The sequence below is a fragment of the Gouania willdenowi genome, chromosome 20 (genome assembly GCF_900634775.1).
Source record: "Gouania willdenowi chromosome 20, fGouWil2.1, whole genome shotgun sequence".
NCBI classification, from domain to species: domain Eukaryota; kingdom Metazoa; phylum Chordata; class Actinopteri; order Blenniiformes; family Gobiesocidae; genus Gouania; species Gouania willdenowi.
In genome coordinates, this window is record NC_041063.1 from 4285949 (window position 1) to 4358037 (window position 72089).

Here is a 72089-nt window from a genome sequence, read left to right on the forward strand (position 1 = left end):
TTAGTTGGGCATAATATGACACGTTCACACAACCACGTTGGACAGGAAATGTTGGCTAGCATGTCTTCATACACCCAATTTACAATGTCATTTAGTTTGTCACCAGAAATTGTCAGTGTGTCGTTGAGTTTAATTGCAAATTCAGCTTCCTCTGGAACTATTGGAAATTTTACCTCGCCAAGGTCTAAGAGGAATTTGGCAAAGTTTTATTCAGCTTGTTGATGTTCTGTTGCTTGAGAGATTCTCATGTTTATTGTTAGACTGAGAGTTTCAACATTTTTCCATTGGTATGAGCTTTTGCAACACTGTCCTATGATCTGGGTTCGGCTACCGTGTGGCACAACGGTCAGTATTTGCCTCCAGTTGCCACCAAAGACCATTATGATGCCACCAAATGGTTTGTCTGATCTACGAAGCCACTGAAATGTACGGTCTGCTGCTTCTAATGCTCAGGGATCCATCATCGTCACTTCATCCACAACCATGATATGTGCCATCCTAATGAGTGTGGCAGTGTTGTCATGTTCGCTGACAGCGCAAGTGGATTCATCAGTGAGAATGAGAGGACATTTTGTTCTCCTGTGAAAGGTGGTGCCTTTTGGCAGTAGGGTTGCTGCGATGCCACTCGCGGCTGTTGCAAGAGCCACTTTGCCTTTTGCATAGACTTTGTACAGGATGTGGCACAATACAAAGGTTTTCCTGTCCCACCACTTGCATCAAGCGCGATCGTCTGTCCAAGTCCCTGTTCCACGCTTTTTATCACGGTTTTGACAACACTTTGCTGCTCGGGATTAAGTGTGTTTTCTGTTTGAGTAATTTGAGCGTGAAGTTCCTCCATGTTGTGCTCTGTCTCGTGCTGGATGATGTGGGGAGTCTGATTTTGATCATGAAATGGATTAGGCTCAGGGAGTCCAAAGTTTCCATTCAGTGTGAAGCCATGTCTTTCAATGTGGTCCTTGAGGTCGACTAGCACTTGATTCAGAATGTTCTCATTTGGCTCATTCATTGCAGTCCAGTGCATGAAGTCTTCACAAAGACTTCATGCCTTTCCCAAAACTGCAAGTGCTCTCCTCTAAGCACAAACATGAGCATTGTGGCAAATATTTCATGTAGTGCTGGCCCAAAGGTCACATTTGCTGCTTCCCCCATAACAGAATTCACTTCCTGGTCATTGTCAACACTGCCATGTGCAATGCAGGCAGCCAGATAGGTGTCCATGACCACATCTCCAACTTTACAGAGGCACAACCCACTCATTATTGACGGACACATTTATGCCCTCTCTGATCGTCTTTAAGATGGGAGAGCCAGGTGCATCTTCAGCTCGTCTTCTGTACAGTGGGTAAGAGTTGTCTGAGAAGTGTGTGGTATGTCTCAACACTTTGGGGTTGTCCTTTGAACACTTTCTGTCAACCATGCAAGGACTGTTACGATTCCATTGTCCACATGGGCCGTGAATCATATGTGATGTAACAATGTGATGTAGATGTGGATTTGTGTCTTTGTTTGGAATCTCTGCAGATCAATATCACTGGGTTTGTCACGTTGCACCATGGTGATGAGCATATGTATATGAGGAAGATGTCTTTTTTGACTTTCTTTCACCATCACAAATGCATCCACATGTCCCAGTATGTCATGTTTCAGAAGGTTCTGTGAGTAGAGCTTCCACCTTCATGTGGAATACTCTGGCAATGATGTCTGATCTTTGATGGGTCTGCTGATCTTCAAAAATTGATCTTTTAATCTCAGCCCAGTTGGGGTTGCAAGTGAAGGTGAGGAAGAAGTCTGGTTTGCCTTTGACTCTGACCAAGGCCATGGCGTCTTGGAATTCTTTGGCGTACCATCTTGGTGATCCATAAATCGTGGGGGGGCAGTATGGTTAGGTGTCCCGGGATGGTCTCAGTGTCACTACTCAGGGCATCAACAATGACATTGTATTTTTCTGCCTTGATGGATTTCTTGTTGTGGCGCATCCAGTAGAGATGGTGTGATTAAATTTTAGCCATCATGTCACATATATACTGTTGTGTGAGTTTTCCACCATGATGCAGCAAATTAAAGTGATGATCAGTGTTGCACACTTGAAGGTGGAATTGGTAAAAGTTTGTTGGGGTGACACCTATCAGTTCAGTGTGGTATCCTTGAGAGCCCTGTGGCAGAAGAAGCACATATGATAGCGGATCATATGCTGGATGAATGGCATACATTTTCTGAAGTTGTCCTCCTCTGAGGTCAAGAGTGACAGCCAGCTTTCCAATTTGCTCAGTAGGAGTAGTTCCTGGAGCAATGACTGCAACATCGCTGTCCAGTGACGGAAGATTCACAGTGCCACGATGAAGGTCACGACGGCGAGAGTGAGCTGTTAGGACAATTCTCAGATCATCAGCAGTGTCATTTTGGTTCATGTAATCAATTGCTGACTTGAACTGTTGCACATACGGGTTGCACCTGTAAATGGCCTCTTGTGCTCTAAGCAAGAATTCTTCATTCAGATCACTGTTTGAGGCATGAGTACTGCGTAATTCCACTTCATGGGAAGGATCATGAAAGTAGATCTGAGCAAAGTTGGGTATTTGACCCTGTTCAGGAAGGGGGCCGGCAATGAAATTAAAAACTTTTCCTTGTATTCGTATGCCTGGGTTGAAACCAGGAATAGTGATCTCTTTTATGCCAATGCTTGCCATTGCCAATGCATTGTTGTATTGTTTAGCTTGTTTAACAAAGTTTTGATTCATGAAAAGGTCCTTGATAGCATTTGGAGGCTGTGGTGGGATTGAGCCTGGTTTAGGATTAGTGGGATTGTATGTGAGGTCTATTTTTCCAGACACACAACAGAATCCTTTCCTCTCCTCTTTCCATACATAGGCATTGCAGTGTACGTATGTAGGACACTCAAACAGTGAGGTGATACTGAGTGTGTGTGTGAAATCACCATAAAGCTCCTCTTTAAAAAAGTCTATGTCATCACACCGAGCAAGGTTGCAATTGTTTTTGCGTGCCTGTTCTACGCGTGCACAACGCATTTCTTGATGGCACAGGGCATCTCTTGCTTATTGGTCCTCCTGCTGCTGAGGTGTTTCTGCTGCACGGCGTGTTACTTCGCGCGCAGCCTTGCTGGCCAAGCGATTATTCCGTTCTTCACTCGTCTCTGCTGCACGGCTTGTTACCTCGTGCACAGCCTTGCTGGCCCAGCGATTATTCCGTTCTTCACTCGTCTCTGCTGCACGGCGTGTTACCTCGTGCACAGCGTTGCTCGCCAAGCGATTATTCCGTTCTTCACTCGTCTCTGCTCCACGGCGTGTTGCATCGCGCGCAGCGTTGCTGGCCAGGCGATTATTCCATTCTTCACCTGTTTGAGCTGCACGACGTGTTGCCTCGCGCGCAGCATTGCTTTCCAGGCAATTTTTCCAGGCAATTTTTCCATTCTTCACCTGTGTCTGCGGCACGGTGTGTTCCCTCGCATGCAGCGTTGCTAGCCAGGCAGGCATTTCGGACTTCAGGTGACTCAGCATCACGTGCCTGGTGCATAGCCTCTTTTTCTGCACGTCGATTTTTTGGCATGATACAACCAAAAGTGATTTGTAGAATAGTAATAGTAGTAATAGTACACAGCAAATTCAAAAGTGTTAAATTTTTGATGTTGGTAGACTTTGTACAAAAGCAGAGTTAATTTTATTCTAATAGAGTCACATTATTTTTATGTAACTCTGGGGTGTATAATATTAGTAGTTTAAACTGAGTGTTAAAACAGAGTGTTTCTATATCAAATCTGGAGGTGTTACAATGGAAACAATAACTCTTGATTTTTTAACTCTAAACTCCCACAGTGGTTCTAACACTAAAAGAGTAAATTCACCGACTCAGCCCCCAACAACACAGGCTCTCACCCAAGCGACCATTCAGAACAATTTGCTTTCCACATGATGGTATCACGCTTGGTAAGTCATTTTAATTTGAGATGTTTTTATTTGTCATTATTATTTTGCGCTGAGACCAACCTGTGTGATATTTTTATACATGTTTTAAGGCTGTAAAACCACCTTTATCTCTTGTTTAAACATTCTCAAAGTTCAAACCTTCGTAGATTTTAAAACATAAACCTGTTTTCAAACATACAGCACTTCAGAATCATGCTGCTAGTGATCAGACATTGATGCCGAATTCCTAAACTATACTATAGTATACGCATACTGTGGAGGGACGCGTCTACAGCGCAGCCATCTTGCAACGGTGCTGGTGGAGGCATGCAGCTGTGCATGGACATGTAAGGGATAAGAAGGTTGTTATAGCTATAATGAAAAAAATGGTGACAGGCCGGACAGAACCGATGTTATGAGACCTAATAATAGGCCTGTTGTTAACTTGTTATGCTTTGCTGTTAAGAAAAAGTCTTTATGTCTTTTAAACTTATATATGTATTATCAGGGTCCGATGTCCCAGAATGGGACAGAGGAAGCTATTGTTTTCGCTTTTATTTATTATTATTATGTACCTCCCCCACTTTGAACGCTAATTCGACCCCCTAAAAATGCCCGAAAACTCACAGAAAATTGCATGCACCTCGCGCCTGGCGAAAAATTCGATAATTTGGTGGCGTGAAAAAAAACGAACGTGTTTTGAAGTTAACACGACATGTCGTCTTGCCGCTAGAGCTGCTGGCGTAAGACGGCCCAAGAAGCGGCGCCCTCTGAGAGCGCAAGGCATTGTGGGTGTTTTTGGTTATCGCTTGTTGTTTGGGGCTGTACGGTCATCATGTATATCAAATATGAAGCACTTTGAAATTTGCATTCTGGAGTTGTAAGCGTTTTCGTATAACGGCGTAGTTATGGCGAAGGATTTTCCTGTGTCATGATAGGCCCCTCCCACTTTTCACAGCCTGCTCTATTTGCCATAGCAATGTGCTTCCATCTAATAAGATTCATCCTACAGTGTTTTGAAGTTAACACGACATGTCGTCTTGCCGCTAGAGCTGCTGGCGTAGGACGGCCCAAGAAGCGGCGCCCTCTGAGAGCGCAAGGCATTGTGGGTGTTTTTGGTTATCGTTTGTTGTTTGGGGCTGTACGGTCATCATGTGTATCAAATATGAAGCACTTTGAACTTTGCATTCTGGAGTTGTAAGCGTTTTCGTATAACGGCGTAGTTATGGCGAAGGATTTTCCTGTGTGATTATAGGCCCCTCCCACTGGCCATGATGGGTAATTTGGTCATCGAGCGTTGTTTATGGATGGACAATCATCGTGTGTATCAAATATGAAGCAGTTTGAACTTTGCATTGAAGCGTTATAAGCATTTTCCTATTATAGCGTGCTGATGGCGAAGGATTCTGTCATTATAGGCCCCTCCCACTGATCACAGCCTGTTGTTTCTTCCATAGCAATTTGCTACCCTCTGTGTAGGTTCATCCTACAGTGTTTTGAAGTCAACACGACATATCGTCTGTCCGCTACAGCGGCTCGTGTTGGACGACCACAGAAGCGGCGCCCTCTGAGAACGCAAGGCATTATGGGTAAATTGGTTCTCGAGTTTTGTTTATGGCTGTACGGTCATCATGTGTATCAAATATGAAGCAGTTTGAACGTTGCAATCTAGAGTTATAAGCTTTTTCCTAGAACGGCGTCCTGTTGATGCTAACCGTGTACATGACCATAAATGCCAGCAGTCGAAAAAACAATGCATGATGGGAAATGTTTCAAAGCAGTCATGACCAAGCTTGGGCACATGTCCTTTGTGTGAAATTTGAAGCTGATCGTAGTTTGCGTGCGTTTTTTGTTCGTTTTTTTTCACGCCACCAAATTATCAAATTTTTCACCAGGCGCGAGGTGCATGCAATTTTCGGTGAGTTTTCGGGCGTTTTTTAGGGGGTCGAATTATCAGCGCTTTGGTTGTTTAATTAATCAAAAAAACAAAATTCACTCAGCCAATTTTGCGTCCCCTATGATGGTCGGCTTCCCTAGCATTTGCCTATACTGCCTATGTCACGCACCGGCCCTGAGTATTGGTAAAACGTTATAATAACCGTTATCTCTAAAGGGTAAATAATGGTATATAAATAGTTAATTAACCTTTAGTTAATAGTTTTTTTTTACTGTAAACAAACAATGAAATGATAGTTAATGCTTTTTTATGATTTGTAATGCTATAATTGATGTTATATGAACAGTTTATTGATGCACCCAAAACATATACACTTTATAAAGAGTTTGTTAATGATTAACAAAGGATTAGTAAACCTTGATTATGGTTTATAAAACATCTATAAACATTACAGACACATGGACCAGATATTTGTTAATGGTTTATAAATGCTTTATAAAGTTGTAAAGTTGGAACAAATGTTAATAATACTTTGTTAATGGTGTGTTGCACGTCCATAAACATTAGTTGAATTGAAGTTCATAAAACTTTATTATGATGATTTTTATAGATACCTACAATAAAGGCACTTTTTAGACACTGAAATCAGAAAAGAGCTCTCAGTAGGAAATTATTTAGTGTAAATTATAATAGAAGCATACAACGTTACTCCCTACAAGATGGTCTCAAAGCTGTATAAAAGCATAAAACAAATTGCAATCAACACCCTCTATATAAAACAAAAGAGAAAGGGAGTTAAATATGATTATATCTGAGGATGAGTGGTTTGGCATGTGCGGCACGCAGCACACCTCCACCAGCTTAAGGAGAGGGTGGGAATTTGGCTGGAAGAACCTGATTTGTTTCTTCATAACACCACACATTTTAAAGAGAACACTGAAAAGTGAACAGCTGTGCTGGAGGGGCGTGGGCAGGCGGATGCTGACCACTCACACATCTTCTGGTTATGTCCAAAAATCTAATCATTTTGGAAGGAGGTCATACAAGTAAAGGGAGATGTTGTAGAATACCTGTGGACCCTGTTGTTTACCTTAGTCTTGTAAAAGTGGATGTCATCTCCAAAAGTGATATTTAAAAAAGAGCATCACAAAAAACTTGAAAGTTGATCCACCAACAGTGACTAAATGGCCAAATGGAGGTAATACACTCATTAAAAAATGTACCCATTACCTGAGAACCCAGTGAGATATATATATATATATACATATATATATTGAAGCAATGCTTCAAAATGAAATAGCAAAACAGAAACAAGCTGTTTCAAAGGGCAAAACTTTATTCAAAGCATCATATCCCAAGTACAAAATTTTAGGTTACGCTGCAGCACTGATGCATCTTGTCTTCAATGAGGTTTTTCCTGATCCTTAAAGTTTGTTTCACAGTTGAAGACAGTCCCTTTGCCAAAATACTTTTGTGCAGAGTCTTAGAGGGTTTCAAAAGAGGACGTCATCACTGCAGATCACAACAGGCGCATCAGCATTTCAAGACCCCACATAGCGCCCATCAGGATCTGAAAACTCCTGGCGGATCCAGAGGACCGCACACGCTAGAATGACCACCCTGATCCTTGCTCCAAGTGGCCCCAAGACCCAGCTTGTGATGCTTCTATACGCTATGAAATGTAGTCACCTACAAATGAGGACAGAGATGTGTGTTGTTATGCCATGTAGAAAGTGTAGAAGTAGTTTATAATAGTAAATATACAAGTATAATAAATAAATTATTTTTCAAATATTTATTTTTGTACTTACTCTTCTTCTGTTCTTCTATGAACTGGCCCAAAGTCAGCAAGATAAATATTGTTTATATTTTGGAGGGTGTATAGATTTAAGCAGTTGACCTCGAAGCCAGGATGGGCTGGAATGCATGGATGAGTTCATTTATCCTCATGACCTAAAAAATAAAGAGAAATAATAATTGTTGTAATATTAAGCTTCAGATCTCATTTACTGCAAGATAATGGACACTGTATCACAATACCAACATTAATGATAATTGTATTTATTCATGGCATCATAATTTGCAGACAATGCTACATCACTTTATGAGTAATCCATAAAAAAACCAAAAATTCATAGCACTAGTATACATAGGAAAACTTGGAAAACAATATAGTACAAACAGTATGGAGACCAAAGGGTTGAATTTTGTAATTTGTGCTACAGCTATATTTGCCATGACAATTACTATAACTTACACAAGGTTTTTTGTGTGGAAATTCTTTTTTTTAGTAGTGAACTGTTTGTTATGCCAAATACACGAAAGCTACTTGGCAGCATATATTCTCTTCCTGAGTGGGCATTGTTCGGCAATTTCTACATGTGCACCTACAAATGTAAGCAACAGAATAATATCAGCTTTACAAAATGCAACACCATAAAACACATAGCCTATTAGTTTTTAATTTAGTAATTAGAAATGTCCTGCAAAGGTCCGCGAGGTCTCTATGGTACTTCAGGCACTTCAAATTCACGATTGGACTGGTTGGGAGCTCAACATATTGAAAATCCTGCACATATCTCAGTCTGGATCCAGTAAAAAGTGACTATGAAAAGCTGAAAATGGACTGATATGCAGACCTGGGACAATGAGGAGGAGACTTAATGTAGAGATGGAAACTCATCCAGTGAAACTGATCAGATAATTTTGTTTATACACCAGGTTTTTCTATCAGATATATATAAATGCCTGGCCATTGAACATCGGGCCAGGAGCGCACATCTGATAATCACTTGTTTTTGGGAGTGCTGCATGGGTCCCGCAATTGTTCACCTGTACTTAAAGTGAGTTTCCTTAAATAAGTGGCCGCGTCCTCAGGTGACAAGCTTTTTACAGACTACAAACTATTCACGAGCCTTAACAGTGGTTCATTCATTGCTGTTTTTCAATTTTTCAAGCATCATAAATGTAAACAACATGGTTTCTGCACGAAGTATGTGCGCGCATGTCAGTCACGTGTCCCCTTCATTCTCCAAGTTGAAACCCATTAAAAACCAGTTGACGAGCACAGTGGGACAAGAGAGACTGAGTGGAGTTGCTATGTTGTCCATAGAGAATGAGAGAGCAAAGGTAATGGCCATACAGAGCATCGTGGACGAGTTTGCGGAGCGCAAGGCTCGTCATATAGTGGTGAGTAGGTCTATAGTACTTCATATTGAAATAGTGTTTGTAAACATGTGGGCCGTTGTCACAGTTTTATTAAACTTTATATCTACTGATACAGGCTCTGAGCTGAAATGGTTAAAGTAGGTGTCAAAATAAAGCAGTTGCTATTCATGGTGCTGAACGGCTTTGAAGTTGTGTTAATGACAATCCTAATGTTTTTGTTATTCTCCTGTTTTGTTATACTTCATGTCCGTTTGATGGGCTTCATAATGACCAGTGTTACTTGTAACGCGTTACCACCTCAATGTTACTTTTTACAGTAACTAGTACTGTAACGCAATATTTTTCAAAAGAAATAACACATTTACCGTTACAATATGGTGCGTTTGTCCATTACTTTGCTAGCAGCAGTGTAATTCCTGTTCACAGTGGCGCTACATATTTTTGCGGGATGCCGTGCCAAACACGGTAAAACAGTACTTCTACTGTTCTCTACTAAAGAAGAATTGTCAGCGTGTCTCTGTTTAAATCACGTGCACCAATCATGGCGAGTCAATGCGAGAACAGGACGAGGTTCTCAGAGTAGAAATACGCGCATTATTTTTGTCTCCAAAAGATGCATCCGTGAAGCTAAGCTAATGCTGCGGCTGGATTTTAACGGACTATGACTGTATCCAGGGACAGATCTGCCAAACTGTTGCACGGTATGTTGTTGTGAAAAAGCAGCCTGTCGCTGCTGCTGAGTCACTGCCAACAGCAGCTCATTAGCCTGATATGTTAAGCATTGTGTAGCTGAAATAATGCTGTGAATTGGTGTTTCCACATTTATTTTTATAAGCATTTTCAACAGCAAAATGTGCACCTGGAATATGCACAGCTTTCTTTACATTACTGTGCTAAGACTGAAAAATTACTGTTTTAATTTTGGGGCAGCTGTTTTGTGCTTTATATGCACATCATTTATGGATGTTTTATAGCAGTTGATCAACAGTGGATTATTATATTATTACAGTACTAATATGAAGCTGTATGGACACAAATGACCCAAAATAAATAATACATTATTTAATTCTATGTAACTCAAAAGTTACTTTTTCTAGTAACTCATTACTTTTTGATGTAAGTAATCAAAATAGGAACTGAGTTACTTTGTGAATGAAGTAACTATTAACGGTAACTAGTTACTTTTTTTCAGTAACTAACACAACACTGATAATGACAATCACTCTCAGTGGTCTTGAAGCTTGTAAGCCCATGTGGGCATGTGTATGTTGTAAAATTATGTTATCATGAGCTTTATTTTTTTGGGTTTAAAGGGCCCGGTCATTTGCCCCGCCCCCGGCCCGGCTCTGATTTGTTCCGCTACTGGCGCTAGTACTCAATATTTGGGGTGAAGACTGTTTGGCTCTGAAGTTCATGGGCAGCATACATGTGATTGTGAAGGTCTGCAGGGATTGGATTCTGTTAAGCCCAGTAATGGCTACCAATGAAGATTATTTTAGAATATTTAGCTCTTAACTTGTTGGTGCCAGTCAAAATCTGGGGGGTGCTGGATCTCGGTCAGGTAAGATCCGGCCCATTTTCGCTGGTTGATGTCCGTGTTTGCTGAGTCAAATCAGATGGATGTTGGGGTGGTGATACAAACATCTCAGCACAAACAACTTTGGTCCGACTTCGTTTCTTTCTGTGTCTCTAAAACCAAACACATGAAACTTTTAGTCAGCTGATAAAACACTTTCACCATCACACCTTTAAGGTTGCTGTGTCAACATGTCTGCAGAGGAGACTTACATAGTTGATTTTGTTAGTCCAGCCGGGGTTCTGATCGGAGTGGAGTTGAGCATCCTCTTTGGCCTTATTAATATATATTTCTCTTTCCTCTGGTGACAATGATTTCCACTGTGGATAAACAACAAGAAAAGCATCAGTCACACACACTGAAGACGAGAGTTTAAAGATCAGAGATGATTCCTGGAGGAACAAACTAACTTACCCTTTCACCGAGGTATTTGTTCACCACAGCGCTCGTCCTTACGCCCAGCTCCGCTTCTGCAGACTTCCTGTTGCATTTAATGTAGATCATAAAGGCGTTGAGGGGCTTTTTAATGTACGGCCCCTCTTCCACCTTCTCCTCCTTAATCTTCTTTGCCTTTCTGAAGGAACCAATCACAAATACAGAGTGTAAGAGCACGATCAAGAGTCAGTCACAAGAAATACCGTCTGCGTTTGATCTGGTCCGTTTGTTGGCTTTACTTACTGTCTATTAAAAGTGATATCTGTATTTGTCTCTTGACTGTACATTGGAATTCCATACTGGAGACATAAAAACACATGAATGTTAGACATCCCGTCATGGTATCAATAAAAAGATCTACAAAAATACAAGAAGGAGTGTGTTAAACAAAGATCTTACTGTCATAGCAGGCGCAGCATTAGTCAGGGGGGTAAAGGTTGGGCGTTTAGCATTCTGTGCATCCTGCATGTTTACGACATTAGGAACAGGGGTGACGTTTAAGGGCCCTGGATTTTGTGGGCACCAGTACTCGGCTTCAGTCGAGGGGGTGATTGTTTTGAGGTCTTCAACGTTTGGGGTGAAGGCTGTTTTGTCCAGAGGTTCTTGGGCAGCGTATGTGTGATCATGAAGGGCTGCGGGGAGAGGATTCTGTTGGACCCAGCACTGGCCACTGTTGAAAGCGGTTTGGCACCCAGCTTGTAAGATCGCATGCAGGCCACTAAGTTGGCCCTCGTGCTGGTCATCAATGATGTCTGTTTGGCTCTGAAAATGTTGGGCACAGTCACATTATTAAGTATAGAATTCTACAGAAGAACAGGAAGGGGGGGGTGTCCAGGTTCTTACCTCCTCAATAAACTCCTGCAGTTCTCGGCCCAACGCCTGCTCATCAATCAAACCAAGAATATCATGTAGGATCTGAGGGAGGAAAGAGGCTCAGTGAGCAGATCAGTGACATCATGTATTAGTAACAGGCTAAAGTAATGTAAGCATTAAAATAAGTGATATTCATAAGCAGTTGACTTGAGTCATGCAGAGAACCACAATAATAATATAAAGAATGACCTCATCAAGGATGGCATCAATCATCCAAAGTTAGAGAAAGAACAACTGAACCAAAACCTCATCTTTTAAGAGTACCTAACACCAAAAGCACTTTTTTTTGCTGAATACATATGTATTTGGGTATTAAGTAGTGCTGTTTATTCATCCTAAACCTAGTCCCACTCTTCACATTTTAGTAGAAGTATTTTGATTTTGCGTATTTAGTTGTAAAATGTCAGTTACTGGCCTCAAAGGTTTGAACACTGGCTATTACAATCGAATTTTGCTATTGGCTGAAACAGATTGTTTGGATTGTCCTGTATCATCACTATTGGCCCCGCCCCTCTTATAAAAGCTGAGAGGAGGGAGGAGTGTTTCCTCCAATCACAGCCCTCAGTGACCATTGATTGACAGCCTACATTATGCAGCTATTATTGTAACTAAACTATTTGTGTGTGTAATACAATCTGTTTGTCTGTACATTGATCTGTGTGTGTGTGTGTGTTTCAATCAGTGTGTTGAATTGAAATGCGCATAACCATTTCTGTGTGTAATACAATCTGTGCGTCTGTAGCTTGATCTGTGTGTGTGTTTCAATAAGTGTGTAGAATTAGGATTTGTAAACAAAGTTGTCTGTGTGTAATCCATTTTGTCCGTCTTTATTAACATCCATATACATGTGTCATCAAACCGAGACATTCTGTTGGCTGTCTCTGTGCATGTGAGTTTTGGAACACATGCGGCAAATACAATCTGTAACTTTTTAACACTTGTATCTCATGCAATACCACTACAAAACAGCAGTGGTCGCTGGTACTAAGTGACAGACCCAGTCTATTCAGAGTGACTGCCCTCTATGGGTTAAAACCTAACTCACGAAATAGATTTTTACTATTGGCTGAGAACAAGATCAAGTGATGTTTTGGGACCATCTTGCATCACAAACAAGCACTAGTAGCCCCACCCCTTTTATAAAACGTAGTACCTGAGGGCTCTACAATCTGTGGTGAGTAGGTTGGATTGAGAGAAGAGTGAATAAAGAAGTATATTGAATAATGAGTAGCTAGTTATTATAGCATAGATTGTTCATTGGAGATTTTATAGTATAGCCTGGGCGTGTCTTACTGCTCCAGGAGCCCCGCCCATAATCAAGGCTTTTTTTTAAATTTCCCTCCTCGTAGCAGGTCAGGAGAAAGCAGGTGTTCAGTTACTCTTAAAGGAGAATGTTTCTAAAAACAATGGAACCAAATTTCTTATCACAAATTTTTGCCATTTAAAATTGGTAAAATAAGATTCAAAGGCTCACAAAATAATATCCAGTAAACAAAGTTTCAAAAACGCAAAAAAATGTTCCCTCTTGCTTGCCATAGTAGCTCAAACACTGCAGTGTTTACAAGATGGATTTTTCATCGGTTGTGTCGTAATGCGACTTACCAAACTGTCCTTGGAGTATTTCTTATTGTGAGCCCTATATCATATTTCATATCATATCGTGAGTTGACCATTTCATTATACCTTTCATTTCTACCAATAAAAATTCACTGTTAAACTGATGATACAGGAATACAGCGCATCATTTGTGGTTCGGTGATGTCTTACGTCAAACTCATCGGAACTCTCAGGATTTTCACGCTTCCAGTCCTCTTCATTCCACCTCATGATGATTTTTGGGCTGATGTGAAACAAAGCAAAGGAAATACATCAGCTGCTGAGGCTCAAGCATGGAAACAACACCTTGCAGAGACCTTTAACTAAACGATTCAATTTATCTGTTCCATCAGGTCTAACAGTGACATACTGCCTCTAGCTGTGTGTTCTTATTTGGCTCTTCACAGTAAACATGATACAAACAGGAACATTAACACACTAACTGTGTCTATTGCAGTGAAATAATTCACACACTAACCAAGGTTCAATAATAACGTGGATCACTGCTAAACAGCAGCTAACATTTTACCACACTACATGCTAAACACAGCAGGGATAAACTACATCTCATTTATATCACTGTTACATTGCAGTTCTCTGTATTGATCATTTGTAAGATGTTTATGTAGAAACCATAAGAATCAGTACACTGTCGCATTTAGTTTGGAAACATAATCTCACTTTAAAAGTACTTACTTTGAGCTATCTGAAACAGTTGTTGAGTTTACTGATGATACTTTAAAAAAACTAAGTCTGGTAAGTATTAAAGAGCAACAGATATATTTGAGGGGTATTTCCTTATTTTTGAAGCTTAAATACTGTCAAAAGAAGTATTTCTATGCTGGAGAAGAAAGTTAGCAGGTCTTCAAAGCGAAGTTGGTTTGGAGTTTGGTGCAGGGTTCTATGGAACACAGAAATATGGAACACTTGGTTTCTATTGTAGCCGCCTTTGCCGCGCTGACATCACCAAATGCACAGTCTTTGCCATGCTGTCTTCGCTGCACCGCCTTTGCTGCACCGCCTTCGCTGCACTGCCTCAAGTTCATACAAAGACATAATACACCAGTGAATTTTATACTATCAATGCATTATTATTGATTTGTTTAGACAGAAATGTACTATTCAAATTCAAATTCAAAGTATTTATTGTCAGTGTATTGGCAGTTAGAAACACGTTTCCCTGTACAATGAAATCCTTGCTTTGCCGACCGCCAGTGAATGCCTACGTAATAAGAGAATAAAATCAAGAGGTATAAGAACTATAATAACTAAACAGTAATATAGTAAATAAACAGTGGCATGCAACACTGTTACTCAACAAAACCTGTACATTACATACAATACACCTGTACAATTAATGTACAAAATACAAATATATTAACTGTACAGAAAGTAGAGGTGATATACACAACGGTATGTGCAAAAAGCTGTTTCATAATAGAAAGACATGGTGTTAGCTGTGCATGGGCACATCTAAAGTGCGAATGCAGGTGGTTTGCAAGTTCAGTGGGGAAGGGATGGGGGAGGTGGGGAGAGGGGGGTGGTTGAATAGTTTGTTAGACTCCGATCACTCATTAAGGAGTCTAATGGCAGAGGGGAAGAAAGAGTTTTTGAGTCTGCTGGTCCTGCATTTCACACTTCTGTACCTCCGGCCTGAGGGTAGAAGTGTGAACAGTCCGTGTTGGGGGTGAGTGGAGTCCTTGATGATGGCGGCAGCTCTCCTGTGGACTCTGCGCTTGTAAATGCTCTGCAGAGAGGGCAGCGGAGTCCTGGCGATCTTCATAGCAGTCTTCACCGCTCTTTGCAGGCGTTTGCGGTCCATGACAGTGGTGCTGCAGTACCACACGGCATGCAGCTGGTCAGGACGGGCTCAACAGTGCAGCTGTAGAAGTTGCTGAGGATCTTTGAAGACGTTCCAAATTTCCTCAGCCTCCTCAGTAAGTACAGCCGCTGTTGAGCCCTCTTCACCAGCTGTGTGGTGTTGAGGGTCCAGGTGAGGTCATCTCTGATGTGGACCCCAAGATATTGGAAGCTGCTCACCCTTTCCACTTCCAGCTCCTGGATAGACAGTGGCTGATGAGGACCCCTCTCCTTCCTCATGTCCACTATCAGCTCCTTTGTCTTTTCCGTGTTGTTGTCCTCGCTCCACGTCACCAGACTGGACACCTCCCTCCTGTAGGCCGCTTCGTCTCCGCCAGTGATACGTCCTATTACTGCGGTGCCGTCCGCAAACTTGAGGATGGTATTGTCCTTGTGGGAGGCGACACAGTCGTAGGTGAAGAGGATGTAGAGGATGGGGCTGAGGACACAACCCTGAGGAGTGCCAATGATCGTTATAAGGCTGAAGTCCTGGACCCAATCCTGACAGACTGGGGTCTGCCAGTCAGAAAGTCCTGGAGCCAGTCACAGAGGGAGTGTTGGAGTCCAAGGGAAAACAGTTTGTGGGTGAATTTGTGGGGGATGACCGTGTTGAAGGCAGAGCTGTAGTCTATAAAGAGCATCCTGATGTAGGAGTCTTTGTTTTCCAGGTGGGAGAGGGAGAAGTGAAGGGCAGCAGCAATGGCGTCCGAGGTGGACCTCTTGGGACGGTAGGCATACTGCAGGGGGTCCAGTGTGTCCGGTATGCTGCTCCGAATGTGGGTCAGCACCACCCTCTCAAAGCACTTCATAATGATTGGAGTGAGTGCTACTGGCCTGTAGTCATTCAGGCACTATTGAGATATTAACATATTTGAGATTTTTGTTGTACTAACACATCTAAGAACAATGCTGGAGTTGGAGGAGTAGTAGTAGTAGTAGTAGTAGTAGTAGTAGTAGTAGTAGGGCGACCGTGGCTCAGGTGGTAGTGGGTCGTCTTCTGATCGAGAGGTTGGGGGTTTGATGCTTGGGCAAGACACTAAACCCTATGTTGCTCCCAGTGGTCGACTAGCGCCTTGCATGGCAGTCCTGTCCCACTGGTGTGTAAAATGTGAGCGTGATTGGGTGAATGAGCTGATATGTAAAGCGCTTTGACACTGCTTCAGTGTGGTGATAAAGCGCTATATAAAATCAAGTCCAAGTTCAATAAAATCAAGTCCAAGTTCATTTAGTAGTAGTAGTAGTAGTAATAGTAGTAATAGTAGTAGTAGTAGTAATAGTAGTAGTAATAGTAGCTCCAGGGGGAGTGTGTTTCCTATTAACAAAAAATGAAGATTATCTCGATACAAAATAACACGATAAAAAATAAAACATGCATCTCATTGACTTTTTTGATCTAGAGGCCAAAACAGAAGTTGGTGAATAATTTCAAACATTTTTTATTATTTTTTTTTCCCCATATTAAATCGTCTTTGCTCTGTAGAGGGCGCCAACACGCCAATTTTTGTATTTCCACATTGAGCAGAGACTTTATCAACTGATTCACGTTTGACGCAAGTTTGTATTTGCAATTTCCAAAAGGTTTTGACCAAAATGCTTGTTATCAAAGTTAACCAAAGTCTAGAGATAACTTTTGACGACCCACTTCTCTAGATGATCTCCAGCGATTTTGTGTGTGTGGAGCAAATATCTCCCCGACGCGTTGCAAGTTTGACATGAAATTTGGTCGACGGGTTCCAAATACCCTCGAGTGTGTGTATCTGTTATTTAGGAGTAAGTTGGTCATTTCAAAATGTTTATTTTAATTTTATTTCACTTCTGGATGGCAGCTTTTGACCTTAGAATGCGAGGGGGCGCTAGCGCACCATCTATATCTATTTCACTGCACACCTCCTCACCCAAGCAAGAGTCACCAAATATCTCCCCGACGCGGTGCGAGTTCGACCTGAAACTTGGTCGACGGGTTCCAAATACCCTGAGTGTGTGTATCTGTTATTTTGGAGTAATTTGGTCATTTCAAAATGTTTATTTTAATTTTATTTCACTTCTGGACGGCAGCTTTTGACCTCAGAATGTGAGGGGGCGCTAGCGCACTATATATATCTATTTCACTGCACACCTCCTCACCCAAGCAAGAGTCACGTGTGCAGCCAGAGCCAATCGCCGCGCACACAGCCAAGCAGACACAGACTGCAAACACACGAGTGAGAGAGAGGAGGATAGTTAGACCGGAGTAATTTGGTGTAGTAAAATGGTCAAAACGTTAATTTTATAATTACAGCTCTCGGTAAGAGCACGGTATTGAGCGCGCTACTTCCGGTTGCGGGTTTGTCACCGTGTCACAGTTGGTTTCGATTAAAAAAAAAATGTCAATATTAAAAAAGTTTTTATACCGCTAAAAGTAATTTTAGTTAATATTTTATGGTTATTTATTATTATTCCCGTGATTCCAAACTTTCTTTAAATCTCCGGTCAGACTTCACTTCCTCCTTTGTCTCATGACTGTGGACGGTGGCTGTGCTGATGGTCGTTAGCCGACCTTATCACAAACTATCTCGTTATTCAGACAGAGGAATGTAACATTTTTGTGAGCGGATTGGTCCACTATGATTATTGTTTGTTCTGCGCAACGGTGAGTGTTTCTTCTTATATTCTTCTATGTGCTAAGAAAGATGCTAGCAGCTACAAGGTAAACAAACACACACACACACACACACACACACGGCTGATGCGCGTGCGTGCATGCACTACATCAGGATGTACATGGTGAACGCACACAGAGCCGTTGAGAGAGAGTTGCTACTTTGGCGCTGCAAAACATTTATTTTTCGTGGTACTTTCAGGTCTCTCTCTCTCTCATCTATACTATAATTCAAGGGATGTCTGTGTGGATGTGTGCGTGGATGTGTGAGTGTGGAGCAAATATCTCCCCGACACGGTGCGAGTTCGACCTGAAACTCGGTCGACGGGTTCCAAATACCCCAAGTGTGTGTATCTGTTATTTTGGAGTCATTTGGTCATTTAAAAATATTTATTTTCATTTTATTTCACTTCTGGACGGCCCCAAAATGAAACTTATTCAGCTTTTGACCTCAGGGTGTGAGGGGGCGCTCGCTCACCATCTGTTGAGAGACGACTTCCGGCATCCATTTTGATCGCAGATGAAACGACTTCCGGTATCCATTTTGAAGGCGAAACAGATGAACTGTGAATCAACTGCTGTTCATCTATCGGCTGCTATTCATCTATCGGCGTTAATCAGTTTTGTGGGACGTACTATTCTGGTAAGTAAACATGCATGTTCATTTGTAGCAGAGCGCCCTTTATAGCGCACTGGGCAAATCCCCGGAAAAACCCACAAAGTCCGTTTAAACATGCACGTAGTTCTAATGTCGGCATCGGCAGTTATGAAAGCTAAGCTAAAGCTTATTACATAGTGCTCGAATGCATCGACTGCTGCAGCCAAAGACGGAGCGATGAATGATGTGACTACATTTTTAGTCTTTCTTATTATTGTTTTATCTTATAGTTACTGGTATTCATTACATTATTTTGTTATTGCTGTTATTACTATTACTATTATTATTATAGCCATTACTATTATTACTACTTTCACTATTATTTTTATTATTGCTATTACCTTATTATGTAATGTTATTGTATTATAGTTACTGAATGGATTTGTATTATAATATTTTGTTATTGTATAATTTTACTACTATTTTATTAAAGTTATTGCTATTCTTATAATTACCATTATATTCTTTTTCATTCATATTTTTATTATTGTTACTGGTGTTCTCATTGTTTTATTAGCATTGCTATATTATCATTATATTACCTTATAATTATTTAATTTTGTTTATTATTAATAGTTTTTAGCATATTATATTATTTTATTACTATTAATATCATTATAAGATTACTTTTATTACTATTACTACTTTCATTATTAATACTTGTTACGACCCGAAAGGAATGAACATATTTATAAAGGACACGGGAAAACCAGGATATCCAATTTTAACGTTTTTATTTAGGCATTGCTAGGATTGCTGGGTTTCCACTGTTTCCTGAGGAAAAAAGAATGAGCAATCAACAAAGCACTAAATCCCATGTCCCAAAACAAACAACAAAACAAAGAAAAACAAAGTGACGATTTACTAAGTAAGAACTGAAAGTTGGACCTGACGAGTCAGCTAAACAGAATAAAGAGGTGCAGTTCCAAGTTAACCCTGTACTGGGCCCGCGGAGCTGAGGCCACACCCAAACTAAGAAACAAAAACCAACCCCGTCTAAACCCCCCCCCCCCAAAGAAAACATGAAAACAGTACTACCGATCCCGTCAGGTCTAAACCCAAAACATAACCTTATAATCAAAAGGATCCAGCAATATCCAGCCAGTCCAGGCACGGCTGTGCCTGCCGCTGTCAAACGCTGACCAGACGAGTACGCGCCCGCAGACGAGGCGCACCACCGGCAGCAGAGCAGAGTCAGTGGCTGTCTGCAGATGGGGAGGGGTGAGTTACCCGACTGGCAAAATAGGTGCGCTGTGCGTAACACCCCCACCCAGAGTTACTGAATAGGGGGAACAGTGGCTCAAAAAAAAAAAAAAACCCACAAAAAGCCACATCCCTCCTCTTCAGTCCCCTGGTTCATATCACAGACGTGACAGCGCATCAGCAATCACATTGTCCTTTCCCCGGATATGTTTAATAACAATATTATCTCAGGGACCATTTCATAAGCCTCCGATTTTGATTGTACATGTGGTTAAAAAAAAACAGTGGATTATGATCAGTGTAAACAATCACCGGCACACTGGAACCACCCACGTAAAACTCAAAGTGCTCCAAGGCCTTAACCAAAGCCAGGGCCTCCTTCTCAATGACAGAATACCATCCCTGGTGCCTGTCCAATTTCTTTGAATAAAATGACACAGAATGTTCAATCCCCTCAGGATCATCCTGCAGGAGGACGGCACCCACTCCATAGTCGCAGGTGTCAATGGCCACTTTAAGAGGACGCTCAAAACAGGGGGCTGCAAGCACGGGAGCTTTAACAAGAAGCACCTTTGTGTTCTCAAAGGCCAATTGGCATGCGTCAGACCAATAGAAATCCACTTTTGGACCCAGCAGTCCAGTATGAGGGGCAACCACGGCTGAGAAATTCTTACAGAATCCCCTATAGCAGGCGACCATGCCCAAATACCGGCGAAGCTCAGTACGGTTGGTGGGGGGCAAAACAGCTAAGATTGACTCCACCTTAGCCTGAACTGGACGCACTTGGCCTCCTCCCACCTGTTTCCCCAAGTAGGTCACAGTCGCTTTGCCAAACTCACACTTTGACAGGTTTACTGTCAAACTGGATTCCTGCAGACGTGCAAAAACCGTGGCTACATGATTCACATGCTCTACCCATGATGACGAACAAATCACCAAATCATCAAGGAAGGCTTCACAAAAAGGTAACCCAGACAGAACTATATTCATTAGCCGTTGAAAGGTAGTTGGTGCGATACACATGCCAAAAGCCATTACCTTGTATTGCAGGAAGTCATCAGGGGTGACAAAGGCGGAGATTTCTTTTGCGCGCTCCGTCAATGGGACCTGCCAGTATCCTTTAAGCAGGTCCAGTTTTGTAACGTACTTGGCTGCACCCACGTGATCCACACAATCTTCCAGCCTAGGCAGTGGACTGAATCCCAGCGACTCTTGCACTACTTCACGTACGGCAAACATCTGGAAAAAGACCCCGTCATCCCAGTCCCTCTCAAACTCCAGACAGTACGTCCGTAACATTGTTTTCAAAGTTTGATGAAAATGTTCAAGGGCACCCTGACTCTGAGGATGATATGCACTGGAATGAATATGCTCAATTTTCAGTTGTTTCAAAACCTGGGCAAACACTTTCGACATAAAATTCAAACCCTGGTTAGTTTGCACCACCCCAGGAAGCCCAAACAGTGAGAAAAACTTAGTCAATGCTCGCACGACGACTGGAGTAGTGATTTTACGCACTGTGAAAGCTTCAGGAAATCGGGTGGCTGCACACATCACAGTTATTAGAAATTTATTTCCCGATTTTGTACGCGGCAGTGGGCCCACGCAGTCAACCAGAACACGTTCAAAAGGCTCACCCACCGCAGGTATCGGATGCAGGGGAGCTGGTGGGTTTACCAGAAATCTGGCACCAATGACATGTATTACAATAATGCACATCGCTTTTTAACCCGGGCCAAAAAAAATGACGCAGAACCCGATGATACATTTTTTTAATTCCAAGATGACCGGCAAACGGATTATCATGAGCGAGTTTCAGTATTTCGTTCCGATATCGAGTGGGAATAACAATTTGCGTAACGATACTCCAATCCTCCACCGGAGAAACATTTAGTGGCGTCCACTTACGCATTAACAACCCATCACTAATATAGTAACCAGTAGACATGGATTTTCCTTTGTCCCCAGTCACGGCATCATCAATCAAATATGTCAAACTCTCATCAGCCTTTTGATCAGCGATCAATTGCTGTCTAGACAGTGACATGCCACTCACCTCAGGCATGCTTGCTCTGACTTTCCCAGCTTTTGCGGAGCCACTATCAGACTTAGCGTCGAGGTTGCCCATAAAACTTTCACTCAAATCTATATCAGGTTCTTTCTGCTCGAGTTTACCCTTGGGAAAATGTGTGCAAGGTTATCAGGATGAGAGCACACCACAGGGACAGGTGTCACCTCCAGCGTCACTAACACTTTACCCCCTGCTAGATCATTCCCCATTATCATAGAACTCCCTCTTATAGGGAAATCAGGACGCACTCCGACCACCGCGGATCCTGACCACAAATCAGACTGAATCAAAATGTTATGTAAGGGGACTCCAACATCCTGCATATTAAAACAGCATACGGGAACATCCGACCCCACAGCCGTGTTGATATTTAATGGCAAAACCCACTCAAGGATAAAAGACCGAGAGGCTGCAGTATCACGTAGGATTTTCACGGGGACTCTTTTACCGGCACTGGACAAAGACACAAACCTGTCTATAACAAACGGTTTAAAATCAGCATAATCCTGTGGGCTCTGAGCCGGAGGTGAACGACTAATTTTAGGTACCGTTTCCACCAAAGCTACAGTTTTTGTGTTCTTATTCTTTAACAAGAAGCAATTATATGCCCTTTCATTTTGCAATAGAAGCACTTCACTTCATCTTTGGTTTTAACCTCCAGCGCCACAAGTTCAATTCCCCCCTCGAACCCAGAACCAACCAGCGCAGCAGCCACCGTGGGAGTTATTCGCGCTAGCGCTCTCAGCCCTAGGGAAGGAAAAGGGGCGTTCCACAAATACAGCTTTGTGCATCAATACATATTCATCAACAAGCACCGCCGCTTTAGACACCTCATTAACTTTAGATTCATTTAAATATGTGGTTACTTTTTCTGGAAGATTGTTCTTAAAGTCCTCCATCATTATCAACTGTTTGAGTTGAACAAACTCCGTAACGTTCTGAGAAGAGCACCACCTGTCAAAAAGAACTTCTTTCTCCCTCACATATTCCACATGTGATTGGTTAAAAGACTTTTTTCAGTTTACGAAACCTCTGCCTATAAGCTTCCGGGACCAGCTCATGAGCTCGAAAAACAGCTGCTTTAACTTTATCAAAGTCTTGGCAATTCTCAGTGGACAAAGATGCACAAGCTTCCTGTGCTTTCCCTACCAGTGAGCACTGCAACAACATGGGCCACGCGTCCTTTGGCCACGTAAGAGACACGGCTACTCGTTCAAAAAGAATAAAATATTTATCATCCCTTTCATTGAATTGTGGGACAAGACGAATATTCTTCCCGATATCAAACCGTGTCTCCAACTGCAGTTGACTTTGCATGGCCAGTTCCAACTCCCGGAGACAAATCTGAGTTGCCTGCTCAACTTTTTTCTGTTCCAGAGACAGTCGTTGGAGCTCCACTTCCAACTCTTTTAAACGAACAGCCTCGTCGGTACCAGATGATAACCGTGGGCTTTTTGGAACAACAGAAGGAGGAAAAACCTCGCACTCCACTAAAGCACGGAGCAACTCAGATTTCATGCAGGCTTTTTTCACCTGACGTGAAACTGAAACGTCATAATGTTCAGCCAATGTAAGTAAATTCTCTTTAGTGCACTTGTGCAGAACTGCTGAAGTGGGTGATGCCACAAAATCCTCCAGGGAAAAACTTACCGACATAATTGCTCAGATTTGCACACAACCACAAAAGATGCAAATAATCACCCACTCCGCGCAACAACACAAGGTACTGGAAACTAAAGGGCAAAGTACCTAGAAAACAACTTAACGATAGGAATCAAATTTTGTTGAGACAAGCCCCCATAAATATGTTACGACCAGAAAGGAATGAACATATTTATGAAAGACACGGGAAAATCAGGACATCCAATTTTAACGTTTTTATTTTGGCATTGCTAGGATTGCAGGGTTTCCACTGTTTCCTGAGGAAAAAAGAAAGAGCAATCAACAAAGCACTAAATCCCATGTCCCAAAACTAACAACAAAACAAAGAAAGACAAAGTAACGATTTACAAAGTAAGAACTGAAAGTTGGACCTGATGAGTCAGCTAACGGGCGACCGTGGCTCAGGTGGTCGTGGGTCGTCTTCTGATCGAGAGGTTGGGGGTTCGATCCCAGTACCTGACTATGTGTCGAAGTGTCCTTGGGCAAGACACTGAACCCTAAGTTGCTCTCAGTGGTCGACTAGCGGGGCCCGCGGAGCTGAGGCCACACCCAAACTAAGAAACGAAAACCAACCCCGTCTAACCCCCCCCCAAAAAAAACATGAAAACAGTACTACCGATCCCGTCAGGTCTAAACACAAAACATAACCTTAGAATCAAAAGGATCCAGCAGTATCCAGCCAGTCCAGGCTCGACTGTGCCTGCGGCTGTCAAACGCTGACCAGACGAGTCAGTGGCTGTCTGCAGATGGGGAGGGGCGAGTTACCCTACTGCCAGCCTATTTATAGGCAGGATAGGTGCGCTGTGCGTAACAATACTATATCAATATCATTATTTTTGTATTATTAGCATTGCTATATTATCATCATATTTATTGTCATTGTATTATTAGCATTGCTATATTATCACATGACCTTATCATTATTTCATATTGTTTTTATTGTATTATTGTTACTCGATTCTTATTATATTACTTTGTTATTGCAAATTTTTACTAATATTATTAATATGACCATTACTATTATTAATATTACTATTTTCACTAATAATATTATATCCGTATCATTATCTTTATTATTATCCAGGCTCTACACAACCTTATCCAGTGGTGGCACTGGTGTGACCAACTTTCTCTGTTAGTCGAGGGGTTGTACAGCATAGACATACAGTACATGCTGATGAATAGTTGACTTAACAGGCATACCGTAGTTACCGTGTCTCTCTTATCCTGTGACGGAATATGTGCAAGAAGCACGTTCGCATGTGTGATAGATAACGCACGGAGGACATGGCTGGCACACACACACAAACAGTATTTATAATAAAAATATACTAAATGAGTAAAATAAAACTAAAAACTAAACAATATTTATACTAAAAGTACACAAAATGACAACAGAAATGCATACAAAATACATACATTACAGAAAAATACACCACACAACAACAAAAATGTGAAAGATTTTTATACAAAAAGTACACAAAATGACAACAGAAATGCATAAAAATGTACAAAAAAACTCCAAAAACACACAAAATTATTCCAAAATACATACATTACAGAAAAATGCACCAAAATACATACATAACAGAAAAATACACCAAACAACAAAAAACATAAGAAAATGACTCAAAATACACAAAACTACATATTTCTACAAAAATACACAAAATAACAACAGAAATGCACAAAAATATACTAAAAAAGATACAAAAATATTCCTGAATCACACTGCAATGGCAACAAAAAACAATAATTATACAGAAAATGCACAAAAAGACAACAGAAAGATACAAAAATACACATGACTCCAAAAACATACATTACACAAAAATACATCAAACAAAAAAAAATATAAAAATGAGTAACAAAAACAAATTAGACAGAAGATGCACAAACACACAACAGAAAGATACAAAAAACGCAATTGTAGCCCTTTTGCTCCCGCATGAATGCATACTTCCGACTAGTTTTTTAAATTTCTGAACACACACACACACACACACACACACACACACACACACACACACACACACACACACACACACACACACACACACACACACACACACACACACACACACACACACACAGTATTATCTCTATCTAATCGTACTACTACCGTATTATTGTTATTGCCAATCTTATGTTATTCTTTTTTTGTATTATTCTTGTATCTAACCCTCTAACAATGATTACTTTTGATGTAAGTAATCATTGTATTATTATTATTGCCATTACCTTATTATTTTATGCTGTTATTGATTTTATTCTATTATAGTTACTGGATTTTCATTATAATATTTTGTTATTGTACAATTTTACTGCTATTGCATTAGAGTTATTGGTTTTCTTATAATTACCATTATATTCCTTTTCATTATTAATCATTTTATTATAGTTACTGTTGTTCTCATTGTATTATTAGCATTGCTATATTATCATTATACCCCCTAATAATTATTTAATATTGTTTATTAATATTGTTTTTAGTGCATTATTATATTATTGTTGTTGCAATTATTAACATTAAAATCATTACAGGATTACGTTTATTATTATTACTACTTTCACTATTAATATTATATCCCTATCAACAGATTTATTATTATCAGGGCTCTACACAAACTTATCCAGTGGTGGCACTGGTGTGATAAACTTTCTCTGTTAAACGAGGGGTTGTACAGCATAGACATACATGCTGATAAATAGTTGACTTAACTGACGTACCGTAGTTACCGTGTCTCTCGAGATGGCTGGCGCGCGCGCAAGCACGCACGCACACACACAGTATTTAAAATAAAACTATACTAAATGAGTAAAATAAAACTAAAAATCATTTATACAAAAAGTACACAAAATGACAACAGAAATGCATAAAAATATACAAAATTACTCCAAAAAACATACAATACAGAAAAATACACCAAACAACAAAAATATTAAAATGACTCAAAATACACAAAACCAAATACTTAGGGTTACTCCTAACCCTAACCCAAAAAATACACAAAATGACAACAATGCACAAAACTATACAAAAAAGATACAAAAATACACAGAATGATTCCAGAATCACTACAATGGTAAATGGTAAATGGACTTGATTTTATATAGCGCTTTATCACCACACTGAAGCAGTCTCAAAGCGCTTTACATATCAGCGCATTCACCCATTCACTCTCACATTCACACACCAGTGGGACAGGACTGCCATGCAGGGCGCTAGTCGACTACTGGGAGCAACTTAGGGTTCAGTGTCTTGCCCAAGGACACTTCGACACATAGTCAGGTACTGGGATCGAACCCCCAACCTCTCGATCAGAAGACGACCCACTACCACCTGAGCCACGGTCGCCCAATGGCAACAAAAAACAATAATTATACAAAAAATGCACAAAAAGACAATAGAAAGAAACAAAAATACACATGACTCCAAAAACATACATTACAGAAAAATACAACCAAAAAATATAAAAATTAGTATAAAAAAAAAACAAACACGTTTTTCATGCACATGTCCCATACAATTACAGTTGTTTTGGATTGCTTAAGCACGATTTTCAAAACAGGGCCGGTGTTTTCAAAACACTACACACAATTAGCACAACCACACACCCAATTAGCAAAACACTACAGATCCTTTGCATAATTAAACACTCTTGTAAAAACTATACACTTCTTTTTAAAAAACACACTTTGTTACCATATGAAACACACACGTTTCACATTACTGTACTCTTTTTGCACGAGTTACACTCTGCTGTGATAAACCTAAAACACTTTTAGCACTTCTACTTCTCTATGATTAGAGTAGGCTACTATCAACAAAGTACAAATATAATGTAAATTCACCAAACACTACACAAGACCAATGTTGCAGACTGAAGAAACTCATTTATTTCTCAACAAGCCCAAAATGTTGACATGGAGATTCATAATACTGAAACAAAATGTGACAAAAAAAAAAAAAAAAAATTAGACATCGTCTCTTCGTCTAGCTGGATCTGGCCAGAGATCTGGTCACAGGACTCCTCCATGGATTGGATAAGGGGTACCTCAGCCTGGAAACGGAGGTCATATACCTTCCACCGCGACCGTGGCTCAGGTGGTAGTGGGTCGTCTTCTGATCGAGAGGTTGGGGGTTCGATCCCAGTACCTGACTATGTGTCGAATGTGTCTATGTTGACCGAGTCAAATTCCTCGTGTGTACAACATACACTTGGCGAATAAAGATGATTCTGATTCTGATTCTGAAGTGTCCTTGGGCAAGACACTGAACCCTAAGTTGCTCCCAGTGGTCGACAAGCACCTTGCATGACAGTCCTGTCCCACTGGTGTGTGAATGTGAGAGTGATTGGGTGAATGAGCTGATATGTAAAGTGCTTTGAGACTGCTTCAGTGTGGTGATAAAGCGCTATATAAAATCAAGTCCATTTACCATTTACCACCGCCATGCCGAGAAAAACTCTTCTCTGATTTTTTCCGCTACTGGCGCTAGTACTCAATATTTGGGGTGAAGACTGTTTGGCTCTGAAGTTCATGGGCAGCATACATGTGATTGTGAAGGGCTCCAGGGATAGGATTCTGTTAAGCCCAGTAATGGCTACCATTGAAGAATATTTAGCTCTTAACTTGTTGGTACGAGTCAGAATCTGGGAGGTGCTGGATCTTGCTCAAGTGGGATCCGGCCCAATTTAATCTCTGGTGCTTCTGCTGCTGATGAGTGTAGTGTCGCTGGTTGATGTCCGTGTTTGCTGAGTCAAATCAGATGGATGTTGGGGTGGTGATACAAACATCTCAGCACAAACAACTTTGTTCCGACTTCGTTTCTTTCTGTGTCTCTAAAACCAAACACATGAAACTTTTAGTCAGCTGATAAAACACTTTCACCATCACCTTTAAGGTTGCTGTGTCAACATGTCTGCAGAGGAGACTTACATAGTTGATTTTGTTAGTCCAGCCGGGGTTCTGATCGGAGTGGAGTTGAGCATCCTCTTTGGCCTTATTAATATATATTTCTCTTTCCTCTGGTGACAATGATTTCCACTGTGAATAAACAACAAGAAAAGCATCAGTCACAAACACTGAAGACGAGAGTTTAAAGATCAGAGATGATTCCTGGAGGAACAAACTACCTTACCCTTTCACCGAGGTATTTGTTCACCACAGCGCTCGTCCTTGCGCCCAGCTCCGCTTCTGCAGACTTCCTGTTGCATTTAATGTAGATCATAAAGGCGTTGAGGGGCTTTTTAATGTACGGCCCCTCTTCCACCTTCTCCTCCTTAATCTTCTTTGCCTTTCTGAAGGAACCAATCACAAATACAGAGTGTAAGAGCACGATCAAGAGTCAGTCACAAGAAATACCGTCTGCGTTTGATCTGGTCCGTTTGTTGGCTTTACTTACTGTCTATTAAAAGTGATATCTGTATTTGTCTCTTGACTGTACATTAGAATTCCATACTGGAGACATAAAAACACATGAATGTTAGACATCCCGTCATGGTATCAATAAAAAGATCTACAAAAATACAAGAAGGAGTGTGTTAAACAAAGATCTTACTGTCATAGCAGGCGCAGCATTAGTCAGGGGGTTAAAGGTTGGGTGTTTAACATTCTGTGCATCCTGCATGTTTACGACATTAGGAACAGGGGTGACGTTTAAGGGCCCTGGATTTTGTGGGCACCAGTACTCGGCTTCAGTCGAGGGGGTGATTGTTTTGAGGTCTTCAACGTTTGGGGTGAAGGCTGATTTGTCCGGAGGTTCTTGGGCAGCGTATGTGTGATCATGAAGGGCTGCGGGGAGAGGATTCTGTTGGACCCAGCACTGGCCACTGTTGAAAGCGGTTTGGCACCCAGCTTGTAAGATCGCATGCAGGCCACTAAGTTGGCCCTCGTGCTGGTCATCATTGATGTCTGTTTGGCTCTGAAAATGTTGGGCACAGTCACATTATTAAGTATAGAATTCTACAGAAGAACAGGAAGGGGGTGTGTCCAGGTTCTTACCTCCTCAATAAACTCCTGCAGTTCTCGGCCCAACGTCTGCTCATCAATCAAACCAAGAATATCATGTAGGATCTGAGGGAGGAAAGAGGCTCAGTGAGCAGGTCAGTGACATCATGTATTAGTAACAGGCTGAAGTAATGTAAGCATTAAAATCAGTGATATTCATAATCAGTTGGCTTGAGTCATGCAGAGAACCACAATAATAATATAAAGAATGACCTCATCAAGGATGGCATCAATCATCCAAAGTTAGAGAAAGAACAACTGAACCAAAACCTCATCTTTTAAGAGTACCTAACACCAAAAGCACTTTTTTTTGCTGAATACATATGTATTTGGGTATTAAGTAGTGCTGTTTATTCATCCTAGACCTAGTCCCACTCTTCACATTTTAGTAGAAGTATTTTGATTTTGCGTATTTAGTTGTAAAATGTCAGTTACTGGCCTCAAAGGTTTGAACACTGGCTATTACAATCGAATTTTGCTATTGGCTGAAACAGATTGTTTGGATTGCCCTGTATCATCACTGTTGGCCCCGCCCCTCTTATAAAAGCTGAGAGGAGGGAGGAGTGTTTCCTCCAATCACAGCCCTCAGCGAGCTTTGATTGACAGCCCAAATTATGCAGCTATTATTGTAACTAAACTATTTGTGTGTGTAATACAATCTGTTTGTCTGTACATTGATCTGTGTGTTTTGAATTATGATTTGTAAATGAAGTTGTCTGTGCGTAATCCGATCTGTGTGTCTGTACCCTGAAATGTGTGTGTGTGTGTGTGTGTTTCAATCAGTGTGTAGAATTGAATTGGGCATAACCATTTCTTTGTGTAATACAATCTGTGTGTCTGTAGCTTGATCTGTGTGTGTGTTTCAATAAGTGTGTAGAATTAGGATTTGTAAACAAAGTTGTCTGTGTGTAATCCATTTTGTCCGTCTATATTAACATCCATATACATGTGTCATCAAACTGAGACATTCTGTTGGCTGTCTCTGTGCATGTGAGTTTTGGAACACATTTGGCAAATACAATCTGTAACTTTTTAACACTTGTATCTCATGCAATACCACTACAAAATGGTAAATGGACTTCATTTATATAGCGCTTTATCCCTACACTGAAGCAGTCTCAAAGCGCTTTACACATCAGCTCATTCACCCAATCACTCTCACATTCACACACCAATGGGACAGGACTGCCATGCAAGGCGCTAGTTGACCACTGGGAGCAACTTAGGGTTCAGTGTCTTGCCCAAGGACACTTCGACACATAGTCAGGTACTGGGATCGAACCCCCAACCTCTCGATCAGAGGACGACCCTCTACCACCTGAGCCACGGTCGCCCTCAGCAGTGGTCGCTGGTACTAAGTGACAGACCCAGTCTATTCAGAGTGACTGCCCTCTATGGGTTAAAACCTAACTCACGAAATAGATTTTTACTATTGGCCGAGAACAAGATCATGTGATGTTTTGGGACCATCTTGCGTCACAAACAAGCACTTTTAGCCCCACCCCTTTTATAAAAAGTAGCACCTGTGGTCTCTACAATCTGTGGTGAGTAGGTTGGATTGAGAGAAGAGTGAATCAAGAAGTATATTGAATAATGAGTAGCTAGTTAGCATCAATCAATCTCAATCAATCAATCTTTATTTGTATAGCGCCAAATCATAACCAATGGTATCTCAAGACACTTTACAGTAGAGCAGTCTTAAGGACGGACTCTTCATTTTATTGATACACACATATGCATATATACGTATATACACATACATATGTATCCCACACCCAACATGAATTCATCATGGCGGCAAGGAAAACCTTCTGTTAAGCAGCAGGAACCTTGTGTGGATCCCATTCCTATGATGAACAGCCATCCACGTTATGCTGTGTTGGGTGTGTGCAGAGGAGAGGGTGGAGACAGAGTTGTTGAGACTCCGTAACTCCACACTGAGGGTCCCACGGACCTGGGGATTGCATGGCACTACAAGCTCCTTGAGATAGACTGGTGTCTGTCCGTTTAGGGCTTCATAAGTGAGAAGAAGAATCTTGAATTCTATTCTATATTTTATGGGAAGCCAATGCAGAGAGGCTAATACAGGAGTAATGTGATCTCTTCTCCTAGTTTTAGTCAGTACACGTGCTGCAGCATTTTGAACCAGCTGAAGTGTCTTAGGCTTGGGCAGCCTGCTAAAAGAGAATTACAATAATCCAGTCTAGAGGTAACAAAAGCATGGACTAGCTTTTCGGCTTCGCCCTGAGACAGTATAGGTCTGATTTTAGCAATGTTATGGAGATGAAAGAAGGCAGTTCTTGAAGTTTGTCTTATATGAGAGTTGAAGGATAAATCCTGATCAAATAGAACCCCAAGGTTTCTAACAGTTGTGCTTCATGCCAGAGTAATGCCATCTAGGGCAGTTAGGCTAGCATAGGTTTCTCTAAGGTGTCGTGGGCCCAGTACAATGACCTCAGTCTTGCCTGAGTTAAGAAGAAGAAAATTTTGGTCCATCCAGGCCCTAATGTCCTTTAGACAGGCCTCAAGTTTAGATAGCTGATTTGTCTCACCTGGCTTCATTGATACATACAGTTGGGTATCATCAGCATAGCAGTGAAAGTTAACAGAGTATTTTCTCATAACATTACCAAGGGGGATCATATAGATACAGAAGAGGATTGGACCTAGCACAGAGCCCTGAGGAACCCCGTAGCTTACTTTAGTGTACACAGAAGACTTATTATTCACGTGTACAAACTGGTACCTATCAGATAGGTAGGACTTAAACCAGTTTAGGGCAGTCCCTGTGATTCCAAGTAATTCCTCTAATCTCTCTAGTAGAATATAGTGATCTATAGTGTCAAAAGCTGCACTAAGATCTAATAAAACCAGCACTGAGAGTCGTCCTTCATCTGAAGCCCAGAGTAGATCATTAGTTACTTTAATGTGCTCTGTGCTGTGTTGAGCTCTAAAGCCTGACTGGAAGTCCTCGAACAGGCTGTTGTTTTGAAGAAAGTCACAGAGCTGAGCCGCCACAACTTTCTCAAGAATCTTTGAAATAAAAGGAAGATTAGATATAGGCCTGTAGTTTGCTAAAGTGCTGGAATCAAGAGTAGGTTTTTTGAGAAGGGGTTTGATTACAGCTACTTTATAGGACTGTGGCACGTAGCCTATTGATAGGGATATATTTATTGTCTCCAACAAAGATGGGCAGACTAGGGGAATAACTTCTTTAAACAGCTTAGTTGGGATCGGATCTGAAAGGCAGGTCGATGGTTTGGAGGATGAAATAATAGAGTTAAGTTCCTGAAGTCCTATATGCGTGAAACCATTTAGGTTAGGCCTATTTACATTTATTTGTACAGCAGGCCCAGGTGAAGGCAGGGAGTGGCGAATTTTATCTCTTATCTTATGAATTTTATGGTTAAAAAATGTCATAAAGTCCTCACAGCTGAGGGCTAGAAGAATTGTTGTATGATGTGTATTAATCTTTCATTTATATTAATCTTTCATCTATAATTAATCCTTCATCTATATTAATCTTTCATTTATATTTTGCAGTAATGCTTATTGAAATATAACGGCTTATTGTCTGCACTGACATGTCACACCTATTGAAAGCTTTGTCAAAAGGAAAACAGAAAGAGGAAACAGATGCGGCTACAGTTGCAGGGGAAACATTGATATTTTGTAACACTTATTGCAAAAAACCTTGTTCGTTTGCCTGTTTGAAATGCAACACCCTGTTTGGAAAAAAGGAAGTAATGTGCTAAACAGGAAACAGCTGTAAACCGTACTTGAACTTTTGGTTGAACCTTATTTGAACTTTTGTGAAAATATTAATCACATGTTTTACTGTGCTTAGGTGGTCAGGGCATGTATCATGACGTATTAATCCTGCCAAGCTTCAGGCTATATATATCACTGATTATTGTGTTCCGTGTGGCTCTCTTACTTGGACATTGTAGTTGTTCATGAACCACCTCCCTTTTCTCTATCGGCTGATAGATTAAGGATTTTTGATTCTTTGATAATTTTTGTTCATCTTGATACACTTTGTAAAACCTTTAATAAATTTCTTCTTAACACTAAGAAGCTTTTTTGTTTTTTTGATAAAATCTCCTATCTGCATCCAAACACCTGAGACATCTGGTTTTGAAGACACACGTGTAGGCCTCTGGTAAGTGAGTCTGCCCTTGGCACTCCAATCATGGGGGTGCCCTGGGCGGCTAACTCATTCTGTTGAAAATTGAATTGTTTCCAGTCTTGACCTATATAGGATAGGTCTTAAAATCAATCCCACAAAATTTAAGGTGAGACTGCTTAGAAACAAAATAGTATTGACTTCTAATAGGAGGGAGTACTCTTAAGTCCTTTTCTTTATTAGATAACAATAATAGAGGATAGGCAGCCAGCCTTGGTGACCAGATAGAGGGGGAATCCTTGTATGATTTCGACAGTTTGAGATCCCCTACCGCTATGTAGTCCCGCGGGCTAAAGACAAGAATCATGGGCTAAATAGAGCTCTGACTTTGTGTTAGCCTGGCTACAGTGCTGAAAAGGTACCTCGGATTATTTTTATTTTCTTCAATTAGTGAGGAATAGTATGTAGATCGAGTATGTCGTAAGGCTGTCATGTATTTACTATGGCTTTCTTGCCAGAGTATTCCTGACTCCTCTGTTTTATTGGAGCACCACATTCTGTCTAATTTACGGGTTGTTTGTTTGAGTGTGCGAGTTTCAGAGCTAAACCACGGAGCTTTCCTCTGACGTTTAATAGTTTTTTCCCTCAATGGGGCAATTGAGTCCAAGGTGGATTTTAGTAGACTAGCAGAGCTATCGACAAGCAGATCCAGTTGAGAGGGGTTATAATTAATATCATAGTTATTTATTGGATGGTGCACTGAGTTTAAGGCATCAGGAATGAACTCTTTAAATTTAGCCACAGCACTATTGGACAGATTTCTACTCTATTATTACTATTTTATTGCACAGTGCGAGATCCTCTAGGATGATGTTAAAAGATATTAAAAAGTGATCTGATAGCAGAGGATTTTCAGGGTAGACTTTTAGTTCATTAATTTCAAGGCCATATGTTAGAACAAGATCAAGAGTATGATTTAAACAAGGGGTGTCAAACTCAAATACAGAGTGGGCCAAAATTTAAAACTGAACAAAGCCGCGGGCCAAGGTTGAACAAATTAACCTTTTAATAGGGACCCAAACAAGTTTTGCATTGAATATTGAACAAGCAAGGCTTATATAACTTTATAGTGACATGCAAAATCGAGTTTCAAATAATAATAATAATAATTAAAAAATATCAATGGCACATCAAAAAAAATTTAAATAAAAATTGAATGCCTCTTTTCTATTTGCAGCCTTCTGAGGTAAATATCAAAATAAACTTTTTCCAGAGGCTAATAATAAATTTGAAAATAAAATAACAATAATGAATGAATCAAACATTCAAGCCTTGAAGTAGCAAGAGAAAGTGCATGAATAAAACGTTAATTATTGCTCAGTTTGCTACACTGATTTGCTTTAACACTGAATATGGAACAAGCAACGCTTATATAACTTAATAGTGCAAAATCAACTTTCAAAAAACAAAGAAAAAAACATCAATGGCATATTAAATAAAATTTAAATAAAAAATTGAATGCCTCTATTCTATTTCTGAGGTAAATATCAACATTAACTTTTTCCACAGGCTAATAAATTTGAAAATAAAATAACAATGAATAAATCAACCATTCAGGCCTTTTTACACTGATCTAATCTGATGTGCCCAAGCCAGATATCTGGCATCTTTTCTTGGATGCTAGTTCATTAATGTCGGGGTTCAGGCTTTGAGCTGAGGCAACCTTCATTATCGAACGAAGGTGTTCATCAGTCAGACGTATCCTGTGAGACGTTTTCGTCATCTTCATTGAGGAGAAAAGTTGCTCACATAGATAAGTGCTGCCGAACATGGAGAGCAATTGAGCAGCTTGGGTGCGGAGCTGAGGCATTGTGTCAGGGATGAATTGTGGAAACTGTGCGGCGCCAACAGCATCATACTTTGACTTCAGCGTGTCATCACACTGGAGTTCAATCAGCTCCATTTGGAGGTTAGTTGGTGCTTTTTCCACATCAACTGTGAAGGGATTACTAAGCAGTTCAAATCTACATTTCTGACCATCAAAGTCGCCAAATCGCCGGCTAAACTCAGCGCCGAGTACACTGAGTTTTTCAGCAAACTGTGCGCACACGGCGGTAGAGATCTGCGTTTTTATGGTTTAGCAGCAGGGGAAATGGCCAAGGTTTCCTTGCAGCAGCTGATTCTCCCACAGGCAGAGTTTAGTTTTAAAAGCTCTCACGAGTACATATCTGTGATGATGCGGCCCCGCCCCTGTAGCTGCAGGTTCAGCGCATCAAGATGGCTTGAGATGTCACACAGAAAGGCCAGCTCACATGGAAACTTTTGCTCCCGGAGCTCTGCTGTGTCCTTCCCTTTGCTTTGCAGAAACTGACATATTTCTTCACGCAGCTCGAAAAATCTGTTCAGTACTTTTCCGCGGCTTAACCATCTCACCTCTGTGTGATACGGCATGTCTGTGTGTTCCGAACCAAACTCGTCCAGAAAAGACTTAAACTGGCGGTGATTCAGACCTTTGGCTCTTATAAAGTTAACAACTTGTGTTACTGTGGTCATAACATGTTCCATCTTTAGGGCTTTAGCACACAGTGACTCTTGATGTATGATGCAGTGATAAACAGATAGCTCACCTGCACAGTTCTCTTCCCGCATCTTTTCACGAATCCTGCCCACCAGTCCATTCTTTTTACCACTCGCCGCTGGTGCACCATCAGTGGTTAATCCCACGAGTTTATCCCACGGCAGGTTTATTTCAGTTACACATTTGCAAACCTCCTCAAAAATTTCCTTCCCTGTGGTTGTGCCATGCATGGATTTAAATCCCAAAAGCTCCTCCGTAACACACAGATTTGAGTCGACACCGCGGATGAAGACTGACAGCTGCGCAGTATCAGACGCGTCAGTGCTCTTGTCCACAGCAAGGGAAAAAGAAACAAAATCTTTTCCCTTTTCCATCAGCTGGTCATGCAGATTGGTGGCAAGATCACATGTGCGCTCAGCTATTGTGTTCCTGCTCAGGCTTACGTTTGAAAAGGCCTGCATTTTCTCTGGGCACACTTGGTCACAAACTTTCAGCATGCACTTTTTAACAAGCTCTCCCTCATTGAAGGGTCGGGTTGATTTGGCGATTTCTTCTGCCAGGATATAACTCGCCTTTACAGCAGCCTCATTTTGTGCTGTGGCTTTTTTGAACAAATTCTGTTGTGAAACCAAACCTCTTTTCATCTCCTCTACTTTCTGGCTCCTTTGAGTCATGTCCAGGTCCTTGTACGTGTCCTGGTGTTTTGTTTCATAGTGTCGCCTAATGTTGTACTCCTTAGTTACCGACACGTTGGCTCCATAAACGAGACAAACAGGTCTATCTTTTACATATATAAACAGATATTCTGTCTCCCACCTTTCCAGAAAAGTTCTGTTTTCTCCCCTCCTTTTCGCCATTTTTGGTAGGGGTAACACAGTGACACTGACAGTTGTAGTATGAGGCCGCAGCACGTCTGGAAGAGAGGCACGGGGAGGCGGGGTGAGCCGGCCGGCTTTCAGCCGAAGCGTTGCGCAAGAACACGGATCGCTACTGACACAGAGGAGAGAGCACGGCTGGCGCGTCAAAACAACAGCAGAGCATTATGGGATTTGTAGTATTAGCCGCTGTATAATACCGACGGGCCAGCTCCAATGTTAATTTGATATTGCCTCAAGGGCCAAATGAAATTACACGGCGGGCCACATTTGGCCCGCGGGCCAGAGTTTGACACCCATGATTTAAACGATGAGTTTAGCTTCATTAATAGTTTGAAAAAAGCCAACTGAGTCTATTAGGGACATAAAGGCTGAGCTCAGGCTATCACTATCTTTGTCAACATGGATATTAAAATCTCCTACTATCAGTATTTTATCAAAACTGAGGACTAAGTTTGATATAAACTTAGTCCTCAGTTCTGATAAATTCAGAAATTCAGAATAAGGGCCTGAGGACGGTAAATTATCGCAAATAAGACTGTCTGGCAGGTTTTTGATTCGGTATGAGATAAATTTAGAACCAGGCTTTCAAAGGAAGTGTAATTGGCATTTGGTTTAGGATAGATTAGGAGAGAGGAATGATAAATAGCTGCTACACCACCTCCACGGCCTATGTCTCGTGGCATATGAGTATTTAAATGACTGGGAGGAGTGGCTTCATTTAAACTAACATATTCATCTTGATACAGCCATGTTTCAGTTAAACAGAATAAATCAAAGTTATTTTCTGAGATAAGGTCATTTACTAGAAGAAATTTGGATCTCAGTGATCTAATATTTGATAGAGCACATCTAATGGTTTCATGTTTTGGTGTTTCTATATTTGAGATTTTATTTTTTTTCAGATTTTTATAATTGATAGCTCTTTTATTTGATTTTATGTTAAAATCATTGTGAAATTTGGGTCGGGGGACAGACACCGTCTCCATAAAATAATATTCATCACCATCACAACAGTTGTCATGGCGATGAACACAGCTATCATAGTAGCAATGGGAGGGAAACTGTCCTAAGGCAAGCGCAGAGGGGCATGGAGGACTCCACCTCTGTAACATGGTCTCATTCATGAGATGTCATAACAGTGACTGTGCCATGTTTTCTGATAGTAGAGATCCTCCATCCAAAGTAGGATGGATTCCATCTCTTCCTATCAGGTTCGGTTTTCCCCAGAAACATCTCCAATTATCAATGAAGCCCACCTTGTTTTCTGGACACCACCTCAATAGCCAGCGGTTAAATGATGACATGCGGCTATACATGTCATCACTGGTCAGATTTGGTAAAGGACCAGAGAAAATCACGGAGTCGGACATTGTTTTAGCATAAGCACAAACTGATTCAATGTTCACTTTGGTTGCTTCCGACTGACGACGTCGGGAGTCATTAGTGCCGACATGGAGGACTATCCTATCAAACTTACGGTTACTCTTTGCCAGCAACTTTAGATTTGATTCTATGTCACCCGCTCTGGCCCCTGGGATGCACCTCACGATGCCCGCTGACTTCGCTAGCTTCACGTTTCTCACTATAGAGTCGCCAATTATCAGGGTTTGTTCCCCGGTGAGTGTGTTGTCCTCACTGAGGGGGGAGAACCTGTTTGAGACAAGAACATGGTGGTGTCCCGAGCGGCTTTTTGACCTTCGACTATGCTTACCATGGACAGTAACCCAGTCATTGCTGGCATTACGCTACACTTTATGCAACTACCATTGTCCCTAAAGGAGGACGAGGAGTAACTAAACATCTGACACACCGGGCAGGAGAGCGGAGGAGAGGAGAGAGAATCCATAGGTGCTAAATTTAAGCTAAGCTAAGGAGAAAAAGGAAGTTTAAAGGAAATTACACTGCCTCTAAGAGGCGAGGTTGCTTTTTACTTAACCTTCGTACGTTTAACTGTAAGGTAAAAAAATTAAAACAAGTGTTTTCAAGGCTAGAATATCAATGACATCAAGTTTGATTAGCGTTAGCAGAACACAGTAGTAGAACGCTGCAAGCAGCGGTAGAGCGTAAACAGGAAATGATCGATTCGTCACCACGTCACCATAGCATAGCATAGCATAGCATAGCATAGCATAGCATAGCATAGCATAGCATAGCATAGCATAGCATAGCATAGCATAGATTGTTCATTGGGGATTTTATAGTATAGCCTGGGCGTGTCTTACTGCTCCAGGAGCCCCTTAAAGGAGAATGTTTCTAAAAATAACTGAGATTGAACTTCTCCTGGGAATGGAACCAAATTTTTTATCACAAAATTTTGCCATTTAAAATTGGCAAAATAAGATTCAAAGGCTCACAAAATAATATCCAGTAAACAAAGTTTCAAAAATGCAAATAAATTCTCCCTCTTGCTTGCCGTAGTAGCTCAAACATTGCAGTGTTTACAAGATGGATTTTTTTGTGTATTACTTATTGTGAGCCCTATATCATATTTCATATCATATCGTGAGTTGACCATTTCATTATACCTTTCATTTCAACCAATAAAAATTCACTGTTAAACTGATGATGCAGCAATACAGCGCATCATTTGTGGTTCGGTGATGTCTTACGTCAATGTCATTGGAACTCTCAGGATTTTCACGCTTCCAGTCCTCTTCTTTCCACCTCATGATGATTTTTGGGCTGATGTGAAACAAAGCAAAGGAAATACATCAGCTGCTGAGGCTCAAGCATGGAAAGAACACCTTGCAGAGACCTTTAACTAAACGATTCAATTTATCTGTTCCATCAGGTCTAACAGTGACATACTGCCTCTAACTGTGTGTTCTTATTTGGCTCTTCACAGTAAACATGATACAAACAGAAACATTAACACACTAACTGTGATCTATTGCAGTGTAATAATTCACAAACTAACCAAGGTTCAATAATAGCATGGATCACTGCTAAACAGCAGCTAACATTTTACCACACTACATGCTAAACACAGCAGGGATAAACTACATCTCATTTATATCACTGTTACATTGCAGTTCTCTGTATTGATCATTTGTAAGCTGTTTATGTAGAAACCAAAAGAATCAGTACACTGTCGCATTTAGTTTGGAAACATAATCTCACTTTAAAAGTACTTACTTTGAGCTATCTGTAACGGTTGTTGAATTTACTGATGATACTTTAAAAAACTAAGTCTGGTAAGTATTAAAAAGCAACAGATATATTTGAGGGGTTATTCCTAATTTTTGAAGCTTAAATACTGTCAAAAGAAGTATTTCTATGCTGGAGAAGAAAGTTAGCAGGACTTCAAAGCAAAGTTGGTTTGAAGTTTGGTGCAGGGTTCTATGGAACACAGAAATATGGAACACCTGGTTTCTATGGTAACCGCTTTTGCCGCGCTGACATCACCAAATGCACAGCCTTTGCCGTGCTGTCTTCGCTGCACCGCCTTTGCTGCACCGCCTTCGCTGCACTGCCTCAAGTTCATACAAAGACATAATATAACAGTGAATTTTATACTATCAATGCATTATTATTGATTTGTTTAGACAGAAATATACTATTCAAATTCAAAGTGTTTATTGCCATTTGTGCAGTTAGAAACACGTTTCCCTGTAGAATGAAATTCTTGCTTTGCCGACCGCCAGTGATGAATAGTTTGTTAGACTCCGATCACTCATTTAGGAGTCTAATGGCAGAGGGGAAGAAAGAGTTTTTGAGTCTGCTGGTCCTGCATTTCACACTTCTGTACCTCCGGCCTGAGGGTAGAAGTGTGAACAGTCCGTGTTGGGCTTGAGTGGAGTCCTTGATGATGGCGGCAGCTCTCCTGTGGACTCTGCGCTTGTAGATGCTCTGCAGAGAGGGCAGCGGAGTCCTGGTGATCTTCGTAGCAGTCTTCACCACTCTCTGCAGGTGTTTGCGGTCCATGACAGTGGTGCTGCCGTACCACACGGTGATGCAGCTGGTCAGGACGGGCTCAACAATGCAGCTGTAGAAGTTGCTGAAGAGCTTTGAAGACATTCCAAATTACCTCAGCCTCCTCAGGAAGTACAGCCGCTGTGTGGTGTTGAGGGTCCAGGTGAGGTCGTCTCTGATGTGGACCCCAAGATATTTGAAGCTGCTCACCCTTTCCACTTCCAGCTCCTGGATAGACAGTGGCTAATGAAGACCCCTCTCCTTCCTCATGTCCACAATCAGCTCCTTCATCTTTTCCGTGTTGAGGGTGAGGTTGTTGTCCTCGCACCACGTCACCAGACTGGACACCTCCCTCCTGTTGGCCGCTTCGTCTCCGCAAGTGATGCATCCTATCACTGCGGTGTTGTCCGCAAACTTTAGGATGGTATTGTCCTTGTGGGAGGCGACACGGTCGTAGGTGAAGAGGGTGTCGAGGATGGGGCTGAGGACACAACCCTGAGGAGTGCCAATGTTTGTTTTAAGGCTGGCTGAAGTCCTGGACCCAATCCTGACAGAATGGGGTCTGTCAGTCAGAAAGTCCTGGAGCCAGTCACAGAGGGAGTGGTGGAGTCCAAGGGAAAACAGTTTGTGGGTGAGTTTGTGGGGGATGACCGTGTTGAAGGCAGAGCTGTAGTCTATAAAGAGCATCCTGATGTAGGAGTCTTTATTTTCCAGGTGGGAGAGGGAGAAGTGAAGGGCAGCAGCAATGGCGTCCGAGGTGGACCTGTTGGGACGATAGGCATACTGCATGGGGTCCAGTGTGTCCGGTATGCTGCTCCGAATGTGGGTCAGCATCACCCTGTCAAAGCACTTCATAATGATTGGAGTGAGTGCTACTGGCCTGTAGTCATTCAGGCACTATTGAGATATTAACATATTTGAGATTTTTGTTGTACTAACACATCTAAGAACAATGCTGGAGTTGGAGGAGTAGTAGTAGTAGTAGTAGTAGTAGTAGTAGTAGTAGTAGTAGTAGTAGTAGTAGTAGTAGGGCGACCGTGGCTCAGGTGGTAGTGGGTCGTCTTCTGATCGAGAGGTTGGGGGTTTGATTCTTGGGCAAGACACTAAACCCTACTAGTAGTAGTAGTAGTAGTAGTAGTAGTAGTAGTAGTAGTAAGTAGTAGTAGTAGTAGTAGTAAGTAGTAGTAGTAGTAATAGTAGCTCCAGTGTCATGTTCTGTTGGTTAAGTTTAGTTATTCTGTGTCTTTGTTTATTTTGAGTCTAGTCTTGTGTTAACTCTTGTCTGTGTTTCAGGGATTCCTGCTTGTGGCTCCACCCCCCCAGTGATGTCTGTGTGCTTGGTTGGTGATTGATTAGGTCCCTCATGTTTTCACCCAGGTGTGGTCCATTCCTAATCAGGCCCTCCACTATTAAACTGTGTGCTTGGTCACAGTGTGGTTGCTGGTTCGTTGTGTGATGTTGTCAGGTTCGTTGTCTCCCTCTTCATGTGCTGTTGTGTCTAGTCTTGCTCCCTGTTCCTGCTCCCCTGTTTTTGAGTTTGGATTTTGAATAAGTTTGTTTGAGGAATAAACATGGACTGGTTCCAAAAACGTTATTCCTCTATCCTGCCTCCGTCTCTTCTTGCATTTGGGTCCACCCCCACACCGGACCGTGACAGAACGAACCAGCCCACCGTGGACCCAGCGGAGAGGATCTTTGCAGAGCGGATTTTTTATTTTCAGAGCCGCTTATGGGAGGCCGAGGCGGGCAGGATTTCTTTGGAGGAGGGATCCTGTCAGGGAGAGGTACTTGGGAACTCGATTGGCTTTGGGAGGACCCCGGAGCCTACAACAAGGTAGAGGACGGTCGAGAAGAAAGGGCCAACCCCGCCAGTCTCCTAGTGTCCAGGCTAGCGCTCCTGTGTCTCCTAGCATCCAGGCTAGCGTTCCTGTGTCTCCTAGCTCCCAGGCTAGCGTTCCTGTGTCTCCTAGCTCCCAGGCTAGCGTTCCTGTGTCTCCTAGCTCCCAGGCTAGCGTTCTTGTGTCTCCTAGCTCCCAGGCTAGCATTCCTGTGTCTCCTAGCTCCCAGGCCAGCTCTCCAGAGGCTCCCCGCACCCGGACGCCGCCTGCCCAGCCGCCAGTCCCGGTTCCCCGCACCCGGCCGCAGCCTGCCCAGCCGCCAGTCCCGGCTCCCCGCACCCGGCCGCCGCCTGCCCAACCGCCAGTCCCGGCTCCCCGCACCCGGCCGCCGCCTGCCCAGCCGCCAGTCCCGGCTCCCTGCACCCCTGGCCGCCGCCTGCCCTGCCGCCATTTTTTTTGCTGCTTGAAAAGAACAGATAAATGTGAATAAACATTTGCAAAACAAAGGGTTATGTCTTTTTTAAACCGATTTCAACTTTTTCTTTTTTTTAACCCATTTCACCTTTTTCAACAAATTTCAAATTCTTTATACTTTTTTCATATTCTTTCAACTTTTTCAACCCAATTGCTAATATTAAGCTATTGCTAGGTTACTGCTATTTTTGGGTGAATGCTAGGTTAGTGCTATTGCTACAATAGTCTGATTGTTAGGCTATTGCAATTGCTAGGCTAATGTTGATGCTAGGGTAATATTAACTAAAGAATAATGTTAATGCTAGGCTATTGTTAACGCTAATGCTAGGCTATTGCTAACACTAGGTTAATGTTAATGCTTGGCTAATGTTAACGCTAGGCTAATGCAGTGTGACGTGGGCCAGCACCCGCATCCTCACTATTCTAGTTGTACTTGGAACCAGTTTAATAAATTGCTTACATACAATTTAAAAAAAAATATTTGAAAAATACCTTGTCTTAAATTGTCTTTTATTCTTTTTTTTTCCATTTAGGGTGATGCTTTTAATTGGTGAATTGGTTTGTTTTATTGGTAAATAACTTTAAAATAGTCTAAATGATTTGAATGTAAAAAATCGTGATGTGATCGTGATTTTACAAAGAGAAAATCATGATATGATATTTTCCCCCATATCGTCCACCCCTACGTGTATGTGCGTCTGTGCTAGACATTAACTTAATGGGATCGGTGGCGTGGTGCGCTGGGTCCTTGGCTCCTTGGGGCCTTCTCGGGTGTGTATGGGGGGGGCAATGGCTGCCTCTCGGCTTGGGATCTTGGGGGCGTTCGGGGGGCTGCTTGGCCGTGGGGTGGTCGCCGGGGGCCCCTAGATTTCCCGCTCTTTCTGCTGGCCCGACTGCTTCTTCGGGCCCGGGGGCGGCTCATGGGTTTTGCAGTAGCGGTTCTTGGAATTACATTTGTCATGGACGCACTGGCCTCGGGCTGTGGGATAACACTCATACTGGGCTCAACCATAGACACGTTGTTCCCAAATACCTGTTTTATGGAATCTCCACTCACTTCCTCCTCTGCTCACAGCCACCACCATTATTCCTAAGCCGCACACTGGTCACCAGACTGGCTTGATAACACAACAATAAGCACAATATACACAACCACAATTTCACATCGCATCACTTGAAACTTTTTGACTATTCCCCACCCATTCGTTTTCCTATCTTGTATCCCTCCTCCCTGTTAACTCCCCCCCCACCCCCCTCACCCTGGTGTAACACTGCCCTCTCTTTTTTACATCCTCCCTTTAATAAAGTAATTACCCTTCCCTAGGGAGGGCTGGTGATGGTCACAATTATGCAATAAAAAAAAAAAAAAAAGACATTAACTTAAGCTATTACCAGTGTTATGAACACTGGTAGTAGCTGAATTGCACTTGTAGGTTATATCAACATAAATACTGTACATAGTAAATGAAACAAATGCCTTGTCTAATCTAATGTTCATTTGAACTGTTCTTATTTGATTATTTTTGTATGTATGGACCTACAGTCTGCTGCTAAGACATTCATTCAATCAAAAATCACTTGATGTTTTATTGTTTTTCACATAATTTGCTTTTTTAATGACCTCCTTTCTGTTGCAGACAAGGAGCGCTGAGGTAAAGGTAGCACTGCTTTGGGCCACAGTGGGAGCCCCCTGCCCTCTGTCATCAAGGCATCAAATCTGCGACAAATACCTACAACATGAGACATGTCCCCAGCTAAATGATAGAGAGTTGGTTGAAATGAAATATTGACAAATAAATGTATTTTGTCAAAATTGTTACAGCTTTCATTCTAATTTCTGGTTAATTAAAACTAGCATTAGGAGGCCACAGTGCAGGGAGAGCCACTGACATGGAAGTGAGGACATCAGTTTTAAGTTATAAATCAACGTTTAAAACAGGCCAAAGCCATGTTAAAAAAAGGCCACTTTTTTTTTTGCCGGAACGCATCAGGTCACTAAAGTCTCATTCTTCTCATTTTCTGAAACTTGGCACCCATGATAATACATAGTTCTCCTAAAATGACTAAACTACAGTGAAATACATTTATTGACCGCTGTTGCCATGCAATCAATGTTTTTGTTAAGTCAATATTTAGCAGTAAAACAGTAAACAACCAGTCTGAGCTGCCGTCACGTCTCAGACAACCTGTCAATCGATTGAGGGGCGGGAGTAAAACCATTTTTTTTTTAATTTTCATTCAAACTAGTTATTAATAATACTATCAAGTTTAGTATGCTAATATTATCAGCGCTTTGGTTGTTTGATTAATCAAAAAAACAAAATTCACTCAGCCAATTTTGCGTCCCCTATGATGGTCGGCGTCCCTAGCATTTGCCTATACTGCCTATGTCACGCACCGGCCCTGAGTATTGGTAAAACGTTATAATAACCGTTATCTCTAAAGGGTAAATAATGGTATATAAATAGTTAATTAACCTTTAGTTAATAGTTTTTTTTTACTGTAAACAAACAATGAAATTGATAGTTTAATGCTTTTTTATGATTTGTAATGCTATAATTGATGTTATATGAACAGTTTATTGATGCACACAAAACATATACACTTTATAAAGAGTTTGTTAATGATTAACAAAGGATTAGTAAACCTTGATTATGGTTTATAAAACATCTATAAACATTACAGACACATGGACCAGATATTTGTTAATGGTTTATAAATGCTTTATGAAGCATCTATTATCATTATTTGGATGGTTATTATAAAGTTGGAACTGAAAATTATATTCATTTACTAATGCTTTATAAAGCATCTATGTTTTAAATAGCTAATTAATACTTCACTCATGTGGTTAACAATTGTTTTTTTTAAACCGTCTACAATCATTATCTGGATGGTTATTGTAAAGTTGGAACAAATGTTAATAATACTTTGTTAATGGTGTGTTGCACGTCCATAAACATTAGTTGAATTGAAGTTCATAAAACTTTATTATGATGATTTTTATAGATACCTACAATAAAGGCACTTTTTAGACACTGAAATCAGAAAAGAGCTCTCAGTAAGAAAATGATTTAGTGTAAATTATAAAGAAGCATACAACGTTACTCCCTACAAGATGGTCTCAAAGCTGTATAAAAGCATAAAACAAATTGCAATCAACACCCTCTATATAAAACAAAAGAGAAAGGGAGTTAAATATGATTATATCTGAGGATGAGTGGTTTGGCATGTGCGGCATGCAGCACACCTCCACCAGCTTAAGGAGAGGGTGGGAATTTGGCTGGAAGACCTGATTTGTTTCTTCATACACCACCCACATTTTAAAGAGAACACTGAAAAGTGAACAGCTGTGCTGGAGGGGCGTGGGCAGGCGGATGCTGACCACTCACACATCTTCTGGTTATGTCCAAAAATCTAATCATTTTGGAAGGAGGTCATACAAGTAAAGGGAGATGTTGTAGAATACCTGTGGACCCTGTTGTTTACCTTAGTCTTGTAAAAGTGGATGTCATCTCCAAAAGTGATATTTAAAAAAGAGCATCACAAAAAACTTGAAGTTGATCCACCAACAGTGACTAAATGGCCAAATGGAGGTAATACACTCATTAAAAAATGTACCCATTACCTGAGAACCCAGTGAGATATATATATATATATATACATATATATATTGAAGCAATGCTTCAAAATGAAATAGCAAAACAGAAACAAGCTGTTTCAAAGGGCAAAACTTATTCAAAGCATCATATCCCCAAGTACAAAATTTTAGGTTACGCTGCAGCACTGATGCATCTTGTCTTCAATGAGGTTTTTCCTGATCCTTAAAGTTTGTTTCACAGTTGAAGACAGTCCCTTTGCCAAATACTTTTGTGCAGAGTCTTAGAGGGTTTCAAAGAGGACGTCATCACTGCAGATCACAACAGGCGCATCAGCATTTCAAGACCCCACATAGCGCCCATCAGGATCTGAAAACTCCTGGCGGATCCAGAGGACCGCACACGCTAGAATGACCACCCTGATCCTTGCTCCAAGTGGCCCCAAGACCCAGCTTGTGATGCTTCTATACGCTATGAAATGTAGTCACCTACAAATGAGGACAGAGATGTGTGTTGTTATGCCATGTAGAAAGTGTAGAAGTAGTTTATAATAGTAAATATACAAGTATAATAAATAAATTATTTTTCAAATATTTGTTTTTGTACTTACTCTTCTTCTGTTCTTCTATGAACTGGCCCAAAGTCAGCAAGATAAATATTGTTTATATTTTGGAGGGTGTATAGATTTAAGCAGTTGACCTCGAAGCCAGGATGGGCTGGAATGCATGGATGAGTTCATTTATCCTCATGACCTAAAAAATAAAGAGAAATAATAATTGTTGTAATATTAAGCTTCAGATCTCATTTACTGCAAGATAATGGACACTGTATCACAATACCAACATCCATGATAATTGTATTTATTCATGGCATCATAATTTGCAGACAATGCTACATCACTTCATGAGTAATCCATAAAAAAAACAAAAATTCATAGCACTAGTATACATAGGAAAACTTGGAAAACAATATAGTACAAACAGTATGGAGACCAAAGGGTTGAATTTTGTAATTTGTGCCACAGCTATTATTGCCATGACAATTACTATAACTTACACAAGGTTTTTTATGTGCAAATTCTTTTTTTTTAGTAGTGAACTGTTTGTTATGCCAAATACACGAAAGCTACTTGGCAGCATATATTCTCTTCCTGAGTGGGCATTGTCGGCAATTTCTACATGTGCACCTACAAATGTAAGCAACAGAATAATATCAGCTTTACAAAATGCAACACCATAAAACACATAGCCTATTAATTTTTAATTTAGTAATTAGAAATGTCCTGCAAAGGTCCGCGAGGTCTCTATGGTACTTCAGGCACTTCAAATTCACGATTGGACTGGTTGGGAGCTCAACATATTGAAAATCCTGCACATATCTCAGTCTGGATCCAGTAAAAAGTAACTATGAAAAGCTGAAAATGGACTGATATGCAGACCTGGGACAATGAGGAGGAGACTTAATGTAGAGATGGAAACTCATCCAGTGAAACTGATCAGATAATTTTGTTTATACACCAGGTTTTTCTATCAGATATATATAAATGCCTGGCCATTGAACATCGGGCCAGGAGCGCACATCTGATAATCACTTGTTTTTGGGAGTGCTGCATGGGTCCCGCAATTGTTCACCTGTACTTAAAGTGAGTTTCCTTAAATAAGTGGCCGCGTCCTCAGGTGACAAGCTTTTTACAGACTACAAAGTATTCACGAGCCTTAACAGTGGTTCATTCATTGCTGTTTTTCAATTTTTCAAGCATCATAAATGTAAACAACATGGTTTCTGCACGAAGTATGTGCGCGCATGTCAGTCACGTGTCCCCTTCATTCTCCAAGTTGAAACCCATTAAAAACCAGTTGACGAGCACAGTGGGACAAGAGAGACTGAGTGGAGTTGCTATGTTGTCCATAGAAAATGAGAGAGCAAAGGTAATGGCCATACAGAGCATCGTGGACGAGTTTGCGGAGCGCAAGGCTCGTCATATAGTGGTGAGTAGGTCTATAGTACTTCATATTGAAATAGTGTTTGTAAACATGTGGGCCGTTGTCACAGTTTTATTAAACTTTATATCTACTGATACAGGCTCTGAGCTGAAATGGTTAAAGTAGGTGTCAAAATAAAGCGGTTGCTATTCATGGTGCTGAACGGCTTTGAAGTTGTGTTAATGACCATCCTAATGTTTTTGTTATTCTCCTGTTTTGTTATACTTCATGTCCGTTTGATGGGCTTCATAATGACCAGTGTTACTTGTAACGCGTTACCACCTCAATGTTACTTTTTACAGTAACTAGTACTGTAACGCAATATTTTTCAAAAGAAATAACACCTTTACCGTTACAATATGGTGCGTTTGTCCATTACTTTGCTAGCAGCAGTGTACTTCCTGTTTACAGTGGCGCTACACGGTAAAACAGTACTTCTACTGTTCTCTACTAAAGAAGCATTGTCAGCGTGTCTCTGTTTACATCACGCGCGCCAATCATGGCGAGTCAATGCGAGAACAGGACGAGGTTCTCAGAGTAGAAATACGCGCATTATTTTTGTCTCCAAAAGATGCATTCGTGAAGCTAAGCTAATGCTGCGGCTGGATTTTAACGGACTATGACTGTATCCAGGGACAGATCAGCCAAACTGTTGCACGGTATGTTGTTGTGAAAAAGCAGCCTGTCGCTGCTGCTGAGTCACTGCCAACAGCAGCTCATTAGCCTGATATGTTAAGCATTGTGTAGCTGAAATAATGCTGTGAATTTGTTTTTCCACCTTTTTTTTATAAGCATTTTCAACAGCAGAATGTGCACCTGGAATATGCACAGCTTTCTTTACATTACTGTGCTAAGACTGAAAAAATACTGTTTTAATTTTGGGGCAGCTGTTTTGTGCTTTATATGCACATCATTTATGGATGTTTTATAGCAGTTGATCAACAGTGGATTATTATATTATTACAGTACTAATATGAAGCTGTATGGACACAAATGACCCAAAATAAATAATACATTCTTTAATTCTATGTAACTCAAAAGTTACTTTTTCTAGTAACGCATTACTTTTTGATGTAAGTAATCAAAATAGGAACTGAGTTACTTTGTGAATGAAGTAACTATTAACGGTAACTAGTTACTTTTTTTCAGTAACTAACACAACACTGATAATGACAATCACTCTCAGTGGTCTTGAAGCTTGTAAGCCCATGTGGGCATGTGTATGTTATCAAAATATGTTATCATGAGCTTTATATTGGGTTTAAAGGGCCCGGTCATTTGCCCCGCCCCCGGCCCGGCTCTGATTTGTTCCGCTACTGGCGCTAGTACTCAATATTTGGGGTGAAGACTGTTTGGCTCTGAAGTTCATGGGCAGCATACATGTGATTGTGAAGGTCTGCAGGGATGGATTCTGTTAAGCCCAGTAATGGCTACCAATGAAGAATATTTAGAATATTAGCTCTTAACTTGTTGGTGCCAGTCAAAACCCGGGGGGAGTGCTGGATCTTGGTCAGGTAAGATCGGCCCATTTTCGCTGGTTGATGTCCGTGTTTGCTGAGTCAATCAGATGGATGTTGGGGTGGTGATACAAACATCTCAGCACAAACAACTTTGTTCCGACTTCGTTTCTTTCTGTGTCTCTAAAAACCAAACACATGAAACTTTTAGTCAGCTGATAAAACACTTTCACCATCACCTTTAAGGTTGCTGTGTCAACATGTCTGCAGAGGAGACTTACATAGTTGATTTTGTTAGTCCAGCCGGGGTTCTGATCGGAGTGGAGTTGAGCATCCTCTTTGGCCTTATTAATATATATTTCTCTTTCCTCTGGTGACAATGATTTCCACTGTGAATAAACAACAAGAAAAGCATCAGTCACACACACTGAAGACGAGAGTTTAAAGATCAGAGATGATTCCTGGAGGAACAAACTAACTTACCCTTTCACCGAGGTATTTGTTCACCACAGCGCTCGTCCTTACGCCCAGCTCCGCTTCTGCAGACTTCCTGTTGCATTTAATGTAGATCATAAAGGCGTTGAGGGGCTTTTTAATGTACGGCCCCTCTTTCACCTTCTTTTCCTTAATCTTCTTTGCCTTTCTGAAGGAACCAATCACAAATACAGAGTGTAAGAGCACGATCAAGAGTCAGTCACAAGAAATACCGTCTGCGTTTGATCTGGTCTGTTTGTTGGCTTTACTTACTGTCTATTAAAAGTGATATCTGTATTTGTCTCTTGACTGTACATTGGAATTCCATACTGGAGACATAAAAACACATGCATGTTAGACATCCCGTCATGGTATCAATAAAAAGATCTACAAAAATACAGGAAGGCGTGTGTTAAACAAAGATCTTACTGTCATAGCAGGCGCAGCATTAGTCAGGGGGGTAAAGGTTGGGCGTTTAACATTCTGTGCATCCTGCATGTGGACGACATTAGGAACAGGGGTGACGTTTAAGGGCCCTGGATTTTGTGGGCACCAGTACTTGGCTTCAGTCGAGGGGTGGTGGGTGATGTTTTGAGGTCTTCAACGTTTTGGGTGTGAAGGCTTGTTTTGTCCGGAGGTTCTTGGGCAGCGTATGTGTGATCATGAAGGGGCTGCGGGGAGAGGATTCTGTTGGACCCAGCACTGGCCACTGTTGAAAGCGGTTTTGGCACCCAGCTTGTAAGATCGCATGCAGGCCACTAAGTTGGCCCTCGTGCTGGTCATCATGATGCCTGTTTCGCTCTGAAAATGTTGGGCACAGTCACATTATTAAGTATAGAATTCTACAGAAGAACAGGAAGGGGGGGTGTCCAGGTTCTTACCTCCTCAATAAACTCTGCAGGTTCTCGGCCCAACGCCTGCTCATCAATCAAACCAAGAATATCATGTAGGATCTGAGGGAGGAAAGAGGCTCAGTGAGCATCATAAGCAGTTGACTTGAGTCATGCAGAGAACCACAATAATAATATAAAGAATGACCTCATCAAGGATGGCATCAATCATCCAAAGTTAGAGAAAGAACAACTGAACCAAACCTCATATTTTAAGAGTACCTAACACCAAAAGCACTTTTTTTTGCTGAATACATATGTATTTGGGTATTAAGTAGTGCTGTTTATTCATCCTAGACCTAGTCCCACTCTTCACATTTTAGTAGAAGTATTTTGATTTTGCGTATTTAGTTGTAAAATGTCAGTTACTGGCCTCAAAGGTTTGAACACTGGCTATTACAATCGAATTTTGCTATTGGCTGAAACAGATTGTTTGGATTGCCCTGTATCATCACTGTTGGCCCCACCCCTCTTATAAAAGCTGAGAGGAGGGAGGGGTGTTTCCTCTAATCACAGCCCTCAGTGACCATTGATTGACAGCCTACATTATGCAGCTATTATTGCAAATAACTATTGTGTGTGTTGTGTAATACAATCTGTTTGTCTGTATATTGATCTGTGTGTGTTGAATTATGATTTGTAAATGAAGTTGTTTGTGCGTAATCCAATCTGTGTCTGTACCCTGAAATGTGTGTGTGTGTGTGTGTGTTTCAATCAGTGTGTTGAATTGAAATGCGCATAACCATTTCTGTGTGTAATACAATCTGTGCGTCTGTAGCTTGATCTGTGTGTGTGTTTCAATAAGTGTGTAGAATTAGGATTTGTAAACAAAGTTGTCTGTGTGTAATCCATTTTGTCCGTCTTTATTAACATCCATATACATGTGTTATCAAACCGAGACATTCTGTTGGCTTGTCTCTGTGCATGTGAGTTTTGGAACACATTCGGCAAATACAATCTGTAACTTTTTAACACTTGTATCTCATGCAATACACTACAAAACGCAGTGGTCGCTGGTACTAAGTGACAGACCCAGTCTATTCAGAGTGACTGCCCCTCTATGGGTTAAAACCGTTTAAAACCTAACTCACGAAATAGATTTTCACTATTGGCTGAGAACAAGATCAAGTGATGTTTTGGGACCATCTTGCATCACAAACAAGCACTAGTAGCCCCACCCCTTTTATAAAAAGTAGTACCTGAGGGCTCTACAATCTGTGGTGAGTAGGTTGGATTGAGAGAAGAGTGAATAAAGAAGTATATTGAATAATGAGTAGCTAGTTATTATAGCATAGATTGTTCATTGGAGATTTTATAGTATAGCCTGGGCGTGTCTTACTGCTCCAGGAGCCCCGCCCATAATCAAGGCTTTTTTTTTAAATTTCCCTCCTCGTAGCAGGTCAGGAGAAAGCAGGTGTTCAGTTACTCTTAAAGGAGAATGTTTCTAAAAATAATGGAACCAAATTTCCTATCACAAATTTTTGCCATTTAAAATTGGTAAAATAAGATTCAAAGGCTCACAAAATAATATCCAGTAAACAAAGTTTCAAAAACGCAAAAAAATGTTCCCTCTTGCTTGCCATAGTAGCTCAAACACTGCAGTGTTACAAGATGGATTTTTCATCGGTTGTGTCGTAATGCGACTTACCAAACTGTCCTTGGAGTATTTCTTATTGTGAGCCCTATATCATATTTCATATCATATCGTGAGTTGACCATTTCATTATACCTTTCATTTCTATCAATAAAAATTCACTGTTAAACTGATGATACAGGAATACAGCGCATCATTTGTGGTTCGGTGACTGTCTTACGTCAAACTCATCGGAACTCTCAGGATTTTCACGCTTCCAGTCCTCTTCATTCCACCTCATGATGATTTTTGGGCTGATGTGAAACAAAGCAAAGGAAATACATCAGCTGCTGAGGCTCAAGCATGGAAACAACACCTTGCAGAGACCTTTAACTAAACGATTTCAATTTATCTGTTCCATCAGGTCTAACAGTGACATACTGACTCTAGCTGTGTGTTCCTTATTTGGCTCTTCACAGTAAACATGATACAAACAGGAACATTAACACACTAAACCTGTGTCTATTGCAGTGAAATAATTCACACACTAACCAAGGTTCAATAATAACGTGGATCACAGCTAAAACAGCAGCTAACATTTACCACACTACATGCTAAACACAGCAGGGATAAAATACATCTCATTTATATCACTGTTACATTGCAGTTCTCTGTATTGATCATTTGTAAGATGTTTATGTAGAAAACCATAAGAATCAGTACACTGTCGCATTTAGTTTGGAAACATAATCTCACTTTAAAAGTACTTACTTTGAGCTTTCTGAAACAGTTGTTGAGTTACTGATGATACTTTAAAAAAACTAAGTCTGGTAAGTATTAAAGAGGCAACAGATATATTTGAGGGGTATTTCCTTATTTTTGAAGCTTAAATACTGTCAAAAGAAGTATTTCTATGCTGGAGAAGAAAGTTAGCAGGTCTTCAAAGCGAAGTTGGTTTGGAGTTTGGTGCAGGGTTCTATGGAACACAGAAATATGGAACACTTGGTTTCTATTGTAGCCGCCTTTGCCGCGCTGACATCACCAAATGTACAGTCTTTGCCGTGCTGTCTTCGCTGCACCGCCTTTGCTGCACCGCCTTCGCTGCACTGCCTCAAGTTCATACAAAGACATAATACACCAGTGAATTTTATACTATCAATGCATTATTATTGATTTGTTTAGACAGAAATGTACTATTCAAATTCAAATTCAAAGTGTTTATTGTCAGTGTATTGGCAGTTAGAAACACGTTTCCCTGTACAATGAAATCCTTGCTTTGCCGACCGCCAGTGAATGCCTACGTAATAAGAGAATAAAATCAAGAGGTATAAGAACTATAATAACTAAACAGTAATATAGTAAATAAACAGTGGCATGCAACACTGTTACTCAACAAAACCTGCACATTACATACAATACACCTGTACAATTAATGTACAAAATACAATATATTAACTGTACAGAAAGTAGAGGTGATATACACAACGGTATGTGCAAAAAAGCTGTTTCATAATAGAAAGACATGGTGTTAGCTGTGCATGGGCACATCTAAAGTGCGAATGCAGGTGGTTTTGCAAGTTCAGTGGGGAAGGGATGGGGGAGGTGGGGGGAGAGGGGGGTGGTTGAATAGTTTGTTAGATTCCGATCAACTCATTAAGGAGTCTAATGCAGAGGGGAAGAAAGAGTTTTTGAGTCTGCTGGTCCTGCATTTCACACTTCTGTACCTCCGGCCTGAGGGTAGAAGTGTGAACAGTCCGTGTTGGGTGTGAGTGGAGTCCTTGATGATGGCGGCAGCTCTCTGTGGATCTGCGCTTTGTAAATGCTCTGCAGAGAGGGCAGCGGAGTCCTGGCGATCTTCATAGCAGTCTTCACCGCTCTTTGCAGGCGTTTTGCGGTCCATGACAGTGGTGCTGCAGTACCACACGGCATGCAGCAGGTCAGGACGGGCTCAACAAGTGCAGCTGTAGAAGTTGCTGAGGATCTTGAAGACGTTCCAAATTCTCCTCAGCCTCCTCAGGAAGTACAGCCGCTGTTGAGCCCTCTTCACCAGCTGTGTGGTGTTGAGGGTCCAGGTGAGGTCATTTCTGATGTGGACCCCGAGATATTGGAAGCTGCTCACCCTTTCCACTTCCAGCTCCTGGATAGACAGTGGCTGATGAGGACCCCTCTCCTTCCTCATGTCCACTATCAGCTCCTTTGTCTTTTCCGTGTTGTTGTCCTCGCTCCACGTCACCAGACTGGACACCTCCCTCCTGTAGGCCGCTTCGTCTCCGCCAGTGATACGTCCTATTACTGCGGTGCCGTCCGCAAACTTGAGGATGGTATTGTCCTTGTGGGAGGCGACACAGTCGTAGGTGAAGAGGATGTAGAGGATGGGGCTGAGGACACAACCCTGAGGAGTGCCAATGATCGTTATAAGGCTGAAGTCCTGGACCCAATCCTGACAGACTGGGGTCTGCCAGTCAGAAAGTCCTGGAGCCAGTCACAGAGGGAGTGTTGGAGTCCAAAGGGAAAACAGTTTGTGGGTGAATTTGTGGGGGATGACCGTGTTGAAGGCAGAGCTGTAGTCTATAAAGAGCATCCTGATGTAGGAGTCTTTGTTTTCCAGGTGGGAGAGGGAGAAGTGAAGGGCAGCAGCAATGGCGTCCGAGGTGGACCTCTTGGGACGGTAGGCATACTGCAGGGGGTCCAGTGTGTCCGGTATGCTGCTCCGAATGTGGGTCAGCACCACCCTCTCAAAGCACTTCATAATGATTGGAGTGAGTGCTACTGGCCTGTAGTCATTCAGGCACTATTGAGATATTAACATATTTATGATTTTTGTTGTACTAACACATCTAAGAACAATGCTGGAGTTGGAGTAGTAGTAGTAGTAGTAGTAGTAGTAGTAGTAGTAGTAGTAGTAGTAGTAGTAGTAGTAGTAGGGCGACCGTGGCTCAGGTGGTAGTGGGTCGTCTTCTGATCGAGAGGTTGGGGGTTTGATGCTTGGGCAAGACACTAAACCCTATGTTGCTCCCAGTGGTCGACTAGCGCCTTGCATGGCAGTCCTGTCCCACTGGTGTGTAAAATGTGAGCGTGATTGGGTGAATGAGCTGATATGTAAAGCGCTTTGACACTGCTTCAGTGTGGTGATAAAGCGCTATATAAAATCAAGTCCAAGTTCAATAAAATCAAGTCCAAGTTCATTTAGTAGTAGTAGTAGTAGTAATAGTAGTAATAGTAGTAGTAGTAGTAGTAGTAATAGTAGTAGTAATAGTAGCTCCAGGGGGAGTGTGTTTCCTATTAACAAAAAATGAAGATTATCTCGATACAAAATAACACGATAAAAAATAAAACATGCGTCTCATTGACTTTTTTGATCTAGAGGCCAAAACAGAAGTTGGTGAATAATTCCAAACATTTTTTATTATTTTTTTTCCCCATATTAAATCGTCTTTGCTCTGTAGAGGGCGCTAACACGCCAATTTTTGTATTTCCACATTGAGCAGAGACTTTATCAACTGATTCACATTTGACGCAAGTTTGTATTTGCAATTTCCAAAAGGTTTTGGCCAAAATGCTTGTTATCAAAGTTAACCAAAGTCTAGAGATAACTTTTGACGACCCACTTCTCTAGATGATCTCCAGCGATTTTGTGTGTGTGGAGCAAATATCTCCCCGACGCGTTGCAAGTTTGACATGAAATTTGGTCGACGGGTTCCAAATACCCTCGAGTGTGTGTATCTGTTATTTAGGAGTAAGTTGGTCATTTCAAAATGTTTATTTTAATTTTATTTCACTTCTGGATGGCAGCTTTTGACCTTAGAATACGAGGGGCGCTAGCGCACCATCTATATCTATTTCACTGCACACCTCCTCACCCAAGCAAGAGTCACCAAATATCTCCCAGACGCGGTGCGAGTTCGACCTGAAACTTGGTCGACGGGTTCCAAATACCCTGAGTGTGTGTATCTGTTATTTTGGAGTAATTTGGTCATTTCAAAATGTTTATTTTAATTTTATTTCACTTCTGGACGGCAACTTTTGACCTCAGAAGTGAGGGGGCGCTAGAGAACCATATATATCTATTTCACTGCACACCTCCTCACCCAAGCAAGAGTCACGTGTGCAGCCAGAGCCAATCGCCGTGCACACAGCCAAGCAGACACAGACTGCAAACACACGAGTGAGAGAGAGGAGGATAGTTAGACCGGAGTAATTTGGTGTAGTAAAATGGTCAAAACGTTAATTTTATAATTACAGCTCTCGGTAAGAGCACGGTATTGAGCGCGCTACTTCCGGTTGCGGGTTTGTCACCGTGTCACAGTTGGTTTCGATTAAAAAAAAAATGTCAATATTAAAAAAGTTTTTATACCGCTAAAAGTAATTTTAGTTAATATTTTCTGGTTATTTATTATTATTCCCGTGATTCCAAACTTCCTTTAAATCTCCGGTCACAGACTTCACTTCCTCCTTGTCTCATGACTGTGGACGGTGGCTGTGCTGATGGTCGTTAGCCGAACTTATCACAAACTATCTCGTTATTCAGACAGAGGAATGTAACATTTTTGTGAGCGGATTGGTCCACTATGATTATTGTTTGTTCTGCGCAACGGTGAGTGTTTCTTCTTATATTCTTCTATGTGCTAAGAAAGATGCTAGCAGCTACAAGGTAACAAACACACACACACACACACACACACGGCTGATGCGCGTGCGTGCATGCACTACATCGGGATGTACATGGTGAACGCACACAGAGCCGTTGAGAGAGAGTTGCTACTTTGGCGCTGCAAAAACATTATTTTTCGTGGTACTTTCAGGTCTCTCTCTCTCTCATCTATACTATAATTCAAGGGATGTCTGTGTGGATGTGTGTGTGGATGTGTGAGTGTGGAGCAAATATCTCCCCGACACGGTGCGAGTTCGACCTGAAACTCGGTCGACGGGTTCCAAATACCCCAAGTGTGTGTATCTGTTATTTTGGAGTCATTTGGTCATTTAAAAATATTTATTTTCATTTTATTTCACTTCTGGACGGCCCCAAAATGAAGCTTATCAGCTTTTGACCTCAGGGTGTGAGGGGGCGCTCGCTCACCATCTGTTGAGAGACGACTTCCGGCATCCATTTTGATCGCAGATGAAACGACTTCCGGTATCCATTTTGAAGGCGAAACAGATGAACTGTGAATCAACTGCTGTTCATCTATCGGCGTTAATCAGTTTTGTGGGACGTACTATTCTGGTAAGTAAACATGCATGTTCATTTGTAGCAGAGCGCACATGGCGAATCGCCGGAAAAACCCACAAAGTCCGTTTAAACATGCACGTAGTTCTAATGTCGGCATCGGCAGTCATGAAAGCTAAGCTAAAGCTTTTCACATGGTGCTCGAGTGCATCGACTGCTGCAGCCAAAGACGGAGCGATGAATGATGTGACTAAATTTTTAGTCTTTCTTATTATTGTTTTATCTTATAGTTACTGGTATTCATGACATAATTTTGTTATTGCTGTTATTACTATTACTATTATTATTTTAGCCATTACTATTATTACTACTTTCACAATTTTTTTCTTATTGCTATTACCTTATTATGTAATGTTATTGTATTACAGTTACTGGATTTTTATTATAATATTTTGTGATTGTATAAACTTACTACTATTTTATTAAAGTTATTGCTATTCTTATAATTACCATTATATTCTTTTTCATTATTAATATTTTTATATCGTTAATTTTACTACTATTGTATTAAAGTTATTGCTATTCTTATAATTACCATTTTATTCTTTTTCATTATTAATATTTTTATTGTTGTTACTGGTGTTCTCATTGTTTTATTAACATTGCTATATTATCATTATATTACCTTATAATTATTTAATTCCGTTTATTATTAATAGTTTTTAGCATATTATATTATTTTATTACTATTAATATCATTATAACATTACCTTTATTACTATTACTACTTTCATTATGAATACTATATCAATATCATTATTTTCGTATTATTAGCATTGCTATATTGTCATATTTATTGTCATTGTATTATTAGCATTGCTATATGATCACATTACCTTATCATTATTTCATATCATTTTTTTATTGTATTATTGTTACTAGATTCTTATTGTATTACTTTGTTATTGCTTTTTTTTACTATTATTAATATGACCATTACTATTATTACTATAACTATTTTCACTAATAATATTATATCCGTATCATTATCTTTATTATTATCCGGGCTCTACACAACCTTATCCAGTGGTGGCACTGGTGTGACCAACTTTCTCTGTTAGTCGAGGGGTTGTACAGCATAGACATACAGTACATGCTGATGAATAGTTGACTTAACAGGCATACCGTAGTTACCGTGTCTCTCTTATCCTGTGACGGAATATGTGCAAGAAGCACGCGCGCATGTGTGATAGATAACGCACGGTGGACATGGCTGGCACACACACACAAACAGTATTTATAATAAAAATATACTAAATGAGTAAAATAAAACTAAAAACTAAACAATATTTATACAAAAAGTACACACAATGACAACAGAAATGCATACAAATGTACAAAAAGGCTCCAAAAACACACAAAATTACTCCAAAATACATACATTACAGAAAAATACAAAAATACATACATTACAGAAAAATACACCAAAACATACATTACAGAAAAATACACCAAACAACAAAAAACAAAAATGACTCAAAATACACAAAAACTACATATTTCTACAAAAATACACAAAATAACACAGAAATGCACAAAACTACACTAAAAAACAACAGAAAGATAAAATACACATGACTCCAAAAACATACATACATACACAAAAATACATCAAACAAAAAAATATAAAAATGAGTAACAAAAACAATAATTAGACAGAAGATGCAAAAACACACAACAGAAAGATACAAAAAAACGCAATTGTACCCCTTATGCTACCGCATGAATGCATACTTCCAACGGGCACTGTAACAGTTTTTTTTAATTTCTCAACACACACACACACACACAGTATTATCTCTATCTAATCGTACTACTACCGTATTATTGTTATTGCTATTCTTATGTTATTCTTTTTTTTGTATTATTCTTTTATCTTATAGTTACTGGTATTCTCATTGTATTATTATTATTGTATAATTTTACTGCTATTGTATTAAAGTTTTTGGTATTCTTATAATTACCATTATATTCTTTTTCATTAATAATAATTTTATTATAGTTACTGTTGTTCTCATTGTATCATTAGGGGCCGATGGCGCACTATGGCAGCCTCGCTTCCGTCAGTCTGCCCCAGGGCAGCTGTGGCTACAATAGTAGTTTACCACCACTAAGTGTGGAGTGAAAGAATAATGCCTTAATTCTGTAAAGCGACTTTGAGTGTCTATGATAAAGCGCTATATAAAACTGATGCATTATTATTATTATTATTATTAGCATTGCTATATTATCATTTTATCGCCTTATAATTATTTAATATTGTTTATTAATATTGTTTTTAGTGCATTATTATATTATTGTTATTGCAATTATTAACATTATTTTTTATTTTTTATTTTTTATTTATTCAGTTCATTTCCGACATGGTTGCAATCACAGAAATTCATTTTGACATTCAGAGCAGAATCACATTATTGTTTTTTTTTTTTTTTTTCTTTTTACTTTTATTACTATTTCTACTTTCACTATTAATATTATATCCCTATCAACAGATTTATTATTATCAGGGCTCTACACAAACTAATCCAGTGGTGGCACTGGTGTGATAAACTTTCTCTGTTAAACGAGGGGTTGTACAGCATAGACATACACGCTGATGAATAGTTGACTTAACTGACGTACCGTAGTTACCGCGTCTCTCGAGATGGCGGGCGCGCTAAAAACTGAACATCATTTATACAAAAAGTACACAAAATGACAACAGAAATGCATAAAAATATACAAAATTACTCAAAAAAAAAACATTACAGAAAATACACCAAACAACAAAAAATTAAAATGACTCAAAATACACAAAACCAAATACTTAGGGTTACTCCTAACCCTAACCCAAAAAATACACAAAATGACAACAATGCACAAAACTATACAAAAAAGATACAAAAATACACAGAATAATTCCAGAATCACAATGGCAACAAAAAACAATAATTATACAAAAAATGCACAAAAAGACAACAGAAAGAAACAAAAATACACATGACTCCAAAACATACATTACAGAAAAATACAAACAAAAAATATAAAAATTAGTATAAAAAAACCGAACACATTTATCATGCACATGTGCCATACAATTACGGTTGTTTTGGATTGCTTAAGCACGATTTTCAAAACAGGGCCCGTGTTTTCAAAACACTACACACAATTAGCACAACCACACACCCAATTAGCAAAACACTACAGATCCTTTGCATAATTAAACACTCTTGTAAAAACTATACACTTCTTTTTAAAAAACACACTTTGTTACCATATGAACACACACGTTTCACATTACTGTACTCTTTTTGCACAAGTTACACTCTGCTGTGATAAACCTAAAACACTTTTAGCACTTCTACTTCTCTATGATTAGAGTAGGCTACTATCAACAAAGTAAAAATATAATGTAAATTCACCAAACACTACACAAGACCAATGTTGCAGACTGAAGAAACTCATTTATTTCTCAACACGCCCAAAATGTTGACATGGAGATTCATAATACTGAAACAAAATGTGACAAAAAAAAAAAAAAAAAAATTAGACATCGTCTCTTCGTCTAGCTGGATCTGGCCAGAGATCTGGTCACAGGACTCCTCCATGGATTGGATAAGGGGTACCTCAGCCTGAAAACGGAGGTCATATACCTTCCACCGCCATGCCGAGAAAAACTCTTCTATGGGGTTGAGGAATGGAGAGTATGGTGGAAGATATAAGACGGTGAAATGTGGATGTTGCTGAAACCAGTTCTGAACCAGAGCAGAGCGGTGGAAAGAAACATTGTCCCAGACAACAATGTATTGCATATGATCGATTTGATTTAATGCTGTTATGTTGTGCAATTGGTCCAAGAATGTAAGTATGAGTGCTGTGTTATACGGCCCATATGGGCATGGTGGTGGAGGACCCAATTCTGTGTAATGGCTGCATAGAGTGTTATATTAACCCCACGTTGCCCTGGGACATTGACTATAGCCCTGTGGCCAATACAGTTTTTTACGATTGAATAAACACTAAAATCTAAAGTGTTGCCCAATTATCAAAACCTTACACTCAAGGAGCAAAACTTGGCCCCACATTTGCACCACTGTTAAGCACAATGAGTCCGTTCACACTTTGTGCAAAACAATACACACCGTGATTTGAAACACTAACACACACTATGCCATTAGACACAGAAGTATATCAAGATGTCACTTCCTTGCAATTCCAAAGCACTGACTGTCAAATGACCACACCTATGAGCCAGTTGATTGAACACTGCCATCAGGTGTGCAAACACAAGATTTCTTAATTGTAGACACACCAATCAGGTTTAAGCACTATAACAAATGCAGCAGGTGAGTTCACCAAGCTTAACCAAAATGGAAGGAGGAGGAAGAGGAAGAGTGAGGATGAGAGGGGGAATCGGAGAAGGAGGAGAAGAAGGAGGCAGAGGCCGTGGCCGAGGAAGAGGAAGAGGAAGAGGAAGACCTCAAGCAGGAGTCGGTGAAGCTCAAAGGAGAAGAGGTCCAACTTTAAGCAATGAAATTCGCGCAACTCTTGTGGACCATGTTGTGAACCATGGATTGACGCTGAGGGAGGCTGGACTGAGAGTCCAGCCAAATCTCAGCAGATTCACCGTGGCATCTGTCATAAGGGCATTCAGACTGGAAAACAGGTAAAAAAATGACCTGTTTACAGCTTCTTACTGTATGCACCCCATATTAGCACTTTTGATACCCCTTCCTGTGACATTTTACAGTAGGTTACATGTATTTTGTTCTACATAGGATTGAGGGTCGAGTACAACGAGGAGGAAGGGCTCCCATTTTCACACCACTGCAGGAGAGGGAGATTGTGAATATGGTTTTGGCAAATAATGCCATCAGGCTTTGTGAAATCCAGGCCAATATTATTGAAGACTAAATCATCTTTTATAATGTGAATCAGGTCTCTGTCCACCATAGCTCGTATCCTGAAGGCACATCAGGTACAAATGAAACAGTTGTACCGAGTGCCTTTTGAGAGGAACTCAGAGAGGGTCAAACAGCTGCGGCATGAGTATGTGGAGGTATGTATTGTTCACTTTAGCACTCTGATGTTGCATACTGCACACATAACCTTTTTTTACATGTAAATGTACTGTACACTAAATCTATGCTGAACTACACAATCTTGTCTTTCACTGTATTTTAGAGAGTTTTACAAATGGATGCTGAGGCCATTCAGCATGAGTTCATCTACATAGACGAGGCGGGGTTCAACCTCTCAAAGGTCAGAAGGAGGGGAAGAAATGTAATTGGCCAGAGGGCAATTATTAGTGTCCCGGGGCAACGTGGGGGTAACATCACCCTTTGCGCGGCAATCACCCAGAATGGTGTCCTCCACCACCATGCCAACATGGGTCCGTATAAAACACCTCACATCCTTACATTTTTGGACAGAGTATACAACCTCACAATCATAAATAACATGCAGATCCAATACATTGTCACCTGGGACAATGTTTGATTCCACCGCTCTGCTCTGGTTCAGAACTGGTTTACGCAGCACCCACATTTCACAGTCCTTTTCCTGCCACCATATTCTCCATTTCTTAACCCAATTGAAGAATTCTTCTCGGCATGGCGGTGGAAGGTTTACGATCTGCACCCCCTGGCTCGGGTAGCCCTCATTCAGGCCATGAAGGAGGCCTGTGACCAGATTGAGGCCACAGCCATACAGGGGTGGATACGACATGCATGGCGATTCTTTCCCCGCTGTCTTGCAAATGAGGATATCGCCTGTGATGTGGATGAAATTCTCTGGCCAGATCCAGCTAGGAGAAGAGACCAACAGTAGCAATTTATGTGCTGTGTTTTCTTTTTTGGGGGGGTTCTTTTTTTGTACAGGATAAAATGTTATGTTCATGAAAACTGGGAAATGTTTTCTTTTTTCGCCATGTTGGCTTGAGTATATGGAAAAAAATAAATAATATTTGTCAACAGCATTAGTCTTGTGTCCTGTGTGGTGTCTACAGTAATGCATATAAGTGTTCACTGTGTGTATTGTTTTGCAAAAAGTGTGAGCAGACATTGTGTTGACAGTTGTGCAAATCCGAGCGATTCTTTGCAAATTCACTGTGTGCTTCACCCATACTACTCTATGCACTTAGAAGCAGAATTAGCCCAAAGTGTTTAAGGTTTTCAACAGCAGAGTGTAACTGGTGCAAACAGAGTTAAGTCATATGCAACGTGTGTGTTTCATTTGGTAAAAAAATATGGTTTTGATAAGTTAGTGTATTTTTTACAAGAGTGGTTCATTTTGCAAAGGAGTTAAGGTGTTTTGCTAATTGGGTATGTGGTTGGGCTATTCGTGTGTTGGGTTTTGCTAAACAAAACAAAACAATCAAAATTGTGTTTATTCAATCGTAAAAAACTGTAATGTTTCTGCCCCTCCTTCATGTTCTCGTCAGGTTGAACCCAGCCTCATCTACATACATGAACTCATGCTGGATCTCCTCTCCATCCATTTGTAGAACTCTCTGAAGAACAGTATCAGGCAAAATTGTGTAGTTCAGTGTAGATTTAGTATACATATTACAGTACAGTATAAGATTATGAGACAGTATGCATGATCACACTGCTAAAGTGAATACATACCTCTGAATATTCATGCCGCAGTCGTTTCACCCTTTCGAAATTGCGCTCAAAAGGCACTCGATAAATTTGCTTCATTTGAATATGGTTCTTTTTTAGGGTGCATGCTAGTGTTGATGTCGAGACTTGATGGACATTGTTGATTATGGCGTGGTTCTTGACAATGTTAGCTTGGAGCTGATTGAGTGTTATTGCATTGTTGGCCAAAACCATGTTTAATATCTCCCTCTCTTGCTGTTCTGTGAACATGGGAGGCCTTCCCCCTTGTCGTTCCCGACCCTCAATCCTATGTGGAAAAAAAAAGAACGTATACAATACAAGTAATTTCACAGGAAAAGGTAACAGAAGTGCTGATAGTGCATAGATTACAGTACTTTAGCAGTTACTGAAACCGTGCAGATGTTTTTGATATGATGATTTTTTGCACAATTAAGCAAACAAGTGTTTGCACACCTGATGACTGTGTTGAACCAATTGTTGGACCGGTGTGGATATTTGACAGTCAGTGCTTGGATTGCCAAGGAGTGACTTCATGAGAGCGGTTGTGTGGTGTAATGTATGTTAAGTGTGTGTAGTGTTTGCAAATCACTGGTTGTAGAGGTTTGCCAACAATGTGAGTTGACAATGCTGCTAGATTTGTGTGCAATATGTCCGATGTTTTGATTCTCTTGGTAGGTTTTGCTAATAGTGTACACTTTTAATTTTAGTGTGGAAGCAATCCAACAAAAACTGTAAACCAGGGAAATCGCACACGCTATTTTTACTTTGGCACCCGCAAATACATCCCTTTATAACACGACAGAGTACAGAGTATGTACAACTCTTTGTAAATCCAACCTTCAAACACCATACTCATTTGGCCATAATTGACAACTGTACTTATGCTCCCACATTAATGCATACTTCCGACGGGCACTGTACTAGTCTAACTAAAAAGCATGGAACATCAGTGTGGATATGTGCGTGCATGTGTGTGTGTGTGGAGCAAATATCTCCCAGACGGTGCGAGTTGACCTGAAACTTAGTCAACGGGTTCCAAATACCCCAAATGTGTGTATCTGTTATTTTGGAGTAATTTGGTCATTTCAAAATGTTTATTGTATTTTTATTTCAATTCTGGACGGCCCGAAATGAAACCTATTCAACTTTTGACCTCAGGGTGTGAGGGGCGCTAGCGCGCCATCTATATCTATTTCACTGCACAGCTTCTCACCCGAGCAAGAGTCAAGTGTGCGGCCAGAGCCAATCGCTGCAAACCCAGCGAAGCAGACGCAGACTGTAAACACAAGAGTGAGAGAGAAGAAGATAATTTAGACCGAGACACGGGAGCTCTCTGAATAGATCATTTCAAACCATCAGCCACTGGTGAGTCTTTTGCAGACAACTTCCCCAACTCGTTCAATACTTCATCTGGAAAACTGCAGATTCTCTGTGGTGCCGTGCATGGAAGCTAAGCTCTGACCACTCGGTTCGAAAGTAAAAAAAAATATATATTTTTTAAAAAGAGAGCCGAATTATAGATAATACTTTAATTTACTTACTCACTCATGTAGTTTGGAGCTTTACGTTTTGTTTTGCGCAGTTTTATTACTTTTCTCATTGGCGCTACAATGTCTATGGAGTTTGGTCATCAGCGTCTCAAACATTTCCCGGGAACACACACACAAGGTATTTATTTACTTATAATAAAAATATACTAATTGAGTAAAATAAAACAAAAAATTAAACAATTTTTATTCAAAAAGTACACAAATTGACTCCAGAATCACTCTATAATGGCAATCAAAAACACTTATACAAAAAATGTACAAAAAGACAACTGAAAGATTAAAAAAAACACACAAAATGACTCCAAAAAACATACGTTACAGAAAAATACACCTAACAAAAACATAAAAATGACTCAATTTATTTATAAAAAAAATTCACAAAATGACAACAGAATCATACTCCAATGGCAACAAAATATACTATTATAAAAACACAACAGAAAGATACAAGAATACACATAATGACTCCAAAAAACATACATTACAGAAAAATACACCAGACAAATTGAGTAAAAAAAAAAAAAACAACAACAAATCATTATCATGTTCATGTTTCATAGAATTAAACCAGGGAAATCACACTCACTATTTTGCTTTGCACTTACAAATAACACTTTATAACACAGAGTACGGAGTTGTACACCTCTTGTACATCCAACCTTCAAACACATCACACACATATAAAGCTCCCACTATATGAATACATACTTTCGATGGTCACTTTACTAGCAACCAAAAACAATTATACAAAAAATGCACAAAAAGACAACTGAAAGATAAAAAAAAATACACGACTCCAAAAAACATACATTACAGAAAAATACAACAAAAATATGAAAATGATTTAAAATACACAAAACTAAATATTTATACAAAAAATACACAAAATGACAACAGAAATACACAAAAATACACAAAATGACAACAGAAATGCACAAAAATACACAAAATGACTCCAGAATCACACTACAATGGCAACAAAAAACTGTAATTATACAAAAACACAACAGAAAGATACAAAAATACAGATAATGACTCCAAAAAACATACATTACAGAAAAATACACCAAACCAAAAAATATAAAAATGAGTTAAAAAAAACAACAAACACATTTATCTTGTTATTGTCCCTTAGAATTAAACCAGGGAAATCACACTCACTATTTTGCACATGCTGTAATTAATAATAAAACCCTTTATAACACTACAGAGTACATAGTATGTACACCTCTTTGTACATCCAATCTTCAAACACATACTCATTTGGCCATAATTAACTCTACTTAAACTCCCACATGAATGCATACTTCCGACGGGCACTGTACTAGTATTTTGAATCTCGATATATCGCCCAGCCCTAAATCCTAAATTCTAATCCAGCCTAAATTAAAACATAAATGCATATATGAAGCACATTTTTTTATTTAATATACTTACAGTTCATATACAAGTCAACACATTGCATATTTACTGTTAAATTAGACATTTACATTTTATTTTCATTACATATTTTATTTTAATTTCTCATGCTCGTATTATACAAATTTGTTGGAGACCTTAGATCCTTTAACACTTTATGAAAGCAGCGTAGTTTTGGCGCTTGTGATTGGCTGATTTTTAATGCTGACTTATTTTGTTCCCTCCCCTGTGGGAAATGCTAATCTTACATGACGTGTAACTGTGTCCCATTCTACTGGTCTTTAGGAAGGTAAACTCTCTGTCAAGTAGCGGAACAAATCATAACTGGACCGGGGCCTTTAAACCCAAATAATAGAGCTCATGATAACATCATTTTACAACATACACAGGCCCACAACAATAGGGAACGTGAGCTGGGTTTAGACCGTCGTGAGACAGGTTAGTTTTACCCTAATGATGATGTGTTGTTGCAATAGTAAGCTTCAACACCACGGAGAGCGATTATGTCATTATGAAGTCCATCAAACGGACATGAAGTACAAACAAAACAAAACATGAAAACAAAAACATTAATAAAAACATTAGGCCACATGGTCACTAATAATAACATAACACAAATTCAAAGCAGTTTCAGCACCATGGATAGCGCTTGCTTTATTTTGTCACCCACTTTAACCATTCAGCTCAGAGCCTGTATCAGTAGATATAAAGTTTAGTAAAACTGCACAGCAGCCCTCATGTTCACAAACACTATTTTAATATGAAGTACTATAGACCTACTCACCACTATTTGAAGGACATACGATGAGCGTTGCGCTCCGTGAACTCATACACAATGCTCTGTATGTTCCATTTCCTTTGCTTTCTCATTCTCTATGAACAACATGACAACTTCACTTATTGAGTTTTAACTTGGAGAATGAGCGGGACACGTGGACTGACGTGTGCGCACATGGTCTGTGCAGAATCCATGTTGTTTACATATGTGAAGCTTGAAAATTGAAAAATGGCAATTAAGGAACCACTGTTAAGGCTCATAAACTAGTGTGTAATCTGTAGAAAGTTTGTCACCTGAGGACGCGGCCGCTTATTTAAGGAAACTCACTTTAAGTACAGGTGAATGATTGCAGGACCCATGCAGCACTCCTGAAAACGATGAGATACATATCTAATAGAAAACCCAGTGTATAAACAAAAGGAAACCTAAAAACATTAAGTCTCTAGATGATTATAACTGTTATGAACGGGCAGATAGGCGGGCTGCTGTACTCCTATTAATGAAGGTTTTCGTGTATTTCCACGTATTCTGATCAGTTTCACTGGATGAGTTTACATCTCTACATTAAGTCTCCTCCCTCACTGTCCCACGTCTGCGTATCAGTCCATTTACAACAATTTTTCAAAAAAAAAAGGGGGGGGGAGGCATACATGTAAACATAGAGACCATGACGAATATATTAACACAAGAATGAGAATAAGGATTACATACTCATAAACAGGATTAATGGGGATAAAAATTTCTTCTCTGCATTTTAAGAATGATTGATCCTGGTAGAATGATCAGGATTATTGATCCAGATGACTAACGATATCTGGAAATAAGGAGATATGGAGCTTGTTGGATGTTTGCGCTCTGAATGATCTTTTCAGAAAATACAAACTGAAGTACTGCATGAGCAGAAAATAGTGCTTTAAAAACTGTGACTAATATGTCAGACCAAAATGTAAAAGCAATGAAACAAAGATGGAGTGTAATTCATGTCATCGTGTTATATGCCGAATGTAACTACTCGGTAATTGTTTCATAGCTACATACTTTGAACTTGAGCTAATTTTACTCACATTTTAATTCATTTCTTTTTCATTTGAGACAGAAATTAATGTAAAACTCATTTCATAAAGTCAAACCCATATATTATATAGGCTCATGAAACATAGAGTGAAATATTTCAGCCTTTAATTTCTTGAAATTTTGATGATCATGGCTCACAGATAATTAAAAACTCAAAATTCAGTGTCTCTGAAAATTAGAATGTCATATAACTTAAATAAAAAAATAAGTATATTTTAAACAAAAATGTAAGGTTTCTGAAAAATATGTCTCCGCCCTTGTGTAAGTCCCCCTATTCTCCACTAGGGGACAGTAAAAAAGTCTGATGTAGGTTAATGTCACCACAATCATTGCATCCTTCACTTGTCTCATGCTGATATTGTACAACACTTGGTTTGTCAAAAAATAATTTTTTTTTTATTAAGGTGTATGAGTTTTTTATTAGTAATAAAATGAAATAATTCCTTTTAATGTACTGTAGCCTGATGAAACTTTATCCAAACATCAAAGAGGGTTCTGTTGATCACACTACTACACTTGGTTTGTCAAGAAATAATTTTTCATAATTTTTATGGGTTTTATTTGAAAAAAAAAAAAAAATGATATAACATTAAAAATCTATTCATCAATTGAAATATTCTGGTTTCAAAAATTCATTAAAATTATAACTTTCTAAGAAGGTGTCTTATGTTATTTCCTCCCATTTGTTGGCACTTGCTTGGTGCAGTGAATATAGTTTATTGATGTCTGATTCTCTGTTTAATTACCATACACGTGGGGGCAACCGTGGGGCGACCGTGGCTCAGGTGGTAGAGGGTTGTCTTCTGATCGAGAGGTTGGGAGTTCGATCCAAGTAAAGGCTGCAGTGACCAGACAAATACCAGCAGTGACGTGCCGTGAGCACTAGGGTAGGGTAGGCAGGACGTTCCAAATTGAGACCACCAATGTCAACACCAATGACAAATTCATTTGTTTCTTGCTGGCAAGTGTTAATGCAATTCAAACTATATTTGTATAGCACAATTTACAACAAAGTCATCTCAATGCGCTATCAAAATATAAAATTCATAATAAAGAAAAAAACTCAACAAGCCTCCATACTCTCTTAACAAGATATATCTCATGACACGGCAGCGCATCCGTTGTTTGTGTTGGAAACACAGAACAAAATGAGAAAATGACAACAACATCAACTCGGAACAGCCTCAGAGAGGAGCATCCACAAATCCAATCCTTCATTTTGTACCATTCACTGTAGAAAATACAACAATTTTCTTTTAGGTTATAGCATTTAGCATAGCACAATTACGTCCAAAGGCAGCTCTCTACGATGCCTTTGAACATAAATGGTTTCATCTTTGGGAACTGACTGCGCATGCGCACACACATAAAAACACGCTATGGGAACAGAGGCAGAGGAGCAACGTGCCTTTGACAAAGGTGTGGTCTCCTCTGCCTTACAGCAGTTAGGAATAGTGATGTTTAGCAATTTGGGATATGGAAAGCACAAAATGCTGACACTTTTCAAACTTATAGGTACTGTAAGCTATTGGAAATTGAAAAATAAATAATTTATAATATATTATAATTAAACAAATAATCAAAATAGCAATTCACCCTTGGGCAGGCACTGCCTATCTGCCTACCCTGACTGCACGTCACTGAATACCAATGACGTTATTCGATATTGTGTCGATAATAGAATTCATTTTCAGCAGAGACTTCAAAAAAACTGCCCCCTAGTGGAGGACAAATGCCTTTTACACATGTGGGCTGGATCTGTGTGTGCACAAATAAATCTAAATGTTAAATCTAAATGTTAAATCCAAATGTAACGTTAAATCTAAATGTTAAATCGAACTATGAATGTTAAATCTAAATGTAAAGTTAAATCTAAATGTAGCCTAGTGATTGAAAGGCGCTGACCCGTCCACTTTGTTAATTTCTAACATTTAGTTTTACACTTACATTTTACAATTCAATTTATATTTAACATTAATATTTAGATTTATTTTTCACGTGTACACATTTTAGAGTAGACCATGCTATTTTCCATGAATTTCTGTCTGAAATGAAATAAAAATTAGCTAAATGTTCAAAATACGTT

The 72089-nt window shown here is 40.2% G+C and overlaps 1 protein-coding gene and 2 long non-coding RNA genes across 3 annotated transcripts; all 3 read right to left on the reverse strand.

Annotated features, from left to right (window-relative positions):
- Positions 1–7133: 7133 nt before the first annotated feature.
- Positions 7134–54137, reverse strand: LOC114454591 (transcription factor 7-like 1-B). Its single transcript, XM_028435151.1, has 11 exons — positions 54122–54137; positions 53592–53664; positions 29564–29635; positions 29121–29483; positions 28965–29020; positions 28701–28860; positions 28499–28606; positions 28304–28401; positions 10502–10576; positions 7629–7770; positions 7134–7506 (listed from the first exon to the last, which is right to left on the reverse strand). The coding sequence occupies exons 2-9, from the start codon at positions 53649–53651 to the stop codon at positions 10543–10545; spliced, it is 951 nt and encodes a 316-aa protein (XP_028290952.1). The 5' UTR covers positions 53652–53664; positions 54122–54137; the 3' UTR covers positions 7134–7506; positions 7629–7770; positions 10502–10542.
- On the reverse strand, positions 11722–13681 carry LOC114454593 (uncharacterized). Its single transcript, XR_003672556.1, has 3 exons — positions 13553–13681; positions 11840–11911; positions 11722–11758 (listed from the first exon to the last, which is right to left on the reverse strand). It is a non-coding gene; the product is annotated as an uncharacterized LOC114454593 (long non-coding RNA).
- Positions 47287–50513, reverse strand: LOC114454592 (uncharacterized). Its single transcript, XR_003672555.1, has 3 exons — positions 50424–50513; positions 47585–47726; positions 47287–47462 (listed from the first exon to the last, which is right to left on the reverse strand). It is a non-coding gene; the product is annotated as an uncharacterized LOC114454592 (long non-coding RNA).
- Positions 54138–72089: the final 17952 nt, after the last annotated feature.

Bases quoted from the DNA above. Each gene is read 5' to 3' on its own strand.
- LOC114454591 (XM_028435151.1), bottom strand. From the start codon at position 53,651: ATGAGGTGGAATGAAGAGGACTGGAAGCGTGAAAATCCTGAGAGTTCC. The intron at 28,607-28,700 runs GTAAGGTAGTTT...GTTTATTCACAG, and splicing joins ACAAATACCTCGGTGAAAGG to TGGAAATCATTGTCACCAGA. The intron at 10,577-28,303 runs ATCAACCAGCGA...GCAAACACGGAC, and splicing joins TTGACTCAGCAAACACGGAC to ATCAACCAGCGAAAATGGGC.